A 72089-nucleotide genomic window follows, 5' to 3' on the forward strand; every position below is an offset into this window, starting at 1 on the left:
TTGATTCATTCTAGCTTCCTCTTCTCTTTTCTTTTTTTTTCTCTTGCTCTCTTTTCTTTTTCTAAAAATTACAATATGAAACCCATACATCTAAAAGTATCTTCTGATCATGAGATAAATCTTCTCTTGTGACCATTGTCTCCTATCTAGGTTCTCTCCACTCAACCTAGTCTTGTGGCCACTCTACAGGTTCTCTTCCCAACACTTGTCACAAGAAACACAAACTCTCAATTCACCTTTGCTCAGACCTTTTGCTGAGGTTTGATACCAAAAATGATGTAGAGGTAAAACACCAGCACCAACAAGAGATAGATTATAAAATTCTTCTATTTAATTTATCAAATGAATAGTACATACACTGGCTCTCCTGCAGATTTCTTCTCTCTGTAACTTCTATTCAGAAACTTTGCTCTCAAGCTTGACCTAAACCTAAACCTAAGACTCTACTTATACTTGCTAAGATGGTCTATGAAAAATTCTAGATTATTACAAAATAGAAAATTCTAGAATCCCAAAAAAATTATGTTATCCTAATGACGAAATCAAGATAAATTTCTCAAGTCGACTCATGCATAAAACTTGACCTAAATACTTTATATAAAACTTTGACCTAAATACTTTATGTGAGTCCTCCTGCACCAGGTTTGTGATGGATTACCATTATCTTTAAAGATTTTTGGAGCACACTTATATGAGAATTTTAACAGAGATTATTGGAAGCATCAATTAGATAAGAACTCTAGAATATTACCTAAAAATATTACCAGAAGGTTAAAAGTAAGTTATGATGCTTTAGATGCTCAAGAAAAAGAAGTATTTGGGACGGATCAAGGTGGAATGGTCTATACAGTTGGGAACGGCTTTTCAATAAATGTCTTGTTGAATTGGATGATGATGGTGAGTGCATAAGAATGCATGACCACTTAAGAGATTTGGGAAGAGAAATTGCCAATCAACAGTCACCATACCGACTTTGGTTTCCACAACAAATTATTAAAATTTCTAATCAAGCACAGGTGAGATTACATCTCTTATGCACAATATTTCTACTGCATTTGTTATCTTATTTCAGTAATCATGAGTCATTTTTATCAGACTTTAATTTAATCTTATATATAATTTTGAATGAAGAGTATTCACATTAGAGGAATAGCATCTACAGCTAGATCTACACGTGGATTTGAGGAGTTTCCTCCATGTTCACTGGGTGGGGAGATCGTGGTTGACACAAACGAAGGACCTTATAGCCTCGCAGCATCTTCGCTCGGACTGAAAATTTTTCAGGTTACAGGGAATTATTATTATCAAATAATTGCTGATGTATCAAGAGAGTTGTTGTGGCTTCGGTGCATTGACATTAGGCACAGAGATCTTCACTCATCTATTTCATTACAAAATTTGAGGGTATTAGAGCTTCGTGAGGAAGGACCTGATAGTGAATTAGAAGAGCTATGGGAGACTGACAGTGATGTAAGCGTCTTCCTTTTAAGCTGTTTCAAACTTTTATTTCAATATATTTTTAATTGTATGATTCTGTCCATCTCACTGAGTTTCTTGTGCAGGCTCCAGTGCAGTTAAGAGGACTGATAATTTTTGGGTGTTACAAGTTCAAGAGATTTCCAAAGTCAATAGGTTGTCTCATTCATTTGAAACACCTAGTCATTAATAGTGCCAGGTCCCTGACGGGACTCCCTAAAGAATTTTGCCTTCTACGATGGCTAGAGCATCTCCAAATAATTTCGTGTAAGATATCATTGCTTCCTGCTAGCTTCGGCAATTTGATAAGTCTACGGCATCTAAGTTTAGAGAGATGCCAGGAATTGAGTACATTACCACACTGTTTTAAGGACCTGGCATTCCTGGAACATCTTGATCTAAACCAATGTGATAAACTCAACATAAGATCAGACATGCTGGAAAGCATGAGAAAGCTCCAGTATGTGAACCTTTCTGGGTGCAAGCAATTGGAAATGCTGCCTTTTGACATCACAAATCAGGAGTCCTTGAGAACTCTAGACTTACGTGGCTGTACTAGGTTAAGAGAGATGCCTATGGACATTGGTCTATTAGGCAAGTTGAGAGTAATGGAGATAGGGAGTGAGCGTTTGACAAGCTTGCCTCTCTCTCTGGAAGGCTTGTCGTCTTTGACTGATCTTTGTATTGAGAATTGTCCCAAGCTGAAGAGCTTACCAGACTCAGTGGGTTGTTTTAATCTCTTAGAGAATTTCTATATAATCTTTTCAGGAGTAAAGTCTTTACCAATATCAGTGAGGCAACTGAGTAATCTGCATACAGTGGCTATAGACAACTCCTTAACGAGAGAATTGAATCTCGGGACAGGGTCATCTACTTATTCCATGCGCCAACTAAAGTGTATGTACCTATCATCAATAAAAGTGTCCAAGATTTCTATCTCTCAAGACTGTTGCCCTGGCCTTGAAACTCTTCAAATTGCAAATAATCACAATCTCAGGGAGATTTAAGTTCTACCAACGACACTCAAGGAATTAGATGTAAAAAGATGTAAAATTTGAAGGACAACAGGGGTATTGCTGGTCTGGTAAACATTCAAAAGCTGAAAATAGAAGCGTGTCCCGAAATGGATGTGCTACCCAGTTTTGAACAGTCAGCTTTTCTCCAAGAATTTGTTTTCAGAAAATGCTACGGAGTCGAGAAAATACGAGGTCTGGAATATTGCAGAGCATTAGAAGAATTAAGAGCAGATACCAGGTGGGAAGAACAGGGTATAGAAAGCTTAGAGCCCCTGGAAAAATTGAAGTGCGTAGAACTCAGAGCAAACAGGAGATCCGGTGTTGAGGGTTGCATTCAAAGCATGCAGGTAATATTAGTAGCGACGACGATTTAAATATCATATACTAAGACTTATTTTTAAGCTAAATGTGTTAAATAGTTAAATGTGCTAAATAGTCAAAATTGACTTATTCTTTCAAACTTAATTTTTTAATTTGATGTGTACCGGATTTGCAGAAATGGCCTGTTGAAATATTAGTATGTACGCGGGCAGTTTCTGATGCTGCATCTCTTGTAAATTCTTTCTCTTTTCCGACTCTCTATGCTGTTGACTCATTCACTAACAAAAGCATAAGGTCTCAAGCAAAATTGGTTCCGGAACGACTGCCCAGTGAGGATGCTGTTATTGTATGTTTTGTTATAAATTGTACTGCTCCGAGTATGATAGTAAATATGATATTGCAAATATCTTCCGCGAATAGTAAAATGTTTTCAGCAGAGGTGGAGGAGGGTGGATGGTTCTGGATAGGCCTCTTCACACAGCGCTCAAGGTATCATGCAATTGAGAACTACACTATAAATTCATATTCAGGACAAGGTGAAGTTGAGAAAGGATTGCTTGTGATGGGAAAAGAGCTCAGACTTATGCAGTCATTTCGTGATTTATGGGCACTTATAGCAAATTGATATTGCTATATTGGTATTTAATCAAAACTAAAATAGCTTCATAATACTTTATTTTCAAATATGTATTGTATTTTTATTCTTCTTTTGCACTTCATTTAAACTGTTATATGCCTTCCAATCTCATGTCCATGCCCTTTTGGGTATTATGAATCTCACCACAAAGACTATTGAAGAGCCTTTCTGTCTGTGTTTACTTCGCTTTGGGTTCCTGCTTTGCAATATAATCTCTTTAGATTTTCTGTTTTGAATAATTAAATGGCGAACATTTCACTGCCATTTTTCTTAACCAGAACGATTGAGATTTCTAAACCCTGCTTCAAATTACTTTTCGAAACAGATGCAATTAAGAAAAATTTTATGAATCGATAGGCTTAAATCTTTTAAAGAACTGTTATGGAAACTGCAGACAAGATACTACAATATACTCGGCAATAGCGAAATTTGTATTATATCTTTTCTTCAGATTTAAAAGCTCAATAGGAAATGGAATTTGTTTATGAATTTTGTGATGGGAAGTAATGATTTTAATTCTGGGAATCGTATAAAAGATTGGAACTATAAGTTTCTCTAGTTTGAATTGCAATTTTTTTTTTTTTGATGAATATTCCTTTTCTATTAAAAAATATACTTACAAAACAATTCACTAAAAAGGGGTCAGGGGAATACAAGATCATCCCGCGAGAGAGTTAAAGCAGCCTAAGCCGAAACTATATGCATGGCATCAGTCAAAAAATGTAACTATTCATAAAAATAAAAAAACATATAAGCAACTTCAGGGTGCCAAAGCAGTGGCAGCCAAAGGAGGAGGATCATCTTTGTCATTGAAACCCCAATCATTTCTGGGATTGGGGGGCGGGCTGGGCATAGACCAGCCGTCATCAGGAGCAACAGCAGCTGGAGGATTAGTGGCAGCCTCCGCATCTTTGACCTCAGGCCACGGAGGAGGAATCGCCAGCGCCAGGTGAGGCCATTTGCCAACACTATCTCGACGAGCACCAGGAGGAGGAGACGGGGACCAGCCAGAGCCACCATGGGGTGGGGAGGCAAAGCGGCACCTCCAGCTACCAGTCCCACCACTAGGAGAGCGGTGGCGAGAGGCCTACGAGCATGGAGTGTGCGAGTGGTGGCCTGAGGAGTGGCGCCGCTGCCGGGGGCCACAAGGCATCGAGGTGTCTACTGAGGCATGTGGAGGAACCCGAGCCATAGTGCAAGGGGCATTGCCCTAGTGGTTGAGTAGCTCTTGCAGGTAAGCAACTTCCAGGGCAACTTTGCTAGCTTGCACTTGTATCTGCATAATAACATTGTTACAAATACAAGCTTTAGTGTACATTCCAATGTTAACATCCAAAAATTTGTGTGTGAATAAAACAACATTTCTATCTTTGCACAGAGTAAACAAAATTTCCATCCTGAATGTATGCCAGATCTGGGAGTACTTTCTAGGAATTTTGGGGGAATCACCCAGCAAGATCATGTGCCATGAAAATGGTTCGGGCCTAAAGGGCTTGAAAAAATCATGAATCTAGTGCCAGTAATTCGGCGCACGTTTACAAAACCAAAAAATATGCAGAAAGGACTCAGGCTGACCACAGAAGGGGCATTTGGGATCAGGAACCCCTATGTGCTTGAGCCGTGGCCCCAGGGGAAGACCTTGGAAGGCAAGGCACCAAGCAAAGTGGGTGATCTTGGGCTCAGTAATAGTGCACTAGATGGTATCAAAGTGTTTTCGCCATTGAGAAAGTGAAGATTGCAAATGTCATCTCTTGTTGAGCATGTCAACCATCGAAAGATGGGGCGAAAGCCATCAGTATCCCTTATTGGGCTTGTAGTTGGAAAAAGCTGTGTCAGGATACCACTTCCATTCATGCCACCAAGGATGACCAGACTGAATTCCAACCTTGTGCACCAGATGTACAGGGATGGAGGACAACAATAGTTCAAAAGTCTGCCAATCTGCACAGACAAGTCGATACTGAACTTGCACATCTTCCCAGGTCCTGAAACCCATAGTGACTCTGGAAAAGAGATCTTTGACAGTTCTAATGCCACGTTTGAAAAAACAAAGAGCACTGGCACCTTGGGTCTTAGCAACAGGGTTACCCTGAAAGGAAAATAGAGGAGACCACAAAATATTCTGTTGATTCGAGGATAGAACATTACGAAATTCATCCCCAGCCCAATGAAGCTAGGGCTTGATAGCCTCCCAAGCTTTCCAGATGCTCTTGATAACAAATGGGCCCTGTATGACAACAAGATCATGCATGATGAGAAGGGTTTGAAAACCAATCCCCTTCCACGCAGGTCTGTTGATAGGGAAGCCAGAAGAAATGCAATGGCAAACCAAAATCTTCCAAGCTTCGTCTGCAATAGTAGCCTGAATGATCCACTTGGCACAAAGTGCAAGGCCTTGTTTGTGAGTTGAAAGTAGACCGAGGCCACAAAATTCTTTAGGGTGGCAACAAAATTCCCAAGTGACTCTGCGAAATCCATGATGATCGAAACCAAAAGCCTAGAGGAAATCTCTGAGCAGGTGTTCTAGCTTAAGATAGGAAGCTTTGGAAGGAGCCCAACAGGTGGAATAATAAACATGGGTAGCCACAAGAATCTTGGAACAAATATGGAATTTACCAGCAAGAGAGAGCAGCTTGGTAATCTAGTAATCAAGCTTTTTCGCAATCTTAGCAAGGACAACATTCCAAAGCTCCAGAGGGGAAGCCTGAAAGGAAAAAGGGATGCCAAGAAAATGAAAAACTTCACCGTGAGTGACCCATTTCCACTCAAACTAGCTGAGCCAGTGTGGAGCTAGCGAAAAAGACTGGCAGTAGCAGAGTGTTTTATGCCATTGAATGGTAGAGCCAGAGGCTTGAAAAAATGTCTTCAGACAAGATAGCGCATTGTTGATGCTTTCGTCCTCCTCAAGAAGAGTAAGGAATGAATCATTAGCAAAATGCCCATTGACAAGCTCAGAAGTAGAATCAGGCAAGGTAATGCCATGAACCAATCCTAACGAAATAGAATGAGTAAGGAGGTACCCAAACCCTTTATCCATAAGAACGTAAAGCGCTAGAGCTAAAGGGAAACCTTGCCTGATGGAGCAAAAGAGTCCAAAGGCCTCAGAATACGAATTATTAATGGTAATGCAAGCATTAGCATCACCAAAAAGCATCTCCATGGATTGAATAAAGTTGGGACCAAATCGCAGGGCCTGGAGCATAGGTAGAATGAAGGGCCATTCAGTGCGGTCATATGCTTTGGCAAAATCTATCTCTAGAAAGATAGCTTTCTGTTTTGACTTGTGAGCCCATTCCATCCCTTCCCAGAAAGCAATAATGTTATCAAGAATGTATTTGGACTTGATGAAACTAATTTGCTCAGGCTACATAATTAGAGGTAGCATGTGCCTGATTTTGAGAGAGAGAGCCTTGGCAATTATCTTATAAGCCACATTTAGAAGGGTGATGGGCCTCCAATTGCATATGTCCTCCAGATCACTAGCCTTAGGTATGAATTTAATATTTCCTTTATTAATAAGGGCTCCTAAGCTTTTAGAATGATATGCTTCAAGATAGACTTTGTGCAGATCAGGGCCAATTTGCTCCTAGAGGTGCTTATAAAACTCACAAGGAAATCCATCACACCTAGGGGATTTTTCATCTGCCATAGAAAAGGTTGCCTCTTTAAGATCTTTGAGGGAAAGAAGTTGCTCACAAAAAGCACGCTGCTCCCCCACAAGGTAGTTGGGAGTAACAGAGATGCATTTTTGAAGAGCATCTTCCTGGGCAACCAAATTTCCCTACGAAGCAAAGATGTTATCATAATGATGAATGAATGCTTGCAGGATGTCAAGGAGACTAGACAAAACAATCGTGCCCTGTTTGAGTTTTTGAATCCTAACTTTGGTATGACGAGCTTGGAGAGCATGAAAAAATTCCTTTGATGCTTTGTCTCCAACCTTCAACCAGTGGAGATAAGCCTTGAGTTGAGCTCCACGGGCAGCACAGTTTTTAGCAACTTGCTTGTTATGTCGAATCTTGGCAAGATGAATTTGCATATCTGTATCAAAGGGGTTAAGAGTGAGAGCCTCAAAGCTTTCCTGAGGGCAAGGTTGTTAGCTACATAAGCCCTTTTTCTGAAAATGGCAACTTGATGCCCATAGATGTACAAGAATTGCACAGTTTTGGCAATGGGATCATTCCACCATTGAATCCATCCCCTGTGAGAGTGTGGATGTGGCTCTAAATTCCAAACACATAGGATATTTGAGATGGTGGAAGCATGCATCAGTACAGACATGTTGAGGTTAAACTAAGACTTAGTTACCTTGGGGATAGTTGTTTGCCAAGTAATGCCAAAATAAGCAGGATAGTGGTTAGATAAAGTGACATTTGACATGGGAATGACAAGCAGATCTCGATCCTCAGAAAAGGAGAAAAAATATTGCGCAAAGATCATGGCACGATCAAGACATTTTAATATACAATCTGGGCCAACTCAAAAGTTGGACCAAGTGTGCCAAACCCCACAACTCTGGCGACAGTTAGTGTTGGGATCAAACAGGCCCAATTTATTACGCATGTGGTACCCGGCTGCTCTTTCCCCAGCTATACAACGAAAAGGCATAATGCCTTCTTTGTCAAATGCCACTTCAACCATATTGAAATCCCCACACATGACCCAAGTAGCTGGAGGCAAATTGTCAGCCAGCCAAGCCCACAACTAGGCTCTTTCAACAATGTCATTGGAAGCATAAACATTAATGACTCCAAAAGAGTGATTGTTAATGGAGAGTAAAAGCCAAACAATTCTATCCGTAGGGTCAAAACCGTGTGAAATAATAGCAGAATGAAGGCGAGGTGATAGGAGAGTAACTACACCACCTCGGCTAGTATCATGTTGCAAAGAAAACATAACACCATCTAGCCAAATGACATGGCATGCAGCATCAAGCATGAAACCAGAGATCTTTACTTCTTGCAAACACAAAAAATCCAAATTACCAAGTCTATGATGGGTATCTCGGACATAGTACTTTCTGGTGAGGTCTGTAAGACCTCTAACATTCCATGAAAGGTAATTCATGAGAACTCTTCCATGTCATCCTCATCCTCGAGAGAGGAGTAGCTATTTTGCAAGAAGGTAGGAGCTAGGTGAAAGTCAAATGGAAAATCCTCTGAACTTACAACCTGTTGCTTTATCTCTGGTACCTCTGCATGTCTAGCAGGACTATGAGAATGCCATGTTGCTGGTGGCACAATGGAAGAGACCGCAAATGGAGTGCGAACCCCAACCAAGACAGAAGCCCTGGTGGTGGCCTTGATCCCCTACACATTAGCAGGGTTTGAAACCTGTGAACCCCTCGAAAAAGGACCTACTAAAGCCACCTGCGTCCCCACGCTAGCTGGTGTAGACCTACCTATGGGAATAGGAGGAATAGCGGCAACCACTACGTAAGATTATTTGGGTTGCAAAGGGGTCAAGGCAGCCTTGCCCTTGCATCCAATAGAAACCCAATCTTCCTTTTTCCATTCGGCTTGTTTGGCAAGTGGATCTTTAGGTGCGGTTTTTTCCCTAGGGGCAACTACGGGGAAATCTCGAATCTTGTGTTCCACCAACTGGTACCTATAGCAAGTGTTAGGTAGGTTCACGTAAAGCACCTTTTGAGAGAAGGTCTGCATCCCAATCTGAATTTCCACAAAATCACAAAGATCCTTGGAAAGATCAACTTCGATACAAATGTGACGCTCAAGGTGAGCATTAAAGAATTTCTCAGGCTCCTTGGTGACAACCTTGCCAAGGGTTTGGGAAATGGACTCGATGAAATGCCAACATGGCAAGGGTAAACCTAGGAACTCAACCCACACAAGGACCCTAAGCTTTTTATCATCCGAGACAGTAAAGTCTCAGGACCATTTTTGGAAAACAAGTAGAGAAGAATGGACAGACCAAGGGTCGTTGGTGAAAACTGCCTCTGCTTGTGATGGGTTAGCAAAATGAAATAAAAAGAACCTTTGGTAAGGTTTTGCACGGTATCAAGGCGGATCGCATGAGGGGTCCAACTCTTATTAACCCATTCTCTGAGCATAGCTTTAGGAGGAGTCCGACCCACAAAATAACCTATCAAGGTGTAGTGCTCTAACCAATCACATGCAGCATCAAATTCTTGCAAAGGAAGGATAATATCAAGATTACCTTGTGAAAGACCTTTGGGACAAACTTGAGTAGGCGTTTGTTCGGAGGTGGTGCCATGGCAGTTCGAAGCAGTAGCATGTACACCAGAAACAACTGGATCACTGCTGGTCGGAGCCATGATAAAAAAGCCTAAAGACTCCCACAGTAAATGTGGTTTGACAGGTGTTGCTTGGAGAAGGCAAGTTCAAATGAAGAGACGTATTCAAGAGAACTGAAAAATCGCAAGAGGCAAGAAACCCTAGCTGAATTGCAATTTTGATTCAGTGTATGAGGTAAAATAGGATGTTTAATCGGCAATTCAGTTTTTCACTAGAGATAAAAGTAATTTTTTTTAAAAATATGGTAATTTCTCTGGAAGAGCTATTGTTTGCGAGAACTAAAATTAGGGTCTCTAAAAATAGAAGTTGTAAACTATAATTGTGCATGATATGCACTTATCTTTTTCTATTGGTAGTTGGCTTTCATAGTATTCTTATGAGAATTCAATATGGAAAAATAGAAACTGATGCAATTGTAGATGTCATATTGCACTTCATGATTTCTTAGCATCCTACTACCATTATCTAGCGCATGTGATTTTTACTTGTCTTTGCAAGATTTTAAAACACCAATTATGTCCTGTTACCCAGTCATCAAAATGTTTCAATTTTGATCCTGTTTAATCTTTTGGTCATTTTTGAAATTTGACTCTTTTTAAACTTTAAATTGATCTTTTCATTTGATTTTTTGAAAGATCTTTTTCTTCAATATCTCCAGCCAATTTTCATCTCCATTCAGCACTTCAAATTTTCAAAAATGGAGTTTTGAATCAAGAGTCGTCACAGGTTAATGGAAAGACCCGAACTAATATTTTCAATACAATCTTAACCATGAACCTTCTAAAAAGTGGCTAATATTAGTTTCAAAAATTAACCTTTTAAAAAGATTAATATAAACCTCCAAAATTAACCTCTCAAAAAGATTAAGATGAGCTCACAATCTTAACCATTAACCTGCCCAAAAACAAAAATTAAAATGGTTAAGATGTATTCGAAAAATTAACCTTTTTAGAAGGTTAAGGAATCAACAAACCGTGTGTGATCAAGTTCAAATTTTAATTTCTCAAGCACCTGCACTTTGAGTTTGAACGGAAGGGAAGAATAAAAGAATAAATGTTTTGAAAAGTAACTTCCAAAACCCGTGGTCTTTTCAGTTCCATGCGTAGGGAGTGGAAAATAACGCTAAGCATATGGGGGCTACAGCATACATGAATGGCAATCTTACCATGTTGTTCTCTCCACGAGGGCAATTGATATGATCACGCCAACTTGAGGATACAACAACAGCCAACCACATATGTCATCCGGGGTGAAGATAAATGTCTTCTACTTCTCATTTGACTGTCGTCATCAACATAATAGCTAGAGCCGTGTCCCATTTATTTGATAACTAGACCAGATGCTAATAAAGACACAGTTGGTTGTTTTTCTTTTAGTGCTGCGGCATACACTGTTCTCACACGTGAGTAAGGTAAAGACGGCTTGAGGAAATACATAAACCTGTAGCTTATTAAAAGGGTCCCGCGCCACCTTGGCAAGATTATGGTCACTATAAAGAAGTCATGTGATGTACAAAATGACTTGGTGAGAATATGAAAAGGATGGTAAAGCTTGTGAAATGGTTGACAAATGAAATGCTCATATTTTCCTCCTAGCCTGTAGCTCTGAAAGCTTCACTAGGATTATCTCCAAACATTAAGTCATCTGACTTTTGATTATCATCCTTATTTTCTTTGGCAATCAGAAACCTACATATAGACTGAGACATCATATATATTATTCAGATCCTTTAGTAAATGATAGGCTGGACATGACAACAATTCTTGTGAATGTTTAATATGAAACATGGTCATTTTCAGTCAAATGTAATGTTGTCAGATCTTTTTGATAGAATAGTTGGTTCGTCACTTTGAAGCAAGAAATAAAGAGTACAGTGCGGGGTTGAATATATTTGACGTATTAGAGGAAAAGATTAATAATCAAGCAATGAAGTAAAAGTATCAGAAGCTGGATTATGCTCTTATTTTAAAAAGTACACTTCCAGACATCGGTGATACCATTTTAAGAAGTGTTTGTCTTCAAGATTTTTGGTCATCCCTTGAAAGCGAGGAGAGGACCCCATTAGCTGAAAAGATTTTGAAAAGCGGTTTGGCTCAAGTAGGAGGGCACCCAATTTCAGTACAATGTCCTAATCTAGTATTGGAATGCATGAAAGCCTACCATCCGAATACCAAGGAAGTCATTTCACCAAACAATAAAGTAATTGTCCATCTAGATCCTGTCTCTATTGCTATCGCTTTCCGATTGCCTACTAGGATGCAATATGCTAGCATCAATCTAAGAACTGCCAAGGAGTATTTTATTGCAAATCAAACTCGATGTTTAAATATTGTTGCCAGGTCATGGTTCTTGCAACCAAGAAAAAAGAAATCTCAATTGGCCAAATCCATCCATAGATCATTGTTAAAGAAAGACGTGGCAAATATGGTAACTCTATTAAGCAGGATAGCCGATCTTCAGGATTCACATGAGTTCGAAGGTTGGATGTTCCTGTTTATCAACATGGTCTATGAAGGAAAGCAACACATTGATTGGGGTGAAATTATCAGCGACTCACTGCACAGACAGCTCATGAGTCTTCAAGAAAATGACTACTTCTACATGACTTCATACCTTTTCTATGTTATTGCAAGTACCAAAAGTTGGCCAAGACTTAATCGGCAAGGTATTTATAATGATACGACTCTCATTTACAATCATATTCCTTAGATTCAGTATGACAACAACTTACACCATTTGAGAAGAGTGAATGATGCATTTACAATGCTGACTGTAAGAGAAATTCAAGGGAATATTGGACTTATAATTTCACCAGAAGTAGCGATGAAAATAAAAAAATATGGAAGTGTTTTTATACAGTTCCCGAAGTTCACTTATATCAGGTTAGCTACTTATGATGGGTGTCCACTAATGCTACCTAGATTTGTTGATGATAAATTAGTCTTGGTTGAAATATGTAGGCAAATTAGTCATATCAATAAACTCTACAGGAACAGGAGGATAGATGAAATACCTTTTCCTATCAGCATCAGATATTATAGTTGTGATACCACATCAGATGCCATGAATATAGAAAGATCTATTGCCATAATAAATTTGCATCCTTATACGATGTGTTTCCCTTATGATAGTAAGGGCTATGCAGTGAATGAGTTAAAGTTAAATCCCAATCTTGGTCACTTCCCAGCTCTAGAGGACTTTTGGGAGGATTCTGAAAATGATTTCAAAGTTAGGAAGAGAGATTGGATGCAACTTACAGTAAGCCAGGTAATAGACTTCAAGGTGGATATTGATGTGACAGGTGTAGATGATGATAAAGGTTCCTTAGTTGATCCATTCTACTATGAGAATATTGAATTACTAGATCTCCCTCATATTGATTGGTCAATTCTAGAGTTAAAAATCTTAAAAGAAAGGACTACCTTTGTTCTTAAAAGGACAAGAGACTAGGTCAGTAAAGTCAAAGGAAAAAAAGTAGCTACTGAATTCCAAAGTAGGGAGAGTAGAAGCAATCAAGGAGAATCATCTCAAATGGCATTAAAGGAAACTACTAGTGAGAAAATGCAACAATTCGATGCAAGTGTTCCAGATCAAGATGAGGATCTAAATCATCTAGCTAAGTTTACAATGAAAAAGAGGAGGACAAAGACGAAAAGTAAATCTACTAGATCAAATTAGGAATGAAATGAGCCTAATATGAAGGATCAAGGAACTCCCCAAGCTATTGAACTACACATTCTCGCTACATCCTCTCATGATGTAGCAATCCCTCATTTGAGTCTCTCTCCTCCTGAGATATCATTAATAGAAATCACATAGCTGGATAATCAATTATCTAATTTAGAAGATTTAATGATGATTGCTGAAAATATGATAGGCGATGTGCAAGTTTCAAATACTACGCATTCATGGTTCCAGAACAGTCTTTAGAAGAAGAAGAAAGTTGTTCAAATGATCCTACCTCCATTTGATGTGATCTCTAGTTTCCTTTAGAAGCCTCCTAAGGTGAAAAGGACCAAAGTGATGTCTAGGTTAGTTGTTGATAAAACTTCAGGCAACCTATGCGTAGAAATAGCCAAGCCCATAATTGAAAAGAGTGTTGATGAAGCATATGAATCAGACTTCATTCTAGATAAGGTTGATCTTGGTCCATCTACTGTAGAAAGAGATTTTCAAAATTTTGAAGTGATTGCTACCCATATGTTACAAAGGGTGAAGAAAGAGAAAAGAACCAAGGAGAAACTCAAGGAACAAGTTGAGATGCTGGTATCTTATATCAATTCAATTGATGATTCCTCTAATGCCAAAGTAGTGGTTACTTCACCAGGTTTAGCAGGCCCTGATGGTATTTTAGATCATACTATGTTGAAAGAATAGACAAACACAAGTCACATAGTATGATGATTGAATCTTAGATAAACAAGATGATAGAAGATGCTTCAAAACTCATAATTGGAGTGAAGGAGATATATGGAAAATCCATTGAACGGATATAGGAAATTTTTGAAGAGCTAGAAAATAGCAAGGAACATAAATTCACCTAGCAAAAAGTAGCTGATGAATTAAAAGAAATGGCCAAGTTAGATACAAGCATCCTACTTCTTGAGAAGATTATTGTTGATCCAAGTGAGAACCAAACATGTATCTAGAGAAAAAGTTTTGGTTGGAAAATGATAAACATCAACAAAGGGATCACTGAGTTTGAAAAGCTAATAGCTTCTTGGGAGTAGTTGAAAACAAAAGTTACAGATGAATTCGTCTCTGCAATCATAGGTGGAGCAGCAGTAAGTGACCTTCAACATATTGATTTCCAGTTTCTCCTTGATTCCTTTAGTGTCCAGATTCATTCAAAAATAGAGAACCATGTATCAAATGTTAAAACTATCATGAGGCTTAGCTTGGTTGCAGTCACTCTGGGAGATTGTAACATTTTAGCCTATCGGCAAGAGTCAAAAGAAATTCAGGATAGATACTTCATAGCCAAGCTCAGGATGGAGAATGTATTCATCTCAAATTATGAATCAATGATGATCATCCTCGATGCTCATAGGGCTTTTCAAGATAAGTCAATTGTGTCCAGATAGATAGAGTTAGTAGCTAGAAGATCAGAGATTGAATATGCATACATTCTTAGGAATTCTAGCTAAAAGTTTTCTTTTTGAAAGTTTTCCTTGTATAGGTTAATTTTATTGAGGTTAATTAACCTCCCCAAAATCATGTATTTTGGAGGTGGTTATTAACCACGAAGAGGTAGTTATTAACCTCTATGTCTATATAAGGACTCCTTTTGGCTTTGTAAAGGGACTTTTTTGGTTTTGAAATAAGGGAACACTATGCTAAAATTTTGACTAAGAGATAAATTTTGGAAAGTATGTATAGTTTTTGTCTCTGAAATCGAAAATCCTTATCATGTTCTTGATGCAAGGAAATGAAATGAGATGTGCTTTTGATTTCTTGTTCTAAAATCAAAATTGTTGCAGTCATAGTAGGCATTCTCATGGTATTGTGCGAGTGTTTATGAATTATGAATTTGTATGGTAATACTGGTTATTTTCAAGTGTAGTTCTTGATCACCTTTGTTATCATACTTATTTACCCAAGAAATTTGTGAGGTCGTGTGGTGCATTCATCCTGAACGACTTTCTCTCAATCTTTGAAATTTTTGATTCTTTATTTGAAAACTTTTTAAAAATTATATCATACGAGGGAGCTGCCCCTCTAAGCATAGAGGAAGATTGCATACCAAGGGCCTATACAACTATTGTGAATGGTTTGCCACACATGCTCCGTTGGGCAAATTTTATAGTGACAAATCTGTTTACCAACATGTCCAAATTTCAACTATATCTTACACACAAAAGATAGCTCCTATATGCCAGTACTGAATGAATATTGTAATAGTGTGGAAAGCCTATTTAATTATCACAATTGTATTTTAGTAAACATCCCTACCTTCATAGCAATTTAAATAAAAGAGGGGCTAAAATTTATTCAAACTAGAAGAAATACAGATATCAAACAACCCTATCAATATCTATCAAGTGGTCAAAATTGATGATCTAAACCCAGAGGTAATTGACCCTTAACAACAATATTCTAATTTTGGATGTGGTTAGTAGCCCAATTAGCCAGCCAATCCGCTACATCATTCCACTCCCTCAGGATATGAGTGAAAGTAAAAGAATCCAAAGAGGTGCACAAATCAAAAATCTAATTAATAACCAAAGCTAACTTCAAAAAAAATCCCAAAATATTGCCAAGTCAACATATGTATCACCACCTGTGAAGTAGTCTCACAAAGTATCATGCCGAGACCTTCACGACACTTAACATAGCTTGCTTCAATCATAATTGCAAGAATAAACCAATGCTCTATAGCAAGTTGATACTAGATTGGATGGAAATTATTTCGATGTACACATTTTAAAAAGAGATCAATAATTAAAAATAAAGAAGCTAAACTTGTGTATCATTATTCATCATAAGAAATTACTAATATTTAGAGTCTTCTAACTTCATCAAGATCCTATAATTATGCTAATACAATTGACATTAAACTAGATGTTACTGACAACTAACTACAACTAATTGAGGATGGGTAACTAAGAATTGAGAATAGCTAATGTGAACACATTGCATGCCTAATCCTATTTGATGACTTATTCATTTATGTTGGATTACTAATTCCAACAACCCACAACATCAACATAAAAGAAAAATAATACATTATGTAGAAGCTATTCTTTGAAAATAGTTCATAGAAAAGTAAGACTTCTTCAAGATGCTCCCACTTGTTGGTATAGTCATGTAACTATCATCCAATCTTGAAACACCATTGAACACCATTTGCACATGAAACATCTCATAACCCTCATAAATGTAAGATGGTAAACATCTAGATTTTTAAATCTTCCTTAAACTATTGGACACTAATCCCCACAGGTGTGTCTCATAATCCTAATGAAGTATAGTTTCTCCAATCCATTAGTAGCTTACACTATTGAACATACATCTAGCTTCTACTACATCCTTTCCTATCTTCAAAACATTGATCTTTTTTTTTTTTTTGATGAATAGTCCTTTTCAATTAATAAAATTTACTAAGTTTACAATTCGCAAAAACGGGGCTAGGGGATACAAGATCACTCCACGAATGAGTTCACACGGCCAAAGTTGAAATTAACAACATGGCCTCAGCTAGAAACTTTTCACTATTCATCAAAAATAAACTTTTAACAACCTCAAGCTGCCAAGGCAGTACCAGCAGAGGGAGGATCATCTTTATCAGGAAATCTCCACGCATCAGTGAGATTGTGGGGTGGACTAGGAACAGTCTAGTCATCAGGAGCATCAGCAAGATCTGAGGTAGTCACAGTCTCTGCATCCTTCTTGTCTGGTCGTGGAGGAGAAATTGCCAAGGCCAGCCTAGGAAACTTGCCAGAGTGTGCCCGTCTAGGGGGAGGAGCTGGGACCAGCTAGAAGCCCACCCACGGGGAGGAGCTGGGGACCAGCCAGAACCACCACATGGTGGGGAAGTGGAGCAGCACCTCCAACCACCATGTCCACCACTGGGAGAGTGGTGGCGGGGACCCTGGGAGTGCGGCATGTGTGAATGGTGGCCAGAGGACTGGCATTGGGAATGGCGACCGCGAGACAAAGAGGCATCGACCAAGGCATCCGAAGGCACTCTGGAAATGGTGCATGGAGCATTGCCCCAATGATTTAACAATTCTTGTAAGTGCGCAAATTCCAGGGCAACTTTATTAGCTTGCACCTGTATCTGCATAATGACATTGTTACAAATGCATGCCTTAGTGTACATTGCAATGTTAACATCCAAAAAACTGTGAGTGAATAAAAATTGCATTCCTATCTTTCCATAGAGAAAACAAAATTGCCATCCTGAAGGTATACCAAATCTGGGAGAACTTCTGAGGAATTCTGGGGGAATCACCCAGCAAGAGCATGTGCCATGAAAAAAGTTCAGGCCTGAAAGGCTTGAAAAAATCATGAATCTAGTGCCAATAATTCTAAGCACGCTTGCAAAACCAAAAAATATGCAAAAAGGACTCAGGTTGACCAAAGAAGGGGCATCTGGGATCAAGAACCCCAATGTGCTTGAGATGAGGCCCCAGGGGAAGACCTTGGAAGGCAAGGCACCAAGCAAAGTGGGCAATCTTAGGTTCTGTAATGGTACTCCAAATGGTGTCAAAACATTTTCTCCATTGACAAAGTGAAGATTGAAAATGCCACCGTTGATTAAGAATAATCAATACCCATCCATTATGACATACATCCAATATATACAAGAGAAAAATGGAGAAGGAGAAAACCCCCTAAGAGGAAAAAGTCCCCCCCAAAAAGGAGAAGAAGGAGATGAGGTAGTCCCCCCCCCCTAAAAGTAGTGTGCTAATTAGTGAGAAATGCTCCAATGTAGAAGTTGATCCATGACCTTTGAATGATGTTCCTCCTCTTTGGAAGAAACAATGGCAAGGGTACTTGTGAGATATGCCCCCTATATGGAGAAGAAATCTCTATTATGAACGATGTCTCTAAAACCTATTCAAGTGTCCCTGTGTCGATGCTAATGATGACTTCCTCCAATACTACTAAGGAGAAGTGTAGATCAAACAAGGAATGATGTAGAACCTATTTCAAAGAACCAACAGTCTTCTCAAATGTGAAAGAGACCTCTTGTAGATGATGTAGATAAGAATCCACAATCACGTCAACCTAGAAAGATTGATCATGTAGAGAAGGGACTTGAGGGTCAGAATGGGCCCTCGCAACAATTGTAGAAGAATCCTCAGTAAAGAGAAGTGATAGATCATCATGAAAGTCTTCCATATCAACTGTGTGTGACTTCACGAATAGAGCTAAAATGTCTAAGAAGAAGTCATCACCTGGAAGACCATGTGTAGCCTATAGCGTTGAAGTGCGTGAATCTATCACTACGACAAAAGAAGTATCCACCACAAAAAGAAGATGAATGTCATCAAGAATGTCTCCCACATCTTCAATGTGAGATTCCATGAATAGGCCTGCAAGGGTGGGAAGGAAGTCTTCACATGAATGTAGAGTAGGAAGACATATAGGGTCCTATTGCATTGAATCTGAAGCATCTATGGCTAGAATAGGATCAGTAGGAGCAACAAGAGCTAGAGGTGTGATCTCATCTAAAGTTAAAGAACCCATAGCTAGAGTGACTGGACATAGAATTTCCTCTGGAGATGGAGGATCACAAGGATCTCCATATGCTTCCAAAATAGACATCCAAATATTACAAGGAAAATGTAGCAATCTAAGAGGAGCAAAATATTCCTTACTCATACTTTTATGCATAAATTGATTAAGGTTGATAATATATGTCCAATTAAAATGTGGTGGCATTGAATAGAGATAAGGAAGCAATCTTGCATGTTCTCTTAGATGGTCAATTATCAAAGCACTCCATTTGTGATAGTTCCTTGTTGTCAATTGAGGTCAGACTGACAAATCTGACAAGGCTCCATGAGATCAATCAATGAACCACCAAAGAATCAACGAACACCACCCCCCCCGCCCCCCATTGTATGATTTAGGCACTTGGTAGCCACTTGCCAATTTAGGGCCTATTTTTGAAAGTAATATTTCTATCTATAGAACCTATAATATGATTGTAGATCTGAAAAGTAGACAAAAAATTATGCACTTTCAAAAAAAATAGAACCTAATTTGAAGTCCAAATGAGCCCGTACTAAGCATTTTAAGTAGAAAAAATCAAGATTTGTGAGTTATAGAAAAATTCAAAAATATACATCTCAAACCACCTAAACCAATGTGTAGATCAAAAAATTCTACCCTAAAAAAAAAAAAAATTGCTCGCAAAAAGGAGTCCATATGAGGGAGATATCATTTTTTGAAAATTGTTGCTACTGTTATTTTTTGTGAATCGTCACCACACCTCCAAAAATCAAATGGCTCTAGATTTTTCCTTAGACGTCCAATTTGGATGAAACAAAATTTGATCCTGGGAGTTTTTGGACCTTCTAAATGTGAGGCAAATATCAGATTTGCACCAGCAAGCTTTAATATTCACCTACAAAAAAATCTCTCATATGGCTCGATGGCCAAAAAAATTCTAGAAAATAATGCAGATCAAAACAAAATAGCATAGATGCCAATGACAAAAATGTAGATCTAAAAATTAAACGTATAGATCTGAAATGATCATACCAATGCTACAAATCGTACTTCATGTGCCAGTTCATAAAAAAATTGCCTTATAGTCGACTTTGGCCTAGGGTAGGCAACTTTATAGTCAATCTTCACCAAATCAGCATTCCAAATGAAATGGTCCTCAATCAGATCAAGTTCTAGACACTCCCAATTTTTGTAGTACTCTAGATTTGGGCTGAGGTGCTGAAGCAACAATGGTCTCGAATGGCTATGTGATGAGAAAATCTCCAAGAGCTCTAATAACATGTAAGAATTTGCCTAAGGGCAAAATTCACCTAGGAACTAAGAACTCAAACACAAGCACAACTATAGACCAAAAATGAATATGATCAATTAATAAAATTTTGTCATAATACATTTCTTTCTTTAGTATATGATGTTGTGATGTCCAAACACACTAGGAGTGCCTGTATATAAAGGCCTCTCATGAAGCACCTAGAATGTCTCTAGAAAGAACCAAGAGATAAGATAAGCATCATGACAACTAAGCACACACCTTATCCGACATTCTAGATGAGTGGATAAGAATGAGAAGGTTGTAGACACCATGTGCATAAAAGAGGTGCGAACTCCTGTGTTATCAACATGACAACTCACAAGAGTTCACATACTCTTAGGTAACTAATGAATAAATAATAAAAATATGCATTTACCTAAGTAAACTTAAGTAAGTGTAAATAGTAAATACTTATTTACACCAACAAGGTTTATGATGTGTTAATTGAAAATGTACATACAACCTTGAAGAAAGCACCAATGCAAAGGTTGTCTTTCGAAGCTCAAAGGTTGATTCAACAATATGGAAGTTATTTCATACAATTTTCCAAGTTCACTTACTTGAGAGTAGGCAAATTTGAAGAGGAACCTATAAAACTTCCATGATATGCTTTGGATTGCTTTGTTTTGGCTGAGATTTGTAGGCAATTATTCTCTATCATTAAGGATAACTTACCACAAGAGGATTGAGAGATGCCTTCTCGATTAAATTGGGTTCTCTAGTCTATAATAGTATGATTAATGCTTCTGTTATTTGGAGAAATTTGCTTGGATTTAGTTTTGGTTCTTATCATAGAAAAATAAATTTTGATAGTAAAGGATATGTAGTTCAGATTCTTGGTCTTGTTGGTCACCCATCAGCAACTCCACAGTTAGAAGATCTATGACAAGATTGGAAAGATGAGGAGGAGGTTTTGAGAAGAGACCACTCAAGGTTAACATTATAGAAAATCAATTCCTTGAAGTTGAAGTTCAAATCAGAGGGGGTGATTGAAGATGGCTTAGATATTGTTGAACTAGGTTGGGAAGAATCAAATGAATCAATGTCACTAGTAGTAGATTGGAATCAAGATAAAGAAGAAGATATAAATCTAGGAGCTAGGTTTATATGTACTTACATAGACGATTGGCTAAAGAAAAAAAACAAGAAAGTTTTCAATGAATGCTCTTCAGGGGTGGTTTCTTTTTCTGAACCATCATCATTTGACATCCCACTTTCATCTCATGTTGTAGGTAGTGAGTTGGCTCAAGGTAAATAGAAGAGGGCACCCATCCATATACAAAACATGGCTCCTAGGACCATGTCTCAAGCTAAATCTGAGGTCCTTAAACAATAGAAAGTTAAAAAAGGAAACATGTCAACTCAGGGGAAGGATTCAAATGATGATCTCAATTTTTTATAGAATGGGTCAAAAGGGGTCATAGGATACCCTATGACCCCTTTTGACATATTCTATGATAACATATGTCCCTACCAGACCTAGGAACCCTAAGTATATATTATATATTCTAATTAGTCAAAAGGTTTCATAGGGCCATTAGACCATAATATATTCCCATAGCAACCCTAAGAGTTCATATGTTGTCATGAAATGGGTTGAAAGGGGTCATAGGGTACCCTATGACTGCTTTTGACCCATTCCATGATAAAATATGTCCTTAGGGGAGCTAGGACCAATAAGGACATATTAAATATATATTCTAATTGGTCAAAAGGTGTCATAGGATACCCTATGACCCCTTTCACCCATTTGATGACAACATATGTCCCTAGGGGTCATACGAGCTCTAAGAGTTCACACATTGTCATGGAATGAGTTTAAAGGGTTCGTAGGGTAGTTTATTACCCATTTTGACCCATTCTACAACACCATATATTCTGAGGAGTCATAGGACCCCCAAGAGTTCATATGTTGTCATGAAATGGGTCAAAAAGGGTCATAGGGTATGGGCTATGATCCCCTTATACTCAAGGACATATTATTTCCCCTTAATGTATAATTTTTTTAAAAAATTGCTAAATAATTTATGCACTTAACCCATGCAAGTTTCATAGGATAAAAAATATGGATTTATTTCTACATAATCCAAATAGATGATGTAGAACTAGGAAAAAAAAGGAGGAGAGAGAAGGGGAGGGAGGGGAGAGAGAGAGAGAGAGAGAGAGAGAGAGAGAGAGAGAGAGAGAGAGAGAGTATAGTGTAGAGGCACCTAAATCTCAAGAGAATAAGGAGATTTAGAGTCCTTAAGTTATATGTTGAATTAATGTGTTTCCATTTATTATATATTTGAGACTTTTGAGTCAAGATGTAAAGGCTAGAGAAGCCATTTGTAATAAGTTGTCAAAATTGTAAAAGGAGGTCTTATTATGGTCAATAATGTCAAAATGTTTATTTAATAGGTGAATGGATCTATTGGTATCCATCTAAAGTTATTTGAGTCATAATTTTCGTCAAGGTTGGGTTTATATGAAATTTGTAATGCAAAAGTGAATAAAATGTTATCAAAAATGAAAAAGGATTAAAAGAATGTAATGGGTTGGTTTGAAAGGTGGTTGGAAAATTGTAAGCCATCATAGTCACTATGAAATAATTTTATTGTTCATTGCAAATAGAGATGAATGAATGAGAAGAAGAAGAGATTATTTTGAATCAATTGGTTTCTTGAGAACTTGTCATTTTGATTGGTGTTAAATATTTTTGTGTTGGTTCAAGGTCTTGTATGGCCATTTATAGCCTAGAAAGCATGTATATTATATAGATCTAAATAGTAGGATGAACAATATACTTTCTCTTTCTGGTTCTAAGAAATTTGGTTAAGTATTGAAGAAGTTATGTAATTTTTGGTAAAAGTGGTTATTTATAGATTTGAGGATGCCCAACTACACTAGGATTGAAATATTTGCTATGGACATATTTGGATGAAAAATGAACTAAATTTATATTCATTGGAAAGATATGTTAACTAGATTTAATTTCCAATTTGTTTGAGTTGTTTTCATTCATATTTGTGTAAGTTGTGTGTAGTTTGAGTAAAGAATGGTTTTCAAGGATCTCCATTGAAGTTGCAAACAAGGAATTGTGTTTGTAGGATGATTTATGAATTTTAAGACTTAATGGATTATATATCCAGAAACTAGACTCATATAAGGTTTAGTGAAAATTATTTTGGTGTTATTTGGAATTATATTGAAAATTTTATTGAATTCCCTAGGCAGGGTTACTAGTTTTGCTCCTAACTTATGACAGAAAATATGGGTCTTCGTTTAGAGCACATAATTTGTAATTTTTTTATTGGATTTGTCTTAGATTTGGATATGTTTTAAAAGGGATAATTTCAAACAAATCCTTCAAATGGTTTTGAAAGTAAATTTCAGGATTAAAAATTATGAATAGTTTGTTTAGCTATAGAAGACAGACCATGTGAATGGTGAAGTATTGTAAACTAGTGTTGGATAGAGTTTTGTTTTACCTCATGAGATGTCAAAGAATGAAATTTATTTCATGGATTTTGAAGGGATCAACATTAATCCCACTAGTTGGTTGATTTATAAGATTCTCTAAATCAAAGCTTGAAGATCTTGACTGTGTGGATAGAGCACTAAAGGAGGCAATCCACACTAGGACCTTGAAGATTTAGTTTTGATTTGTTGATGAGTTTTTGGTTGCAGGTGCTCATCCATCTTCCCAAAAAAGGAGGATGTTGTGCTGTTGAGTTGACTGATATGTAAGTTCTATCAAGGTCCATGGGAAGGTCCAATGGATGCCAAGAGACTAAGGAGAGAGGCAAAGAGGAGAACTCCTAGGTCAGGCATAGGGTGTGTTTTTGTGGTGAGTTGAAGCAACATTGTAAAGATGGATCTCTTACTGATAAGGCACCATGGAAGTTTTCGCCATTAATGTTCTACTAATAGGAGTATTTGAGAATGTGGTTTTGAGGGCAGTCCTATGTCCTTAAAGAAAAAGATGGTGGTGATAAAGAGAGGAAGAGGCAAAGGCAAATGATCTAATCCTTTTTTGTGTAGGTTATTGATTTTATGTTTCCAAGGGACTTGGGAACTTTTCAAGGTTGGGAGTATGGTGTAGAGGCACCTAAATCTCAAGAGAATAAGGAGGTTTAGAGTCCTTAAGTTATATGTTGAATTAATGTCTTCCATTTATGATATGTTTGAGTCTTTTGAGTCAAGATGTAAAGGCTAGAGAAGCCATTTGCAATAAACTGTCAAAATTGTAAAAGGAGGTCTTATTATGATCAATAATGTTAAAATGTTTATTTAATAGGTGAATGGATCTATTTTTATCCATCTAAAGTTATTTGAGTCATAATTTTGGTCTAGGTTGGGTTCATAAGAAAGTTTTAATGCAAAAGTGCATAAAGTTCATAAAATGTTGTCAAAAATGCAAAAGGGTTAAAAGAATGTAATGGGTTGGTTTAAAAGGTGGTTGGGAAGTTGTAAACCACCACAAACACTATAAAATAATTGTATTGGTCATCCCAAATAGAGATGAATGAATGAGAAGAAGAAGAGATTATTTTTAATCAATTGGTTTCTTGAGAACTTGTCATTTTGATTCGTGTTAAATATTTTTGTGTTGGTTCTAGGTCTTGTATGGCCATTTATAGCCTGAAATCCATGTATATTCTATACATTTGAATAGTAGGATGAATAATCTTCTTTTTGTTTTTGGTTTGGAGAAATTTGGCTAAGTATTGAAGAAGTTAAGCAATTTTTGGTAAAAGTGGTTATTTATAGATTTGAGGATTCCCAACTATAGTTGGATTAAAATATTTAGTACAAACAAATTTGGATGAAACAAGAACTCTATTTATATTCATTGGAAATATATGTGAACTAGCTTCAATTTGATACCAACTCTGATGTAGAGCATCCTATAAATCAACCAAATAGTGGGATACAATCCGATCCCTTCAAAATCCATTAAATAAATTTCATTCTTAGACATCTCATGAGGCAAAAAAAACTCTTTCCAACACTAGTTTACAATACTTCACCATTCACAAGGTCTAACTTCTATAGCCAAATAAACTACTCATAACTTTTAATCCTAAAATTTTCTTTCAAAAAATTCTGGAGTATTTGTTCAAAATTATACCTTTTAAAACATATCCAAATCTAAGACAAACCCAGTAAACAAGTTACAAATTATGTGCTTTGAACTAGGACCCATATTTTTTGTCATAAATCAGAAGCAAAACTAGTAACCATGCCTAGGGCATCCAATAAATTTCTCAAGATAATTCCAAATAACACCAAGCCAATTTTCACTAAACCTTATATGAGTCCAATTTTTTAATATATAATCAATTAATTCTTAAAATTCATAAATTATCCTACAATCACAATTCCTAGTTTGCAACTTCAATGAAGATCCTTAAAAATCAGCCTTTCCTCAATTACACATAACTTACACAAATATAAATGAAAACAACTCAAACCAATTGGAAATTAAAGCTAGTTTACATATATTTCCAATGAATATAAATAGAGTTCTTGTGTCATCAAAATGTGTTTGTACCAAATATTTCAATCCGATTGTAGTTGGGCATCTTCAACTCTATAAATAACAAATTTTACCAAAAATTGTGTAATTTCTTCAATACTTAACCAAATTTCTCAAAACCAAAAAGATAAAGAAGATTATTCATCCTCCTATTCAAATGTATAGAATATACATGTATTCTAGGCTATAAATGGCCATACAAGACCTGGAACCAACACAAAAATATTTAAGACCAATCAAAATGACAAGTTCTCAAGAAACCAATTGATTCAAAATAATCTTTTCTTCTTCTCATTCATTCATCACTATTTGGAATGAACAATAAAATTATTTTATAGTGGTTGTGGTGGTTTACAACTTCCCAACCACCTTTCAAACCAACCCATTACATTCTTTTAATCCTTTTTTTCATTTTTGACAACATTTTATGAACTTTATGCACTTTTGCATTAGAACTTTCATATAAACCCAACCTTGACGAAAATTATGACTCTAATAACTTTAGATGGATACCAATAGATCTATTCACCTATTAAATAAAAATTTTGACATTATTGATCATAATAAGACCTCCTTTTACAATTTTGACAACTTATTACAAATGGCTTCTCTAGCCTTTACATCTTGACTCAAAAGACTCACATATATAATAAATGGACCACATCAATTCAACATATAACTTAAGGACTCTAAACCTCCTTATTCTCTTGAGATTTAGGTGCCTCTTCACTAGAGAGAGAGAGAGAGAGAGAGAGAGAGAGAGAGAGAGAGAGAGAGAGAGAGAGAGAGAGATTCATGCATCTAGACAAACATATATACATGTATTTTTAAAAAGATATGTATATGGAACTATAGACATGCATATTTATAAAAATATACATACTGTGTATACCTAAATCTATATGTATTATCAATATATGATAAACTTAGAAGAATGTGTTTCTATGTCTTGATATCCAAAATTTGAGGCCAAATCTAGAAGCTTCAAAATTTAAAATGTTGAAATAAATATTTAGGTGCCAACTCACATGAACAATTAAACTAAGGGTAATTGATAGACCAGAGTTAGCATGATCATAACTAGTAGAGTCCACAATTATAACCTATATGTAAGATGACCATCTGTAGTCAACATGAATTGATCCATATAGGGTTTATGCTAGTTGTTTCCCAAATGCTCCCACACTAATTCTTGTAGGGCTTGCTATAGAATTCCCATTTAGGGTTTGAATTTTACCTAAGGGTAGATGTTTTTAATGTTCATGATACATGTTGACTTTTCCCAATCTTGGAAGCTTCCTTCTAAATTGCTTAATTTTTCTTTTAAAATAAGAATTTTCAATTAATGGACATACAAGATTTGGAGAATCAACTTTAAGCATATATCATTGTAAAAACTTTTAAAATTCTAATCTTTTTATTTAATCAATTGTATAATTAGTTTAATTATGTATATTTTAATCATATTATAGAATTTCCATATATAATTAACCATACAAATTGGAGCATTTAAATTTAAGTTTATAAATATATATATAAATGGTAAATATAAATCTATATATAATACATGTAGAAAATATATAATCCTAACTTTAATCATTAAAGTTTTGGCTATCAATATACATTTTTTTTATATAATATACAACAATATAATTTTTATTGTACCAAATGCACACATTCATAAACAGTTAGTATCATTTATATACATATGACTGTATAATGACTATCCATAATTAATAGGATATATGCACACCATTGTAAAAATTACTACATAATTTAAATCTTCTTAGCCTTACTTTTTTTTTCCCACTCTTTTCTTATTACACAATAAATGTTTCTTTTTTTCTTTGTCAAAAAGTATGCATCATCTTAATTCTTTTTTTATGACATACTAGCTATCCTATTTGATATAATTCTTGAGCTATATTATCCCCTTTAAGAATGAAATCCATTCTTATTATATAATCTTTAGCTAAATTAAGGCATACCTCAAATAAAGAAACAAGTCTCCTAGTAAACACAACTCTAGCCTAATAGTTATTTGTTAACTAAGATTCCTCTATATCAACCATTTTGTAATTATAATTGTTCTTTTCTTAATCAATGATTACACATGCTTAATGATTGATATTCCCTGAAATTTTGATCAAAAATCTAAACTTGTAACTATTGTAATTTCATTTTCACAATACCTTTTGATCTAATTATTTTTAGAGGTGATAGGGGAATTTTTTAACTTTCATTTAGAATTGGTATGAAGGTTTAATCAATCATTTTGTATTATTCATATTGACTATCCTAAAATTTACTGTAGGTGACAGTTTAAGAGGGGTTTGAGAGTCATTTTATGAATCTGGCCCATTTTACTTTATGTGATTATTGGGGATTTTGGAATGGGTCAGGAATATTGTAAAATATTTTTTTTAATCATTCATGTGTAGGGAAGAACCTGGAGTTGAGTTTTTGATGCCCAAGGGTATGGGGTTGAGTGAGAAAGAGTGCATAAAAAGGGGTATGTGACTGCTCCAAAGGTGGATTTAGTGTTTCCTCCAAACAAGAGTTTCATTTTATGTTGGAAGTCATCTAATATAACCAAATTGAAGGTGTTTGAACCATTTTGGGGTTCTAGAAACATTGTGAATTAAGATTTCTAGAAAGCCCTAGGGTAAAGGGGCTAGAAAGGAGGGTTTTGTAAAAACCATTGTAAAGTTGATCATGAGACCAAAAAAATAGAAGAATACTTGAATTTGAGTAATTTATTAAGACTATTTTTGGTCATGGGAGTTCCAAGAGTCAAGGGATTGTGAGTTACTTTGTAAATGGCCTCAAACTAAGCCTAGTTGGTAGACTAAAATAGCCAATTTTAAGTGATATTTTACAAAAAAAATTGTAGTTGGTTTTGGAGTATATTTTAGAGTTAGAAAAAGGGTATTTTAATCACCCAATAGTTTAGGAAGTTCTGTGGGAAAGTTTGGAGAAAACAACAAATTAGTGAATGGCAAGGGCTAGTTGGAACAAGCCTAGAAGAGGCAAAATTGAGGAAGTGTAAGAGATGAGTTGCTGAGAGTGTGAAAGGAGTTGGAACATGTTATATGGGATCTATTGAGATGATCCAAGGTGTTGGGTTCATGGTATGAAGCCAAGGATGAGTTTTGGTATGTTGGAGGCACTAGGGTACACTAGGTGCATGGTGAACAACGTGAGTGTTTAGAAGACAAACTGAAGATTTGGGTTATAACCTCTTAGACATGGCTGTAGGAAGATGTTACCAAGTCAGAGACATCCTCTTGAACCCTAGTAGAGTCTAATTCCTTGGGTAGATTCCAAGAATACAAGAGAATCCCAGAGTTGAGTTGTGGTTCCTAGGGAAATATAGGAAGGCTCTACATCAAACACACACACTTGTTGTATAGTCATGAATATTGTGATCATTCATGAACTTGAAAAACTAACACTATGTTAGAAATAGTGTTGTGAAAAAGGACTACAAAATAGAGGGAAACAACCATCAAATATGCATGACTTAAATAGCTACATTAAATAGCCCTTTACCTCATAAATCACTTCAGCTTGATCATTATGTTGTATAGAAAACCTCATCATATGTCACTTGAACAAACATATCATGTACAACATGAGGGAAAAATCCAAAAAATTAAATCTTCAAATGTTACAAACCTATCATTAGATCAAAACCTATTTTCCTTCTTACTTTTTGATGATTGTAATCCGCTACAATTCTAGGCATAAGATGATTAACACACAATGGTACTTGAACAAAAAGAACTAATAAATAATAAGGATATGAATTGATAATACTGTTTTGCAGATGATTTTGGCATCTCACCCTTTACCACCTGTGCTTCAACTTTATTAGCCCTCTTCTTTGGTGACCTACAAATGAAGAATTAGCACAGTAAAAAATTAAGATAAGATTAATACACTAAAATTAGAGAATGAAAAAATTTGAATTTGGCTTGTGATTAAGAATTATCCATTTGTACAAATCCTTGCTTTCTAAGTTGTATGATAACTCTTTCTTGATGAGTATTGAAAACTTCTCCCATTGTATCCTTGCTTTCGCTAGTTTGAAGTTTTTGGTTACATGCACACAATCACGACTTTACATCACAAAGCATTCACATTCTAAAAATTTTCATGTTCTTTCATTAAATTTTGATCTAAACAACAAATTCTAAACTTTCACTTATTCAAATGACTAATCTAAAAATGGGTCCTATTAAAGAATCTAATATAAATTAAAATAATGTATCTAGATTCTAAACAAATCAAAACATAAAATCTATGATTTAAACTAAATCTCATCACTTACACATAATAACAATATGGTCCACCTTAGTCATGTGGACAGTCTTAGGGAAGAGGTTGCAACATTGTGTTTGGATCTAACTGATCACTCTTTCTCCCTCTCCCTCTCTCCCTATTCAATATAATGAGCCAATTGGATCTGCTTGACATTTTAATGTCTCAAGTATTGCTTTTTGGTCTGACTCGTGAACTTTCAAAAGAATCTTATTATGTGTTTTTCCACCATATTTTATCAAGTGGACATTTGATGTGACAACAAGGTTTGAATAATAAAGAATCTTCCTCTCTATTTGCCAATCCTCTATGTTAGGGTTCTTCATAGAATATCGTCTAAGCCATGTGCCGATTACAACCACCACACCAACATGGTGCTCTAAACCTTCACCATCTATAACCGAGTGATCCAATTTTTGTTTGGCTTGGACACAGTGACACAAATAATAACTTGTCCCTTCTTCATTGTCTTCAAGTGCAATAACAACAAAAATATGTCCTGCAGTGACAAATGTACAAAATGTGGTCATTAATTTAGAAAATACTTAGGTAAAAGTTATAAAGTTACATATTGAAATTACAAAGATATATATATATATATATATATATATATATATATATATATATATATATATATATATATATATATATATATATATATATATATATATATATATATATTACTAGGTTACACTGGATCTGACAAGTGGTCAAAGTCAATAAACAAATCCATCTCTACCATTTCTAGTGCTTATGGGGGATGATAGGTGTCAATTGAGTCCAAAACTCGTATATCCCATTTGTCCACCCATTCAATTGACTCACAATCATCCCAATTTTCCTTTGCACATGATGGACAATAGCATGTCATTTTTCATGTGTGGATACTCCATGAACCTGCATCAGAGCTTCTAAAAGAGTGTAACTCACTAGATCCTATTAGTGTGCAACAATCTTGATATGGTGCAATGTTGGTATTATCTATCAACCAAAAAAAATCTTCAAACTATAGACTCACCTTCCTTACCTAGACCCATTGTAGCATTACACCATTGGACAATGGATTTTGCATCTATCAATATTGCTCCATCTTTGTAATTTAGTTCTTAACGAGCTAGGGCTCTTTTTATGCATGCGTCTGCACCATCATGCTCTCCCTTTCCATGACTAGCGTTTGTGAAATTCCACATATATTGAATTCTACACAACCTATGCATCCTGCTCAGCCAATAGAACATCTGTACATTCTTGAATTGAGATGTGCAATTGTCTAACCAAATAATGTGTTGACGATATGTTATGCCCTTGTTAGCCAAATCTCCATAAAATAGTTGAAAACAACCATGTACAAAATTTTTAGAATGTGATCGATCATCGCTGATGTAAAAATGGTACTCCCTCAAAATCTTCCTATCATCCTCTGTACTTGTAGGTGAATGCATGAATGTTATGTGAACAAATATGAAAACCTATTGAGAAGTATAATACTTTGCTTGCACCTCATTTTGTGGTTGTAGTTTGTAGTTCTCTACGAAATCTAAAATTGAAACAATGGTATCCAGTGGACATGTATCCTTGTGCAATTTGAATTGAAAATCCAGCAATCGATCTCTATGGGTATGCCTTGCATAATCGTAAATAATCTTCATGAACTCATACATTGTAATCTTTTCAATGACTAAATCACATCTTTTACCATGTTTCCCATCTTTTAGAGCATGTCACTATTTTAAATTTTCTATAATCTACTATTTCATTTCCAATTGCATGTGTACTATCCATATGTTGACAAGTTGATAAAAGTTGCGAAGAACCACAAAATAAGCACATACCATCCAAGGATGATGTCTTGTAAAATTGTTGGCCGCCCCTATTTCACATAAAATGTTGGATATGAATTTACTTGAAAATTTTGGTGGCTCATTCATGTCACAATCCTACAAAACAAACTAAGAATGCAAAAATACATCTATATGCCTAAAAACATCAAAATGGTTAGAAAATTCAATATGTATCTTACAACAGCAAATTGTGCACGTGTTATTTATCTTCACATAAAATTTGACTTATTCAAATTTGAGGATACATACTAATAAATTTTGCAAAAAATTGTGTTTGAGTTGAGTCCAAAAAATGTTTCACATGTGGGTCACAATTTTGGCTACCAATCCTCCTTCTTACAACATCTCTTTGATTAGGGGAAACACGTGTTATTTTTTCAAAAGTCTTCAATCAATGATTTCAAAGCTTCACTAATTTCTTTATCCTTTCATGGTAGTCGATCACTAAATGTCCACAACTCATTTTCTGTTGGATCTTCCAATCTCTTATGCCTTAGCATGGCTCTCCTTAGAGTACCTCTACCAATTTTTAATGTTTTTCTTGTCTTTCTCATGAGTTGAGATTTCTTCATTTGGCTACTTACTATTGTCGATGTAAGTACTCATCTTGTGATATTACTATCTTTGGTGCATGATTTAGAACCCAATTTGTCATAAGCACTTATTAGATTTTTTTAAAAAAAATTTTCATTTGAATCGTTCATCACTCTTAGCCCAAGAATCTTTGGCCTAAATTTAAAATTCTTCATCTTTTCAACAAATAATTGGCATTGACCTATAATATTTAATTCTTCAAAAAATAATCTCCACATACGATTAACTTTTCTTTGACAAGTACGCTTGCTAATCTTGTTAGGCATTGATTTCAAAATGTTAGTATCAATATCAATAAAATATTTTGGTCTTCTAAAATGAATTCTAGAAGGTGTTATAATCTCTTCAATTCCCTCGACATTTTGAACATCAACATAAGGTTGAGTGTATTGCATACCTTGAACCGAAGATGATGTGCCTTAGCAATAAGATGCAAAAGATGGAATATCACCTACTTAATGTGTTGATGTTGTGCCTTCAACATGACATGATGGAGTGTGTATATTGTCAGATCTACAAATCAATGTCTCTTCCACATGAGAGGATGATATGACTTCAACATTGGAAGATGGTGTAGCAGACGATATGAATCCAACATTGGAAGATGGTGTAGCTTCACAATTCAATTATCTTCTTGAGTGTAACAATCTCATTCGTTCTCTTTGTCTTTTCAATTCTTCCTCTTTGTTTCTTTGTACTGGTGGTTCTTGATCCTCTTCGAAAGTCAATTCTTCATTATTTATTTGCAATTTTCTTTGTTCATGTAGTAATTTCATTTTATCTCTTTTAATTGCCAAATCTCTCTCCCTATCTTCATTTGTTAGAGTTTTTAGTTTATTCCTTGGCATGATGATGATTTCTACATGTCAAATTATTTGAACATTTGAATTATTTAAAATGTGTAAATTACAAATTATTTAAATACATATAAAAACTATAATTATTTGAATGAATACACAATATATATCAGACAACTTGTCAAATTTCTAACCATTTTAAATTAACATTTCATTCAAACATACAATTTTCAATGAATTCACTATATATCAAACAACATGTCAAATTATAATCAAATTTGTATCTATATATCAACAAACAATAATTAAAATAGATTGCACTAACCTTTTCTATACAAGTAATATTCAAAAAGTCTTCAAATTGCATATCCAACGATTGAATTTTGTGTTTGCTAGCTTAAAAAAGTGTTGAAATAGTGTTTGCTATGTTGAAACCCGTGATTTCTGTCGATATAATAGAGTGCACAATAGACCAAAAGCAGAGAATGGATGAAATGGGCTGCAAAGTTTCTTTTTGACCATTTTTAGGTGATTTCACATAGTGTGTGAGTACACACTATAAAGCACCTCCCTACTCTCTCTCTCTCTCACTCTCTCTCTCCCCTCTCCCATCCCCTACTCTCTCTATCTCCCTACTCTCTCTCCCATCCCCTACACTCTCTCTCTCCCCTCTCCCATCCCCTACTCTCTCTCTCTCTCTCTCTCTCTCTCTCTCTCTCTCTCTCGCTCGCTCGCTCGCTTGCTCTCCCTCTCCAACTACCTACTCTCTCTCCCTCTCTCACCCTCTCTCCTCTCCCATCCCCTACTCTTTAGATCTCTCACACACACTCCCATCCTCCCTCTCCCAATTCCTACTTTCTCTGTCTCCCCCATCACCCTACTCTCTTCCATCCCCTACTCTCTCTCACACTCTCACATTTGCTACTCTCTCTCTCTCTCCCCCCTCTCTCATCCCCTAAACTCTCTCTTTTATAGATACACACTTCCATCCCTCCTCTCTCTCTCCTCTCCCATCCCCTACACTCTAGATCTCTCACACACTCCCATCCCCCCTCTCTCTCCCCCTCTCGCACTCCCTCTCCCACCACCTACTATCTCTCTTTCCCTCTCTACTCTCTCTCTCTCTTCCATCCTGTACTCTTACTCTCTCTCTCTCCAATCCCCAACTCTCTCTCAAACTCTCTCCCATCCCCTACTCTCTCTCACACTCTCTCCCATCCTTTCACTCTATCTCTCTCATCCCATACTCTCTCTCTTTGCCACCTCCTACTCTCTCTCACACTCTTTCCCATCCTTTCACTCAGTCTCTCCCATCTCGTACTCTCTCTGCCACCCCCTAGTCTCTCTCACACTCTCACGCTCTCTCCCATCCCCTACTCTCTCTTTCATAGACACAAACACACACACACACACACAATCCCATCCCCCCTCTCTCTTCTCTCCCATCCCCTACTCTCACTCTCTCCCTCCCATCTTGTTCTCTCTCTCTGCCACCTCCTACTCTCTCTCACACTCTCTCCCATCCCCTACTCTCTCTTACACACACTCCCATCCACCTCTCTCTCCCTCTCCCACTCCCTCTCCCACCACCTAATCTCTCTCTCTCTCTCTCTCTCTCTCTCAAGCTACTCTCTCTCTCCCCTCTCCCATCCCCTCAACTCTCTCTTTTATAGATACACACTCCCATCCCCCTCTCTCTCTCCCCTCTCCCATCCCTTACTCTCTAGATCTCTCACATGCACTCCCATCCCTCTCTCTCCTCCTCTCCCACTCCCTCTCCCACTGCCTACTATCTCTCTCTCTCAAGTTCTCTCTCTCCCTCTCTACTCTCTCTCTCTCTTTCCCATCCTCTACTCTTACTGTCTCTCTCTCTCCCATTCCTAACTCTCTTTCACACTCTCTCCCATCCCCTACTCTCTCTCACACTCTCTCCCATCCTTTCACTCTGTCTCTCCCATCCCATACTCTCTCTCTCTACCACCCCCTACTCTCTCTCTCACTCTCTTCCATCCTTTCACTCTATTTCTCCCACTCTATACTCTCTCTCTGCCACCCCCTACTCTCTCTCACTCTCTCCCATTCCATACTCTCTCTACCACCCCATATCTCTCACTCTCACAGTCTCTCTCATCCCCTACTCTCTCTCTTTCACAAACACACACACACACACACTCCCATCCCCCACTCTCTAGATCTATCACACACACTCTCATTGCCCCTCTCTCTATCTCCCTCTCCCTAATCTCTCTCACACTCTCTACCATCCACTATGCTCTCTCACACTCTCTCCTATCCTTTACTCTCACTCTCTCCCTCTCCCACTTCCTACTCTCTATCCTCCATCCCCTACTCTCTCTCTATCTCCCCTTTCCCATCACCTACTCTCTCTCTCTCATAGACACATACACTCTTATCCCCCCACTCTCTTCTCTCCCATCCCCTACTCTCTAGATCTGTCACACACACTCCCATCCCCCCATCTCTCTCCCTCTCCCTCTCCCACTCCCTCTCCTACTACCTACTCTCTCTCTCTCTCTCTCTACTTTCTCTCTATCCCCCATCCCTTACTCTCACTCTCTCTCTCTCCACCATCCCCTACTCTCTCTCACACTCTCCCATCCCTTGATCTCACTCTCTCCCATCCTGTATGAGCTCTCTCCACCACCACCTACTCTCTCTCACACTCTCACACTCTCTCCCATCCCCTACTTTGTCTCTCTTACACACATTCCCATTCCCCCTCTCTCTCTCCCTCTCCCACTGCCTACTCTCTCTCCTATCCCCTACTCTTTCTCTTCCCTCTCTTGTCCCCTACTCTCTCTCTTTCACAGACACACACACTCCCATCCCCCCTCTCTCTCTCCTCTCCCATCCCCTACTCTCTAGATTTGTCACACACACTCCCATCCCCCCTTCTCTCTCTCCAACTCCCTCTTGCACTGCCTACTATCTCTCTCTCTCAAGTACTCTCTCTCCCTCTCTATTTTCTCTCTCCCATCCGCTACTCTCTCTCACGCTCTCTCCCATCCCCTACTCTCTCTCTCACCCCCATCCTATACGAGCTCTGTCTGCCACCCCCTACTTTCTCTCAAACTTTCACACTCTCTCCCATCCCCTACTCTATCTCTCTTATACACATTCCCATTCTCTCTCTCTCTCTCTCTCTCTCTCTCTCTCTCTCTCTCGCACTCCCTCTCCCACTACCTACTCTCTCCCATCCCCTACTCTATCTCTCTTACACACTTCCATTCCCCCCCTTTCTCTCCCTCCCACTCCCTCTCCCATTGCCTACACACACACACATACACACACACACACACTCTCTCTCTCTCTCTCTCTCCCCCCCATCCTCTACTCTCACTCTCTCTCTACCACATGTACTCTCTCTCACACTCTCTCTCATCCCCTACTTTCTCTCTTACACACATCCCATCCCCCATCTCTCCCTCTCCCACTCCCTCTACCATTGCCTACTCTATTTCTCTCCCATCCCCTACTCTCTCTCTCTCTCTCTATCTCTCTCTCCCATCTCTCATTCCCTACCCTCTCTCTTTCACACACACACCCATCCCCCCTCTCTCCTCTCCCATCCCTTACTTTGTCTCTCACTTGCTCTCCCTCTTCCACTCCCTCTCCACCGCCTACTCTCTCTCTCTCTCTCTCACTCTCACTCTCACTCTCACTCTCACTCTCTCCCTCTCTACTCTCTCTCTGCTACCCCCTACTTTCTCTCCTTCTGTCTTACACAAATTTCCATCCCCCCCTCTTTCCCCCTCTCCCACTCTCTCTCCCATCACCTACTCTCTCTCTCCTATCCTCTACTCTATCTCGAGCTACTCTATCTCCCCCTCTCCCATTCGCTACTCTCTCTCTTTCACACACATGCACTCCCATCCTCCTCTCTCTTGCTCTCCCTCTCCCACTCCCTCTCCCACTTCCTACTCTCTCTCTCCCAACTTGTACTCTCTCTCACACTTCCTCTCTCTCCCATCCCCTACTTTCAATCTCTCTCCCCCATCCTATACTCTCTCTTTGCCACCCCTACTATCTCCTACACTTCCTCTCTCTCCCATCTTGTACTCTCTCTACCACCCCTACTCTCTCACACTTTCTCTCTCTCCCATCCCATACTCTCTCTGCCATCCCTACTCTTTCTCACTCCCTCTCTACCATCTCGTACTCTCTCTGCCATCTATATTCTTTCTCACTCCCTCTCTCCCATCTCTTACTCTCTCCCCTCTCCCATCCCCTACTCTCTCTCTCTCTCTCTCTCTCTCTCTCTCACACACACACACACACACACACACACACACACACACACACACACACAGCCATTCCCCCACCCCCTAGCTCTCTCTTGCTCTTGCATTGCAATTTAGGCCTCAATAGTGCGTGCACCCTATAGCGCACACATGCTACTAAGAATTGAAATGGTTCTAATAGTGTGAGTGCATTATAGCATGTGCATGCTATAGGGTGCATGCGCTATTGAAAGCTTTGCATTAAAACCAAGCCTAAGGCTTGGTTTTTCCTTGGAGATCCAACCCAAAGGTTTGGAGTTTATAAATAGGTCTGAGATGTGTTTTCCAACAAACATACAAAAATTAATTGATTTTTCTTGTATGCTCCCCTTCAAGATTCCTCATGGTTGGGTATCAATAAGATCACGTCACATGGCATTATAGGTCTCTTTGTTAGCTATCTAACCATATAATTTATTTTTAATTTGAACTATTTCAAGCCTTTCATCTATAATTTCTTTTGAATGTATGTTCATTTTTTGTCAAAAACCACCATGTACTATTTGGGCTATAGATTTTAGCTCGTTCATCGAATTTTGTAACAACTTAGTTTTTTAGAAGCTAGACTCCATTCTACCACAGCTTGGTGCACTTACCCTATAACTAAGTTAATTTTTTTACAATATGATTAATACCAATTTAATTGAGTGGATTTAATTATTGATTCTATTTTTCCAAATATTTTAAGAAATTACAAAATCAACAAGTATATCTCATTGATTATATCATAATTAGTAATGATAGGTTATTAAGATTTAGGTAGCTAATTGTCATCCTTTTATTTTATGGGAGATCATATCTTCTTATAAAGATGGGATTTTGATCATATATAGTCTTTAATTGTGGTGTTTGATAATGACAAGTTGGGTATTGTGACCAATTCAGATTTTATATATAGTTATCCAAAGTTTAATAACTTATAACCATATATGGATTTTCTTAAAAAATTATTCTCTTTTAATTCAATAATTATATCCTAATTTTATGTTGTTCATGGTGCAACCTGTAGAATATTTACTATCATTCTTTAGTATAAAAGTAAATTCTCTAACCAACGAAGTGCAGAGTGCACTTGACACAGTGGCTAGTGTTGAATCTAATTTAAAAATGATCCTTCTAGATGAGGGTACAATTCATAATTCTGTACTACAATCCAAAGGTTTGAAGAAACTAGAATAGAATAAATAGAAAAATTAGTGCAGTGATGATAAAGTAATGGCAACGGCATCTTTAGTTGTAACAATTACATTTGCAGTTGTGTTACAGGTTTCAAGAGGAACTAATAAAGATACATTTTCTACCAACATGACATTAAGTAACCTTTTCCAAGTATTTTTATTTTCATATTCTCAAGCCTTCTTTGCCTCTATTACAGTGGTGATGAAATGAATATTTAGGGAAGGTTACAGGAAAATCTTACCATAGATCCCTTCCTTGTTTAAAAATCTTACCAATCTGTGTTTTTCGAAAGGGTGTAGTTTTAGCATTCAATAAATTAATGCGGTTTTCTCCTATTCTCTCGGGCATGATAGAAATCTCTGGCAGAAGACATTCCCTCTTTTTTTTACTTGTGGTCATTCCCATGAAAGATCAATTAGGGTTTTTGAGTTCTTTTTTTTCCCTAGATATTTGGGTTTCCATTTTAGGTTTTTGAGGTTGAATAATAGAGCTTCAAAGTGAAGCTATGTGATTAAATTTACTTGGAAATCCAAAATAAAAGAAATAAGCTCAGTACTATTTCTGACTTGATACATAGCATCGTAGAGAGCATCATTAAAGCTTAACACATGCAATAGGCTTGGCCTCTCCATATTGTTTGTAAGAGAAAATATATAAATGTCCAACTACTGCTCTACACACAGTATGAATTTATGAACAAAAGAAGCCTCTTCTACACTTCTTATAATTCTTGACTTAGCATCAAGGAAAACTAACACTCCCTCAACGACAACAAAATTAAAGATAATTAAGTTATATCACACATTAGCTGATTGCTAATTTCACACAAAGACAACTTATGCAAATCCTATCTCATGTACTATTGGAAGATAAAATTTGAAACCCTAGGAACACGAGAAAAGAAATGCTAATGATTTCTTAGGACACAAATAGGAAAAATGAAAAAATTGGAATTTAAAACTGAGAATGTCGATATTTTTTTATATCACTTCATACTGATAATATACAAATATACCATCGTTCCTGATGGAAATTGTAATTAATCTAAGTTTTCATTGAAATAATCTAATAATCACAAGGTTGAACAATGGAATCCATCATTTTACATATTAAACAAAATCCATTATTGGCTACTGGAGAAGTATAAAATAATTTGTGTCTCATGTAAGATGATTAACCAAATGGAAAAGAATTGGAGAGGGGAATAGATAAATGTCAACACAAAAAGGATGTTTTTTAAAATGCATCTTTCCATCATAGAATCCATATAAATAGGCAAAGAAAAGAAGATAAGAAGCTGGGGGCTGGAACCATTGTCGGTATTGTTCTAAATTTTTTAGCATTTCTGTTACTTCTCTTTCTCATTCTCAATATGTGCAAGACGAAGAGAAGATGTAAGAGAACTAGAATTGTTGATGTAAAAATTGTTAATAAGCCTCCTAAAATGTAGCTAGACAAGGCCCATGATGCAGCTGAGTATTTATCATTGTCCAGTTCCAAAGAGTATTCTATTATTAAAAAAGAACCTGATAAGAACAATAAGAGTTTCATTTTTCACAAGGCAGTCTAAGGACTTGATCTTTTGAGAGCATCTGAAGAAGTTCTATGAAAGGGGAGTGTAAGAACTATATAAAAGGCTATTCTAGAGTTTGGAATAGTTGTTGCAGTTGAAGGATGTTGTCATTGGGCAGAAATAATTTGTTTAGAAGATTTAGTGGTTGGAAAAATGAATCAAATCATCAAAATCTTGTTCCTCTCAGAGGTTATTATTTCTCAAAGACAAATAAGCTTGTTGTGTATGATTATATCCTAATGGGTATACTTTCTAGTGTAGGAGCACATCAGCTACAGGAAGTTTGAAACATACAAGAAGATGAGCCAAACTGTTATTCATTATGTGATATGATTACTTAATTAATATGTAAGTCTATTGAAATCTAAAACTTATAATTTTTCAAGCTGTGTCAAATGTAAAATGGAATCTAGTTTTATCAAACTGAAGGGAGTATGAAGAGTTATATGTAACTATCCAAAATGCAATTCTAAAAAGGGCTATTGTGGTTTGAACAAAGATAGAGTTTAGAGGGAAGGAGAAAACTATAAAAGTTATAAAGACCTTGTGGCCGTCGATTGTAAAAGGGAATCTAGTTTTATCAAAGTGAAGGGAGTATGAAGAGTTATATGTAACTATCCAAAATAAAATTCTAAAAAGGGCTAGAGCAGTTTGAACAAAGATAGAGTTTAGAGGGAAGGAGAAAACTATAAAAGTTAGAAAGACCTTCTGGCCATCAATTGTAAAAGAGAATCTAGTTTTATCAAATTGTAAAAAAGAATCTAGTTTTATCAAACTGAAGGGAGTATGAAGAATCATATATAACTATCCAAAATGCAATTCTAAAAAGAGCTAGAGTGGTTTTAACAAAGATAGAGTTTAGAAGGAATGAGAAAACTATAAAAGTTATAAAGACCTTCTGACCATCGATAGCCAAAAAGATAAGAGGTTTTGACAAAAGAATAATTTATAAAGTTTTAGTTTCTTTATTGTGGTCAGTTCTATGATACTCTGATTTTGGTTGATTCTCCAAATTAATTTTCTGTTTGTTTGCAATCAAATTTCAATTTGGACAGGTTGAGAAAATTGATTAAGTCTAAGTTTTATATCATCATTTCTTTTCTCGGATTTCATAAATCTTATGAAATTTTATCGGTTATGCATTTCAAAGTTTTAAGTTGGGTCAAAAGAATATGAATGGATCCAAATCTGATCAACTCAAATTATGCTTATTCTGTATAAAACCAATTATGGTTTACAACTCCTTAGTGCATATTTTGTTCTTCAAAATCTAAACTTTAAAGGACATTTAATAGCTTCAAGGAATCGGTGATTATTTCTTATTGAATGCAGATTTTTGCTTGGCCATATCTTAATAAACTCTTGCGTTTAGTGACATTAGTTTGTGCAGATTTGGAGCAGCAAATTCATATTTTACAAATCAGATTGGTGACCGATTCTAATAGGAATAAAAATTTTGATTTAAGAGTTTAATTTGAGAATAAGTTAATGGGTTTGTTTTAAGAGCATGGAAATTGAGTTTCATTAAATATTTTCATATTAAAAGGTGGGATGAAAACGGTTTGGATTAGAATCTAAAGTGTATCTTTTGAAGGCTCTATATTTAAAATGAGATGAAGTGTTTATATTGTTCAGTAATAGATGACATTCTAGTTTTTAATGGAAATGGACTTTGTCTATAGAAAGGTTATCCAGATAACAGATATGAGTGGAAGAATAAGTTGAATGTGCCTCTAAATCTCAAAATGATGTTGCAATATAAATATTTGGAAAAGAAGTTTGTTATACAATTTTGTTTGTGATGCTTTGAGCCCTTTTTTGAAGCCTCTTGAGTTGATTTATTCCGTCGGAAGGGTTCTAGATGAGAGCTTTCTACATCAGTTTCCACTCTTCTACATGGTAACAAAGAAGCAGGTAAAACACCACTTGACTGGGATACAAGATCTTGCATTGCCCTTGTTGTAGACAAAGGCATTTAATATCTACATGGCAATGGAAGCCAAATATCTCACATAAACATCAAGTCTTTAAATAGTCTTCTTACCAAAAACTATAATGCTCGTGTTTTAGATTTCAGACTTGCTTAGTTAGTGAGTGCAACTACATCTGCCAGCCATAATGTGGGATTTAGAGCTCCATGAATTAAGCTCAGATAATTTCACAGAAGGCTGATGTTTATAGTTTTGGTGTCTTACTTTTGGAGCTTCTAATATGTAGAGCACCTCCTCATGGATATGTCAATGATGATGGTGCTAATCTTCCTCAATGGGTACATCAATTGTTCATGAGGAGTGGACTACATAAGTGTCTGACATAGAGCTTGTGAGAAACCATAACTTTGGGGAGACACATGGGTTAAGTTGTTATAGGTGGCAATGGATTGTGTTGTACAATATCCAGATCAAAGACTTGCCATGATAAAAGTGGTAAAACGGTTTCAAGAAGTGAGGAAAAGTCTTGGAGATGTGGATGCGGATGAGCACATATCCAAGCCTGCATTTGAATTAAAGAGATGGGGGCAATCCCGGTATTTGACTAAAAATTGTAATGGAAAAATGCTGAGAAAAATTATGCATCTTTCATTGCATTAAGTTCTAGGATGTTGTAGAGCTGCTTATTTTATTTCATTATTAAGGTTTTATCGACCAGTTACCAAAAGATTATTTGAGTTTCCTACTAGATATAGTTCATTCCTTCATTTCTAATTTTTAGATAAAAGAAGTATATTGGAATTCTTGGGACCTTTATTGGCATTGTCCTAAAGAAGTGATCTATCTGTGATCTTACCAGCAGGTGCTTACAATCAAGCATATTTTGTGATTTCTATGATGATGAATTCAGAGAATAATTGAATAAAGATTTATGGTGTTTCTCCTTAGGATGTCCTTACATAATTAATGTAGGGAAATACTTAGAGAATTAGGGTTTGAAGCTATATTTTCTGATGTTCATCTGCTATGAAGATGGATATTCCTTGTGCAATTGTTTATTGTTCTGAGCTAGTTTTTCTTTACAAAAAAAATATAGGAAAAAATAAAAACTTTAGAATATATTAGAGAGCCTTACAGTGTAGTAGATCTCCAACCTTTTGTCGTAATGGAGTTTAAGATTTCTCAGGAAACACATGAAACATATAATGCATGTTCATCTCTCATCACTACTATCAGGATCTTTGTCTGAGTTGTTCATGAGCTATTTCGCCTGATTAACGTCAACTATTTAAGAGTTAAATCCCCTTAGGTTTTAAATTGAGATGGTCTATGAGGGCTTTTGCGATCTCAATATAAACCATTCCCTTGACACTTAAAAAGTGTTAAATTTATTTTTGGGAATGCCCAGTTTGATTCTGTAGGCTCAAAACTTGGGAAAATGGAGGAACCAGATTTTAAAAGACCCTAGTTCTAGCCCACAAATGGAAAGGTTTTAGGAAGGAACAAATTTGATGGCTCCCGTGGTGCTTGGATTTGAACATATTGATCCATCTTTTATCTATTTTGTACCTATTTGTACCTATGTCGCAAAAAGAGGGGTAAAAATTTATTAAGACAGAAAAGAATACAACAAGGAGAGCTCAACAAGGAGCTCGATCCTAAGCAACAAGATCATCAAATTCTTGCACCATCTCAAAGGACAGTTGCCCCCTATCCCTAATATTCCAACCCGGATCATGACTAGAAGCCCATTTGGCTAAACAATCAGCAGGTCTATTCCATTTTCGCGGAATATACTTGAACCTAATGAACTGAAAAGAGGAAGAGAAGAAAAGAATCTGCTTAACAACAGTGGCCAGCTGCCAACTAACATCCTCAAGCTCTTGCGAAGAAAGCATGTCCTATTTGTACCTATGTCAGTAAAATATGCTTTTTAATTTGTTGTTGAAGATATATTATTAAGAATATAATATAAAAATTGTGAAGAAAGCATGTCCTATTTGTACCTATGTCAGTAAAATATGCTTTTTAATTTGTTGTTGAAGATATATTATTAAGAATATAATATAAAAATTATTTGAAGATGTATTGGATAAGTATATTAATATAATTATTTAATTTTCAAAATATATATCTAAATAATTTTTTATCAATATAACTATTTTAATTTAATTATATTAAAAATTATTTGATTTTATAATCAAATATAATTATATAGGTGTTGTATTTAAAATGTTATGATTATTGTTAATATTTATGTAGTTATTTTGTTTTTAAAATTCAATTTAGTTGTTGTGTTACATTTTAATACAAAAAAATTAAGAATTATATATTAAATTAAAATTATTTCAAATAAGCTAATAAAATTTCTATAACACTATTCTTATTCTTTAAAATTTAAAATAAATTAAATTTTAGTACTTGAATAATTAATAGATTAGAAAAATATGTTTTATATAAATATATAGTTTGAATAGATATACAACAATAGATTAGTTTAGAAAATTAAAAATTATATAATTGTATTTTTAAATTTGTAAAATTAAGAAAATGTATTATTGATAAAAAAAAATATGATTAAAATGAAACTAATAAATTAAGAAAGTAAACATTTTCTAATTTCTTATAAATGAATTGAAGTCAATAAAATGTAAATAAAATAGATTTTAAAAGACAATTTACAAATTAAGATTGATATATTGTATATTGATAATTAATTCAATTCTCAAATGACAATGTAATTGCAATCCTCAAATGACAATGTAATTGCTTGAAAATTAAACTCCCACTTGATTTCTTCACTTACAAAGTACCAATTATGATTTGTTTGATAAGTGTTAGAATTATTCTAATGATGAAGAATCTTTCTTTATGATCTTGAACAAAACGTACTAAATATTTTTTTATTATCTTCAATATAAATTACTTATGAAGTGAACAATTTTATGAATTTAAAATTTTTAGAATGCCAAAGTTCTTACAAATATATTTTTCTTTATTTGCTTTTGTCTAAAATACTCTTTTTTGCATCATACCTATTTTGAAATCTCCCTCTCAAAACTTGTATCACTTTCTTATAAATTTACTTCATGCACATTATTTCTTTGTGATTTCACTCATTGTCACCCAAAATTGAGCCACTTTCTAAGAAATGTCACATAAAAAAAATTAAGAGTTTATGGATTTGCATTTTGTACTAATATTCATTTTAATTGTATGTTATAAATCTAATTGAAGGTGCTAATTCACATTTTGATGAAAGTAACAATCATACATTTTCATGTAAATTGGTTTGTAATCATATTGGAAGATGATAATATGTATCTATGTTACTTATGTGAGTTAGTAAGGAACCTTAGTAAAGTTTCTAAAATATATGATAAAAATAATAATATGATTGCAATATTAATATGTAAGTTATTTTGAAACTTAAGTTTCTAAAATAAATAATTAGAATATTGTAATCAATAAGTATATTTATAGTATTTTTAAAATTTAAAATAATAAGAATAATTTTATGATATTTTTGTTAACTTATTTGAAATCTTTTTAATATAATATATGTTGATAAGTGGAGATATTTTCTACAAGTCAAATTGTGATATTACTACCACAATTTAACTATATAGTATTTGAGTCAAACTCATTGACTCATGTTTCCTGAATACTGATTCACATCAATCCATCTCTCATGAGAATAAATGAAACACTTAGCACTCATTGGATCTAGGTGTTGCTCAATTTTTTGTTATATTAATACTAAAACACAATTGCTAATTTGAACTCTAAAATGATTAAATAAATAATAATAATAAAAGAATCTATATTACTAAACTATTGTTTATTTAAAAATATTTCTTTATATTAATAAAAAATATTTAATAATTCTTACGATAATTTATATATTATATAGTAATATAATATATTAACTAAAACTCTTCACTATTTTTTCATAGATTCTGACTCAGGGCAACACAACAAATACTTAATATAATTTGATTTTGTATCACACAAGTACAAAAGACTAGCATCAAATGACTAGATGGACATGGGAGCATAGAGAAGATGGCCTTCAACTTGCCTTCACATTGACTCAACAATGTACATGCCCTTATTTGAGTGACTAATTATTAGTGATCAATTATTTTAGTCATTTATTTGATTATTGATTTAGTCATTTATACTTATAAATTAGAAACTATTATTAAAATTTGATCACTTTTAGTCACATGACTAAATTTTTTAGTATTGTGTCTAAAGTTTTTAGTCACATGGTCATTTATTTGACCAAATTCTACTAGTGATATATGAAGAATTATTTTTAAAATGCAATGATAATCTTTTAAATTGATTCCTTGGGAAAATAATACAATATTATAAGCCCTTACAAGTAGGGACATTATAGTAGAGCTAATTTTCCTAATTAAAACTATTAGCTTCTTTTGAAAGTATACTTATATGTACTAACTTGTATTTCTTGGTACAAGTATATGAATGTGTACTAATGATTTTTTGGTTGACATGTCTTCATTTGTCTACATCGTGTATGCTTTGTGTCTTCATGCATCAATGTGTTTTCTTCATGTCTTCAAGAACTTATATAATTATGTTGTGAAAACTTCATGTTTTTCATACATTAATATATAAATTCCATCCATAGTTGATGTATCCTATTCTATACCTTGTAGGTGACTTTAGTGTAAATGATCATTGGTTGAGGACAAGCAATTTGAGGAAGAGTGGATTGTCATGTCTCCTAATCATGTTAGTATGGATAAATAGATAAGTGAGATAAATAGTTATTAATGAATGGATTATATAAATTGTATATATATTTAATCATTATATGAGTAAACAACAAATTATATTATAAGTTCATTGTGAATTAATAACAAAGATATAATGATTATTAAAGTAAATAATAATATTTTAGTAGCACTATAATATGTTACTTAGATAAATATAATAATATTTAAATAAATATTGATAATTATATTATCAATGTATGATAATAATAAAATATAAATATAAATTTTCTAATAAAATATGAATATAAATATTATATATGATCATATATGTAATATGAAATATAATATAAAAATAAATAGAAATATTATTAAATATATATAAATAAGAAATATATAAATATAATTAAATATAATTTGGATAGACACAACATTCCTTATTTCAAAATATATAAAGAAGTAGTGAATCTCACAAAAAGGAAGGAAAGAATAGAGAAGAAGGAATTGAAATATATAAAAAGGATGGTCTAATAAAGATTTAGTAGGAAGAAATTTAAAGTAAAATATAAAGGAATCATATGCAATTAGTAGAAATATGGATTATAAACTAATGTCATGATTGGGGAAATTACATTAGGGTTTGTAATCTTCTACTTCCATACTAAGTGTGATGGTAAGGAATATTCAGCCATGCTAGACAAGAGCTATAGAGGTCTTCCATGTATTTCTTTGCATTTATAATGAAACTCTAAGTACAAAGAGAAATCAACATATTATAGTTACATTTTATAAGCATTAGAAATGATAACTTTGCGAATTTACACCACTCAATTTTAGTTTTCATGTCACATTGTTACCTTTAGGCAAGATTTGATATGCACAAATTTTAGAGAATTCAAAAAAGTCTACTAATACCATATGATTTTATTGTAGCTTCCATCTTCACTCCTATTATTTATTCATAAAAATAAAATAAAAATTATGGGTTTCAGCTTGGTCATATTTTGTGATTAAAATTTTAAATTTCTTGGTTTTTAGCTTTAGCTCAAGTTTAGTTTTGACATACATTTTGGCAAAATTTGATATCCATGCATGACGGAGAATTCAAAAATCTACTAATATCATATGGTTTCATTGTAGCTTCCATCTACACTCCTATTATTTTTTCATAAAAGAATATTATGTGTTTCAACTTAAATTCTTCATAAAAAAATACTATGGGTTCAATTTAGTTATTTCTTGTGATTAAAATTTAAAATTTCTTAGTTTTTAGCTTTAGCTCAATTGGAACTTGTCATAGAATTCAAATTGTAAATTATTTTGTGTGCATTATTTTTGTTTTGAAATGGAGTTAAAGCATTTAGCCTATTTCTCAGTTAATTTCTAGATCATCATTGCACAATTTTTTTTCTCTTTTATAAATTAGTGTTTAGGGGCCCAGTACAAATTGTGAAAGTGTGTAAACTATTTTTCTACAATGGCTTAAAGAAATGATATTCCTTTTTCTCTTAGATTCTAAAGAGATAAAATTTCTTTTTTTCTAAATACTTTTTCCTACACACTCCTATGCAGAAATAATATGAAATGGTTTAAGATTGTGATTGTCATGGTAGTCATAAGATAATTCCAATTACTTAAACATGGTCTTGCAAGAACGAGCATGTTGGAAATTGTGAATGTAGTATTATGATTTGCATGGATATTTCAATTGAACACGGCATTCTTTGGGCTCATTTATCACAAGTATATGAACTTCATTATTAGAATAGCACAAATAGTTCATGGAGGATTGTGGATTATTTTTAGGTTTTCTCTTTTTGTTTATACTAACCAAAATTTATTAATATTTAGAAATGTTTTATAATGTTTGTCAAAAATTGAATGTTAGCATTATGTCAAAATTGACTAAAAGAGGGGTAAGAATTTATTAAGAAAAAAAGAGAAACAAAAAGAAGATGTGAACAAGGAGCTCTATAACAACAAGGTCATCTAACTCACGAGACAGATCCAAGCGTAGCTGCCCCCTATCCATAATATTCGAATCCTGAACATGATCAGAAGTCCATTTGGCCAAACAATCAGCAGGTCCGTTCCATTCTTGAGGAATGTAATTAAAACTAACAAAGTCTAGAGAAGTACAAAAGAGAAGAGTTTGATTAAAAACTGAAGTCAATTGCCAACTAACATCCTCTAGTAACTGCAAAGTAAGAAAATTCACCACCACTTGAGAATGAGATTCACAAATAAGCTTCTGCCATCTCCTCAAACAACATTGCTCCAGTAGATATGAAATGGCCAGAGCTTCCGTATGCCAACCCTTTGGATAGATGAAGCAACCAAGACTCTCAAATCCCACATCCCAGACATACAAAGAATACACACAGACAGCAACAAACAAAAGGCACACGACACAATGTCTGAATTAAGCTCAATGCGCACATGGATCAGGGAGTACGCATGAGCGCAGCAAGCACACACACAGCGTGGCACTGCTTATTGCAACAGTACAGAGAATAGAAGAGATCGACACACGGGGAGAGCGGATCAGCATATTTTATACGAAGGCGCTCCTTGTTACAACATAGAGATGAGAGCAAGGCTGTTCGCGGTCTTCGATCCGCAGTGCGGAGATTTGATTGGGCTTTTGGAGACGCATTTCGGGAATGAGAGTGACGGCGCCCTCAAAACCCAAACCCCTGAGCACATCAGAAATGACGAGGCGCATGGAGGAGGAGCGATGGAGGGAGGCACGGTGGTGGAAATGGGCTCTATCCAGTGTATGGTGGGCATATCCTCGTATTGGTAGCGGAGCTTCTGCGGATCGAAGGCGTCGCCAGCCCGGACCTCCACGAGGCGCGCGCGTTCGTCGTAGAAGTAAAACTTGGTGTCGAGGAGGTCCGGATGGTCGTAGTCCTTCCGCCCGGGCAGCGTCTTCCAGATGGTCCATATCCGGTCCACGTTGGCGTGGTGGGCATAGAAGATGGGATCTCGAGCAGCGGAGTAAAAATGTCCCGAGCAGGGGTCCTGTGGCCGCGAGCCTTCTTTATGCTGGGTGCAGCCAGTCCAAAGATGAACCGTGTTATGCGGCTCATATTCCAGCGTCCCTGCGCCGCACGTGCACGACGGGCTGTTCTCTCGGATTGGCTCTCCGTGGAATGCCCGAGTGCTTTTGGAATGCACGATTTGCTTGTGCATGATCCTGTAGTTGTTGCTAACCAGGTCCAGTTGATCGGATCGCTCATCCGGGTGACCAAAGCCCAAGTCCACGAGCCTGTTTGAGATACCGCGGCTTCTCTTGTTGTCGAACAGGGCTAGTGTCTGGTCCGTATATATGAGCGGCATGCTCATGCCCCCCTCGTAATCCCAGTTCCAGAAGGGTAGTGCGAAGTCCTCGCCCAAAAGCGTAGCCAAAATGCGCTCGTGGAAGTAGAGGAACCAGCGGTGCCACGGGAGGAACAACCAGTTGCCCTGGACTTTGAAGAGCTTCTCCGTCTCTCCCATGTAGTAAGCTCCGTTGCAGTAGGCGAAGTGGACGTTGGCTTGCTGCATGAAATTCCTCGGATCCTCAGGCGGAAGATTCTTCATCAGCTGGACTGCCTTGGCATATTTCGCCACGTACTTATCGTCAGCGTTCTGCGCCGCCCTCCGCGTCCGCATTGGAAGGTTGCTGGGAAACTCGAATCTCTTTGGCTCTTCGCCCTTGTAAGGAGGGTAGCAATCCAAACATTTTGCGTAGGGAGGCACGTCGACGGGCTTTTGGCATCTCTTCAAATCTGGATAAATGGGAGCCATCTGATCGTAATAACAATAAGCTTGTACTGGCTTTATAATGATGCGTTTCCAGCTACAACTCGCACCCTTCCTTCTCTCTCTATATATATACACCCTTCACCTTGCTAATCTTCAACAATTATCATGATGACGGCTTAATTGACCAGTCATTCTTATGCGATGCTTCCTTCTTACGTACCAATCTCAAGTAATTTGAACGTGCACTTTCCCATTTCCCGCTGCTTTAACAAGGATACTTAATCCACCGTGCTCTACCATATTTATCAAGTGACCTTATGATTAACATGGTAACCCGTGCTTATGATTAACATGGTAACCTGTGCTTGAACGTGTTTTTTAATTCCTTATTAACGAGGAAACTTGTGCCCGTACAGATTCGATTTCACACGCACTCTCAAGACTTCGAGCTGTTTCAGACTCCACTTCTGATTCACACACAATCCCAAGACGTTAAGCACTTTCGGACTCGACTTCTCTGCATGGCGATGCCTTGGAGAATGTAATCAGTCATTAGTTTCCTCAATAATAATGATTAATACTGCACGTTCAAGGACAACTTTCGACTTTCCTGGTTAAGGGTGCGGCCCTTTCAATACGCCCGTTGCTATACAGCCACGAAAATGCACTTCCTTTACATTGCTTTTCAAACTTTTAAAAAAAAATTCGAAGTCCTCTCCTTCGGCAATGTCTATACAGCCACGAAAATGCACTTCCTTGCACTTCCTTACGAAGGAGAGGACTTAGAATTTTTTTTTAAAAGTTCGGAAAAGCAATGTAAAGGAAGTGCATTTTCGTGGCTGTATAGCCACGGGCCTCTCCTTCGTAAGGAAGTGCATTTTCGTGGCTGTATAGACGTTGCCTTTCAATACGTCCACTATATTCCCTTCTCGATGGAGTGGGAAAAGGAATCTGCACATTCCAGAATCCAAAAGGAAGCTTCACATAAGAAAGACTGGTCTACTACGCCCCACCTCCTCATCATAGTTCACAATAACTGTCGAATCTATCTTTCTTTAAATATTGCAAAATCTAACACAGTGTAGTGTAGATCTCTTGGTTTTGACGAGTCTCGTATTTTGAAATACACAATATCTCCTGATGGCATCTTTAAATTTTAACATCTTCTAAAGAAATCGCTTGGAAGTCTAGGAAGAATTGGTCAATATAATGATTAAATAATAATGAGAACAATGTATTCATCAATTTTTAGGAAGAAATGGTCAATTTAATAATAAAATAATAGGAACAACGTGTTCATCAATTGTCGTTGTTAAAGTTTTAGGACTTGCGTAATATACCATTATTTTATAATAGAATTCAGTCTTTTTATGAGATAGAGAGATGTGAAACAAAGATAGAGGGAAATAGTAATAATAGTCTGATGAAATTTATTTGCTTTTAAAAATATCACTAGTTGTATTTTAGAAAGTACCCTATTGACATTTTGGTATTTCGTATAAATTGTGAGCATCACCTAGATTCAACGAGTGTTAAGTGTTCCATTTATTCTCATAAAAAATGGATTCATGTTGAATCACTACTCAGGAAATATGGGTGAATGAGTTTGACTTAGAAATTACACAATTAAATCTTGATAGCAATATCACAATTTGACTTGCTGTGAAAATTACCTCCTAATTATCATCTCGTATAAATATCAGTGTGTAAGCTAGCCTACACGAAATAAATAATTAACAGAAATCAATCCATAGGTAGACCCCAAGAAAAATAGTAATGTAACTTATTAATTACACCACTTGTGTGGCCATTGTGGATGTTGTAGGAAGAATTGAGTATTGTGGCAAAATAATGAGAGGAATGGGTTATTCAATCTATCATTCAAATTTGAGGAGGAATTGTACAATATAATAAAATAGATTATTTTTTCATAAAGATAGAAATTGAAAATGTATTCAGTACTAAAAAAAAATTAAAGACTTGTGGTAATATAATTTTTTTTTTCTATTTGAAAATTATATAGAATGTGCATTATGAGATCTAGTATAAATGTTTTAACACCTCATATAAAAGGAATTGCTAGAGTTTTTACTACAAGAAATAAACAATAAAGAAATATGAATAGCTAGACCAAAATAGTAGTAATATAATATAAAAATATAGACTATTAGTTCGACCAAATGAATGGTCATTGTTGAAATTATAGGTAGAATTAAATAATATAGAAAAATAATAGTAAGAATGTGTTCATTAATGCTCATTGCAAATATTTTGCGAGGAATCAGATAACCTAGCGATATGATATAATATATTTCCATTATTTTTCATACAAAGATAGAGAAATTAGAAAAGTAAGAAATGAAAACACAATGACATATTAGAAACAATATAATGATAGGTTATTTTTAATACCAACATTTAATGGAAGACTTGAATCTTAGATTCAAGAATGGAAGTTTTAGGCATTTCCTTAATATTGAGTGTGGAGTGAGTCGTAGTTTCTCAGTTTTGATTAATTGAAATAGTTAAGCATCATTGATTGACACAAAAGGATATAAATAAAAATGTTTGTAGTAGCATTCCACAATATTCCACTCAAGTTAATCTTAGGCTTTAGGTTAGAATGTATATATTTAAGCTTTGTCCTCTATTCATAACCAAACATTTTGGATACATGGGGAACAATAGACAAGACTCTTATGAAAAGTTGGAGATAACACATGTCGCAATCTTTTTTTTTCATTAGGTGTCTAGCTATTAAACTCCTTAATCCCACATGTCTAGGATCCCCTATTCTACTTGTTTCCACTACTATTTTGATAAATTTGATCCAAATGTATTACACTTCTTGCCCTATTCTAGGTGGTTTATCTTTCCTTAGTCCCCATTTTCTATAACATTTATAGTGATCTGTGTTATTCTATGAAAAATTAAAAGATACTCATGGAATCTTGTAAATATCACAATTTGACAAAAACTAATCCCATTTCTCCAAACTAATTTTCTTTTCTAGTCTACATCTTTCGTTATTAGACATTCAATCTATGCTATTTTTGGAACAATAGGTGAGGTTCTTATGGTGGTTGTAAACCCAAAAATTGGAATCACCAACACATGGAGTGTGAACTTTTTCGACAATAATCTTTTACTCAATATTTATTCATCCATCTCATTCATAAGCATACACTAAAAACCAAATTGGAAATAAAGAAGACGTTAAAGACTAGAGAAACTTAATACACAAGAAATATACAAAGCTTCAAGTGACCTATTTTTTATAATTTCATATATCCTTCCAAATCATTGTATTTTTCTACAAAGTTATGGTATGGAAAATATATATATTAAAAAATGCTACACATAGCTTACAAAGGTTTAGGTTTACAACTCAATCCAGTGCTCAACAAAATAGGGTACAATATTAATAAAAAAATTCAATGTTAACCTTGTATGGGAGTACTATAGATTGGTGAATGTGGATAGAAACTGTACAATGAACTTGATGTCAAGCTCTTGATATTGAGGTTAAGACTAAAAGAAATTTAGTGCTCATAATGCAAGATCATTTAAGTATAAATGACATTAATCATACCAAATTTTTGGATCTTAAGTTGATAATTAGAACATACAATTGTTGGCAACATAAAAACTTATTTTGGAAGCATTAAATGAGAAGGGGATAACCAAGGATAATAATATCTAGGACTCTATAATATCTCCAAGGATTCTTGTATTTATATTAACTTTCAATAAAATGAAAGAAAGAAATCTAATAACACACAGACATATATAGTACATTGAATTTGAGCTTACCATCTTAAACGTACCTAGAATGAGGATTTGGTAAAAATACCTAGATTCAAGCCTATGAGAATGGATAAGTTTTAGGGGTTAAAATAACAAATCTCTTGTTTCTATGATGCCATACAAATTCATCCAAATCTAAAGAGTGCACTTATTAAAATTTATAATTTGTTGTATATATATTAGAAGTAATCTTGAAATATTAATAGCAAGGACTTCTCTTATAGGTAAAATAGAAAAGACAAGTTGTATGGTCAAGAGAAAGATGCACATGGTCTAATTTTTTGAGGAGTAAGGAAAAATAAATTGTGAAATAATGCTATTCAACCAAAGATATATGGTCTAGTATATTGTAGGGCATATACAATAAATGACTAAGGAATAATTTTAATAATTCAAGGAGCTTCTTCAATCGAATGAAAAATTAAGTAAAAAACAACTCTCTCTCTCTCTCTCTCTCTCTCTCTCTCTCTCTCTCTCTCTCTCTCTCTCTCTCTCTCTCTCTCTCTCTCGCTCTCTCTCTCTCTCTCTCTCTCTCTCTCTACATAAATTCCCCTAACCAACCCAATTCAAGTCTATAACAAAATTTATAGTGGGTATTTTATGGGAAATTTTTTTGATCATACCATGCATATGAAAGTCTACGCAATCCTATTTGAACACAAGTTTTTTGTGTTTTTGAAGGTGCCTAACAAAACTTTGCACCCTACTTAGATGGAACTCATATCTTTTTTGCAAATTTCCCCCATTATCACTCACATATTCCCTTATCACTAATATTTCTCTGTTCATGTCCCCTGACAAAACAAGTTCAATTTTATGACTAATTATACTTGATGGTTTCTTGGGAAGAGATTTTGAGTCTTTCCCTTTAAATGGTCACACCATCATATGTGAGTGCTAGTTTTTAGTGGTTTTGAATGGACCTACCAAAACATTATATCCTTGCTTATAAATAACTCATGTATTTCTTGTTAGCCCAAATTGATATTGTACGTGATGATGCTATGAATGTATGTAGAAGAATCACATCAGTTGTTATATTTTCATTGATGTCAAAGTCTTAGTTGGCTAGATATTATGCTAACTCAAGAAAGTGTCGTATCATTAGATTGATGAAGGGGATTTGAAGAAGGTATTATGAAGACATAGTTGATATAAAAAGTATTTAATGGGTACTTGAATGAGCTAGAAAGTGACTATATAATATTTGTTTTCTTATTTTGCAATCATATGTTAAAGGTTGAAAGATTAACAGAGACATAAGGTTAATGAAGGGAGACTATATTCAACGAGTGACTAAAATATTACCCAAGTGATTTCTAAGAAGGAAGAATAATGCAAAGTTTCCTAAGAAATCTAGTATTAATTGAGTTATATTTTTCTTGAGTAAATATAATGTTTATTGAGTGATAGATGAAAAAGTTTGGCAAATTGGAATCTAAAGATGAATTTTGATTAGATTATAGAAAGGTCAAGAAGGTCCAATGTGAGAGTCAAAGTTTGTTGCAAGATCTATGCCTAAGAAAAATCATGAAGGATCTGATGAAGGAAATTGAAGAAGGATAAGGATCAACACAAAAATCTATGTATAGTTATATTTTATATGTGTCTAAATTCATTGTATGAAGGAATATAGTTGTAAACCTAAGATCAATGATTCTAATTAAGTGACAAAAGTTTGAAGAATCTAGAAGTATTTACAAATAAATTTAAGAAGGAAAACAAGATAGTTCTATGTTATTGGTTCAAAGTTACTGCTAAATGATATTTTTGTTGATTGTATTGTCAACAGGATATCAAAATGTGAATTCAAAAGAAGATTAAAATAATATTGTTGAGCCAAGAGAACCGAGTAGTGAAAGGAGAAGAAGAAGTTGTTAAGCATCGAAGTCCAAGTATAGAGTGATTAAATAGAGTGAAAAATCAAGAATAGGGATCTAAACAAGAATAGGTAGTTGTTATTCTTAATAGATCACTTTATATTGTTTACAGTTTAAGCATTGTACCAAAAAATCTTGAAAGGAATGAGTGGACCTGAGAATTCTATGAAATCCTATATGGTAACATCGATTAGTGGTGTTTGTAAGTCTTTTAAATTAGGCCACTCATTATGCTCATAGAAAGGGAATGGCAATGTCTAGATGATATTTTGGTAACATTCTCTACCGAGGTCACTTTAAGTGTATGTAATCTATGACAAGGTTATCTCCTAATAGAGATCATTTTAGAAGAGTGATATTTTTGGGTTACCAGTCCCAAGTTATTTCTCCCTTAGAAGGGTTTCCATGTTAAATATTCGTGTCAAAATTTTATAAATGTTATTTGTGTTGCATGTTTTTTTACATGTTTTAACAATTTACTACAACTTAGTAATAACTAAGATATAACTAGGTAATCATGGGAAATTTACACTCGATAATGAAATGAACAATATGATATAAGGTTGGATTAAAGTGTTGAAAATTTTGTTTAAATACTGTAGCAAGGGAATGAATGTATAAGGATATTGTTTTTGAAGGTTTTTGATGTTTTGAAGGCATTGAAAAGTTTGAAGGGACTATGAGATAATTAGACATAGTTGAGAGCTGAGTTCTTGGAGAAAGAAGTTTAAAGGGACTTAAGCTAAAGATGAAGATGTATAAGAGAGAGCCACCAAAGTTGAATAAGGATAACTTTTCCTTATGGAAAGATCGAATGAAGTTGCATCTTTTAGGTATTGGAGATAATACCACATATTGATTGGATAATTAATATGTCATGCCTACTAGGCCTATTATAGTGGAGGAAATGAATGAGAAAAGGAAGAGGACTCATAACAATATGATTGATATTGCATCTTCTCTAACTAATATTGAATTTGAAGATATCAAGAATTATGCTAATGTTAAGAAAACATTGGATAAACTAAAGCTAGTACATGGAGTAGATGACAATATAAGAAGTGTCAAATCTGAAAGTCTTAGAGGTAAATATGATGGCATGAGAATAAAAGAAGATGAGAATTTTGCACAATATGTGAACCAAATTAGAGATGTTGTGAATGAAATCAAAGTTGCTAGTGGAGTCATTCAGGATTCTAAAATTGTAAGTCAAGTCTTTAAAACTTTTTTTTCTATTTAGACTATCAAAGTTTAAATATGTTATTCAATAAGTAAGAGCTATGCTGGAAATGATCTAACACTTAATGGTCTATTTGGTTGGTTAAATTTATTTTAGTTAATAAATTATAATAGCAATATAGTTACAATGGGGATTCTTTTTAGTCTTCACTAATTATTAGTAATTCAAAGAAAGAAAAGAAAATCAAAGAAGAAAGTGAGTCTTAAACTGAAGATGGTCTTGATGAGATTGAAGTGTTTCTTGCAAGAAGGTTATCAAGAGGTAAAGGTGAATACAAAGGTAAATTGCCCTTGATTTATTTCAAATATAATGAGGTTAGTCACTTTTTTGCTAAATATTCTAACCAAAGTAAGTCTGATAGAAATGAAAAGAAAGATTGCAAGTACATGAAGAACAAAGATTACAAAGAAAGAGATAGGGAGTCATGTTGTATTTCTAAAGAAGAGCATATCAAGATAGGTTCTAATGATGACAAGGGAGTAGTTGAGATGGTCAATGCTACAATCAAAGAAGATCCAAATTATGAGGTATGAGAATGAAGTGATTCTTATTTTGCATGTTACTAAAAATGATTTATAGATTATTGATAGTGATTGTTCATATCATATGATTGGTGATCTATATAAGTTTGACAAATTTGAAGAAATTGATGATGGTGGAACTATTCATTTTGGTATGATGCTCCATGCTCGATAAAGGTAAAGGATCCAAAATGTTGAATGATAAGATTAGATTTGATAATGATTATTGGGTTCAATGACTTAAATATTATTTTTTGAGTGTTGGTCAATTGAATAACTAATGTCATAAGCATGAAGGATAAGATCTTTGATGAAGAAGGTAATTTGATTGGAACCAGAATGCAAACAAAAGGTATCTTATTCTACCTTGATCATTCAATTCAGATTGTTGGAAACTACAATTGGAACGAATGTTATGTTGTCATTGACATCAAATCTTATTGGTAAGACAATTTTATCTTAATAGAGTGTCATATCAAGATGATTGATGAAGACGATTTGAGAAGGAAATAACAAAAGGACCTAGAAGAAATGTTGAGTTATGAGAAACTGCAATGGGCATTTGATTAGTTAGACTTTGAAAAGATAAAGTGTTTTTTTTAATAATAATAAATGTAAAGATGATAGTTGTACTGAAGCCTAGAACAAGTAATCAAAGAATGAACAAATGGATAGGCTTGACCGAGAAAAAGAGTAGAAGATTAAGGACCTTGAAGTTTATGCAAAGTGATGCTAGAGTTGAAAGAGCACTAGTATAACCCAAGTGAAATATATTGTTCACTAAGCATTAGTATTGATTGGGTATAAGTAAATATGCTGAATATAATAGTTAGCAGTGACCAAGTAATCTAGTGATGATTGAATGTTAGAAAATAGTGTTGGCCAAGGAACAAAATTTGATAGATTATGAGGAAATCATGATTTCTAGTTGACACATTTAATTTATTGGAATATGAAAAGAATTTTGAAGATAAGGATGGATGATCTAGAGCATTTAATTCAAGGGGAATCATGTTTGAGAGTTTCTATGCAAGAAGTTAAGGATAATTTTTTTGAAGTTTTTAGAAGGGAAAAGAGGAGATGAAATGATGGAAGGATTTGATGAATCCAACAAAACCCTAAGTTCTATGGTGATGTTTAAGATTAGAATTACCTATTTAGTGAGGTATAAGGGTTAAACCTAGAGAGGTTAGTAGAATTGGTGAAAATCTTAACAAGGTTGGAGTAGTTTTTAATTTTGTTGATTGGCAAACTTGAACAAAAGAAAAAATAGTGAAGTTTTCTGAAGAAGTGTGCTTTATTGAAGGGATGCCAAGAGAATCATAGATGAAGATTTTTATTGAGGCCACCCAATGAATCAACCATTGGACCAAATTGTGATATGTATTTGCAAAGTGAGTTGTATTTGTTAGATCAACCTACTGTTACTTTCTATCTATTGTATCAATTTTGAAATTCTTTCATCAAGGTTGACCTAACATTCATATGTAAATCCTTTAATCAAGGTGAAATTCTAATGGCATGTTCTTAAGGCCTCTCTTAATAGGGTGATTAAATCCTTTAACAAGGTCACATTTAACAATATGTTTTGTAACCTTTAACAAGGTTGGCTCCTAATAGAGATCATATTAGAAGAGTGAAAAATTGGTGACATGTTACTTGTGGTTTTTCCCAAATTGGGTTTCCACCTAAATCCAAGTATCATACTTGTGTGGATGTCATTTGAGATGTTTTACTATTAATGTTTTACATTTTGCAAATTTAAGTTACTAATTATCTACTATAGAGACCAAGCTATTGAATGTTTTGATTTGAAGTATTTGAAGTGTTTAAAAGTTCAATAAGTATAGCGTATGTATAGGATCATGGTGGGCCAAACTATGGCCTTTAGTGGAAATCAAAATTAGGACACAAATGTTAGTCAACCTGATGTAAAATCTTGAACTAGTTATGAACCTGATATCAAGAAATTGTAACTATAGTAAATTGAATGTAGTTTCTAAATAACTATCATTTTTCTTATAAAATAATAATTTAGCTAGTAAAAATTTGGAATTTAAAAGAAAAAGGACAAAATATTTCAATAAAAAATAAGAAGTGGGTTTATGTCTGACCACCTTAATCACAATCAAATATTTTTTTTTAATAGATTCTAGATATAAGAAGTAGACTCATACCTAGGTGTGATGCATATTTTTGTGTAATTTTATTCCAAGGAAATAATTAATTCCGAATTTTCTACTACAACATTTTTTGGAATAAAAAGACTCATGCCTCTAACCACCTTAACTCATTCAAAACTTTAAAAAATTAATTAATTTTTTTGTTTTCCTCATAGCAGGAAATCCATACAAGGTGACACATCTTTCTTATTTTGAGAAAATTTTATCATTTTAAAGTTATAACTTTTTTAAATTACTATGTAAATCAACACTTTATAAGTAACTCCATTAGAAAATAAGTAATAATTACCTATAGAAATCATAATTTGACCCCAAATATATTGATTGGAAAAGTGGTAATTCTCTTAAGAAACCATTTTCATTTCATCAAATCTAGATGAAAAGTTTTTTTCCTTTCATATCACCAATTTTTGGCCCATCAAGATCCTGCACATACCCTACATCTAGACATGGGGATAACTGATTCATATTGATCTCAAATTGGTTTTGAAAAGTGAGTATCAACACACTTAAGTCATTTACTTAGTTCATGTTGAATAAGTAGTACATGCCGAGCACAACATGTATATTATGCAACATCCAGAGTCCATAGTGAGTGTTGAGCCACTAATGTACCGAGTCACTCAAGTGCTGAGTAGATAGTTTATGTTGGGTTACATAGGAGTTGAGTAAAAATGCATGCCAAGTGATATAGATTCTGAGTCATAGTAGAAAAATTAGTATATGTCGAGCATCAGGACTTTAGATGCAGAGTAACACAATTTTGACATATTTGTTTGTAGTGGCACAAAAAACTATGTAAACCATTTTTGAGCCAACATAAAGATGAATTAAAATATTTTGGAGATAAGGACGAATCTTAAATTGGATTCCCAATGCAATTACATGCAGCCAATTAGAAAAAGGGAAGTATTAAGTGGCAAAATGGATGAATCATAGCCGTTGATTCATACCTAACCCTAAGTCACCAAAGTATTCTTAAGGAGGGAAAACCTTCATCTCTCAAGATTGTGTAAGGTGTATGAAGGAGAGTATAAAGAAGTGTTCATGCACAAATGGAGCATTCATGGTGGCTAAGGAGTTATGAAGTGAGATTGCATTACAGATTTAGTTAGACTAGAATAGAGGAAGAGAAGAACATACAACAAATAGACATCTAATCAAGAAGGATCGAGAATACATCAGTTTAGAGGTGATATGTCATCAGGAAAGGAACTACCAATCATAGGATCAATGTAGAGACATTCTAATAAGTGATTTCGGTCATAATCTCTTAACAAAGGTCCTAATAGGCTGTATTGAAATCCTCTAACAAGGTGCTTACTTAATTGTGAGTTGAATTCCTTTAACAAGGCACACTTCTAACAATGTGTTGAAATCCTTTAATAGGGTGAGACCTAATAGTCTTTTTAAGTCTTTAATAGGTCAAACCTTTCACAAGGTAGATCATGTCTCATGTTCAAAACATTGTAACCTTCATTGGGTACATTTTATTACTGTAGTAATGAAGATTTGTGGGTGTCATTCCCACCCCATTTTTACCTTCTCATTGGAGGGTTTCTAGGTAATCATATTTGGTGTCATATATGTGTGATTCTTACTTGTTTACATATACTAGATGTACATGCTTTACATGATATTTCAATTTACTCATTGAATGTGTGAGATGGATGTGTGGTGAAAGTTTTTATGCATATAAGTGTAAAATACTAATTCGCAAACACCCCCCCCACCCCCCCGCGCTCTGAAGTTTACCTTTCCTATTGTAATTCCAACAATTTGTATCAGAGCCTTTTTATCTAAAATAGAAGCTTTGCAACTTTGAGGAAAGATCTGGAAATGAAAGTCTACTAGTTGGCAAAGATTATTGAGAATCAAGAGATTGAAATACATCTCATTCTACATCAACTTAATCAAGCAAGAGAAGACCTAAAGAAATATTTGAAGAGAAGGAAGGAAATTGCTATTGAGAAAAATGACACACAATATAGAGAGATGGACACAACTATGCTATTTATAGATGGAGACTCAAATGAATTTGATGCAATAGTTATGGATCTAATGGAAAAGAATAGAGCCCAAGCTGAGGAAATAAGAAATATAAAGTTAGAGAAAGAATCACAAGCCATATTGCTATGTGAGGTGATTGAATAGAAGAAGAAAGCCATGGAAGACAAAGTCATGATTGAATATGACAAAAGAATTTAGGCCAATAGACTGGAAGAGAAATCAATGGAACTAACCAAGATTTCCAACATGCAATTGGATACTCTAAGTCAAATGATGAATGCCAACTATGAATTGAATTTCAAGGACATTGAGATAACAACATTGAAATTACAGAATGAGCAATTGCAAAATGACCTAAAGAGGGAAAAGGAATTTGTTGAAAGTTTCAACAAACCAAATGAAGCCATCAAATACTTTGAGAAAATGATGAGATCCCTTACATGCAATAATGGTACATCTAGACTAGGATACATAAGCACTGAAGAAGGAGAGTCATCCAAAAATGGTGAAGAAAGGAACGACAAAGATAAGAAATCTAAACCTACTTGTCATAATTGTGGTAAGAAAGGACATACCACTAATGTGTGTAGAAGCGAGACTGTGAATTAGGATGTCAAGCATAAGAGTATGGTTCGCTATCATAAGTGCAACAAACAAGGTCATTAGGCACATGAATGTAGAACCAAGACCATTAACACACAAAGATTTAAAGGATATTACTACAACTATCGAAAGTATGGACATAGAGCTTTTGAGTGTAGAACCAAATCCATGTGGTCATCAAATAAGCAAACAAAGGTAAGGAACAATGGAAACTCTTATAATTGGGATTATAATACAAGATATAACTATCATTATTATCAAGAATATGGACATATTCCTGAGAATTATATTAGGACAGACTTCAGAGGTAACTATAAGAGGTGGTTGAGTCAAACCACATATTTTAGCTATTTGAAGACTGGAAACAAGAGCCGTTATTTTCCAACAAGGACAAAGGCACCACATTGTGAGTTTGATAAAGGAAAAGGCAAGGTAGATGTTGAAAATGTTAGAAATGAAATGGACAAGACATAGAAGAAAAAGGATGGTTGCAATACATCAAATGGAGAAGGGATCACTTCACTTAATGGTTTAGGTGATCACACCTCATCAAACTAAGAAACCAAGAGGTATGTGGGACGAATATTTGAAAGCTATATCATCCATAAGTTGAAAAGGATTTAGTACTAGAAATATTACATTAGCATGAACAAAGATGCAAGATGTTATTATAAATTCAAGATTAATCTTTAAGTTTTTCATGTTACTGTCGAGCATGAAATGTTTCCTATGTGTGCCGAGTAAAACACAAGAGAATGTTGAGCTAACAGACTGGCTAGATGATGCCAAGCTTGTAATGGATGTTGAGTGAGCCTAAAATTGGTTGATTCTGAGCTTATAGTTGTGTAAGCACTCAACATTAATTGTAGAGTTCCAAAAGGTATTTTATCAATGTTTGACTCATTTTTCATCATTTCAAAATCAAGAAAGAGCAACAAGAGTAGAAGGTGATTTGGAAATCCATTCAAAATGATTACAAAAGGTTTAATAAATGATTCATCAATAGATCATTAGATCTTACAAGGTATTTATCAAGAGCTAAGCTATGTAGTTTATGTTTTTTTAACCCCTAGCTTTGCACTATGAAATCTAGTTCAAAGAATGTAGAGGATAAGGAGGTTTCAAATGTTCAACTGGTTAGTAATTAAGCCAAGTAACCTATATTCAAGTCCATACCAGACATTGCTTACAAGCAAGACCCCTCCAATGCATTATCCATGATACCACCACATGTTTTAATGGTGCAAGGTGTTAGAAAATGTTATAACTGCAAAATAGGAAGTATTCAAGAGATGGAGATCATGGAAGCATACAATAAACTCTTGAGAATGGTGTCCTGAAGGAAGAATTCACAATCATAGAGAAGAAAGGGTTAACACAAGCCCTAGGTTTTGCAAATGTGTTCAAGACTGAATGGATTAGGATAGTGCTTAACAAGATTCATGATAGTTCATTATGGCTGGATAACGGACCTATCAAAATTACTAAGAAAATAATCCATAGGGTTACTAGATATCCAACCCTAGATCACCCTAAGACATTGAGAAGTGACTTAAAAGAGGTAATTGAGAGTAACATTGGAGCCATGTGGAACAAGAGAGGCATGACAATTGACACAATTACTGATCCCTTGATAGAGTATGCAGTAAGAGTTATCTTACATGACATTTACCAATCTTGCTGATTGCATAGTGTGTCCTATATAGTAGTAGATGTGGGACACAAAATTGTCAAGAAATATCACACACATGATCTTGCAAAATTGCAACTACAACAATTGGTTGAGAATCTTGGAGCAATAAGAAAGACTAAGAGTGCACAATGTAAATTTGTCTCTATTATGATATGCATATTCTTTTATGTTAAAAACATTTTCCCCACATTTGGCATAGTTGCATGGCAAACCAATAGATCAGTAGTAGTACAGATTGGTGAGTATATTGAACAATTGAGAGAAAATTTTAAATTTGTGATGACAAGCTATTTTGGGGACTTTAAATAGTCAATGAAGAAGAGATTAAAAATACTAGTATCTCTAGTAGAAAAACATTATGATGATGTCTATTTTCTAGTAGATGTTGACTATACTTTTGTACAAGCTGCTACACCAAGGGTGAGATGGTTAAGACCCTTAGGATATGAAATAAATGTAGATGAAGCCTCTACAACTATTACAAATTTACTTCCAAAAGAGGTAGATAAAAATGCAAAGGCATTTGAAAATTATGAGATGGCCAAGTCCAAAATATCAATGGAATTGAAAACTACTTTTGTTATTAAGAAGAAAGATAAATTGGTGAAGAAGTTAAAAGAAAATTTTGGAGAGGGTGACAAGTAGGAAGAAGAAAAAAAACAAGAGAATGAAGAGGAAGAAGAAACCCAAACACAAGCACCTCTTGCACTAACTCAGGGTATGGGAGAAGACTAGCAGGAAAATGAGACTAAAGTTGTTGAGGGTGCCAAAGGAGATGAAGCTAAGGAAGCACCTACTCCTATAGAACAAAAGAAGATAGAGGCTAAGGCCCAACTAATGACAAAAGCCGAGAAGGTAGCCAAGTCGAGTCAGCCCAAGCCTATTGCACCTATTAGAAGGGCTAATACACATGCAATAGAAGATAAAATCAATAGAGAAAGGAGGTCAAGTGCAAAAAAGACCTAGGAGGAAATCTATGGCATAAGTTGAATCAGATGAGGAGAAAAAAGGATTAGATGACAACAACCAATTCAAATTGGTGAGTCACAATCCTCTATTAGATCTAGAAAATCTATGTGAAAATGTTAAAAATAGTGCAAACTTATTAGGATTCTCTCATATAGACTTTGATAATCTTGGTAAAGTGGAAAAGAATCAAGTGGAGGAGGCTATATATGCCATGATGGAAAAATTCAAGACTACCCCACTAGAGATTACCGACTCAATTTCCAAAAGCTTAAATGATAGATTTGAGTAGAAATGATACTATTGTCTAAACTTGGAGAGATAGATTAGAGAGACATCACTTACACAAGTGATGCTCGAACTAAGTAAGGGATAGATTTCTAAGGTTATGAATAAATATGCAATTAGGTTTTTACCTAAATATTCAATTAGATTTGTACCTAAATATAGAGCCTTCTACATTTTACAAAATAATATTGAGGATGTAGTCAAGAAGACCACTCAGATGCGAAAACTTACATATGGATTAACTATAGTGAAGAAAGGAGAAGAGGAACCTATAGAGGTGAAGAATAATGAAGAAGATGATAATAATGATGACACTATTGAGGGAAGGACTAAAATGCATATAGATGACAAGGCAATAGTAGAGGTAGAGTAGCATGAAGAATAGAATGTGTAAGACACACAATTGCCTAATGTTAACCCTCCACCTATACCAAGTGGAAATACTGAAACAATCATAGTTAGGGATGCTTCTAATGTCATAGCTCAGAACATCAATCCCCTTATAGAGGAAGATCTCAAGAAGATACTTGATCAATCCACACTATAGAAAAAACTTTGTCATAATCCTGTATTGGTGAGTGTGGATGAATTGCAAAAATTAGTTACTAAAACAACAAGGGAGGAGGTGAATACACAAGAACCACCTACCATCATAGCTCAAGTCACTCATGTACAACCTTTGGTCAAAATACCAGAAGCCATATCTAAAAAGGTTCATACAATTGAAAAAGACATAGTGGAAGCACAAAGCACTACAAAAACACTAAGTGAAATAGGATAGATAATCTTATCTACACCTATAACACAAGTACAAGGTGCATCACAAGGCATTGTGGAACACAAGGGCAAGGCTGTAGAGATAGAGCTAACACCTAGAATGAAGGAGCAAGAAGCTATACAAGTTTTGGTAACTTACTAGCATCTGGTACTCCTTCTACTCAAACTCTTTAGAAGCGGAGCACAGATGCAACACCATTGCGGATCTTAGTGTTGAGCTTGAGTTCATAAAAGGAAAAAGAAGTCATAGAATATGGAGATGTGAGCCTTGATGAAGAAATCATTTTGCCAAAATATGATTATGCTACAATGATTGATAGAATAGGTAGGCATACTTTAGGAAGCCCTAGCAACGAAGAAGCTTTAGGAAATTCATACAAGGGAGCATAGGTAGAAGCAAGAATTAAAGGATCTCAAAGACATCTTTTTAGATGCATTCAGTTTGCCAACTCTAGATGAGACCAAGTCACTGATTGAACAACTAAAGAACATAGTGGAAAAGGTTAGTGATGCTGATCTAGACACAAATGCAAAATTTTAGAATGATCAGAAAAGAAATTTTAGAGCAAAGTAAATGAAAAGATATCAGGTGACATAGCACTAACACAACTTGCATTGGCAACTAAGGTTGAGGATATGAAGAAGATACTTGAGAAAATTTTCTCATTTTACACTAAACTATGTAATCCAACACTCTTCACACAAGAGACTAGAAGTCACATTTTGATATTGGAAAATCAGATTGGTACATCAAGTGCAAAACTGCCAATGACACTAGCTCAAAGTGAAAAGAACTTCAGAACTTTGTTACAAACATAGAGTCAGTTAGTTGCATTGTCAACAAATGAGGCTAATATAAGGGCCAAACTGATTAGCACCCAAACCACTCTAACCCCTCATATGGAAATTTTGCATAAGGAATTAGACTATGTTGAAATCCCAATGAAGAATGAAGAAAATATTTATACATGAGATGGTCTAGTCCACCTTGCTGTCAAGCTAGCTATCCAAATAAAGTCTTTGGATGTAGCATGTGAAAATTGGGATGTAGCTCTCAAGATAATCCTAGGTGACCATAAATCCTTTTTGGACAAGCACATTATAAGTGTATCTAGCCCATTGACATAAGTGTCAAAAAGGGGGAGAGTAAAAGAAAAGAAGTGAGAGTGAGATAAAAGGGGAGAGTAAGAATGGGGGAGATATAAATTTTGGAGAAATAAAGATAAAAGAAATAAGAGGGAGAGTAAGAAAAATGATAGAAACAAAAGACAAAGGACAAATTAAGCTAAGGGGGAGCAAGCACAAAACAACATGAAGTGAAAGAGTAGTAGTTGAGACACATTTACTCAACAGGAGTACATAATTTTGGATACAAAATAGACCTATCAACTCAAGGGGAGTTATCATATTTTGAGGTATCTAAGTTACAAAATTTTGAAATTTTGAATTTTTTTATATAAATCAAGTTAGAGATATGTTATGGTTGTAATATTAAGGATATGATTGCATACTCAAGTGTTTTTGACACTCATGTCAAAGGGGAAGATTGTTGATCTTAGATTGGTTTTGACAAGTGAGTGTCAACACACTTAAGTCATTTACTTATTTGATGCCAAACAAGTAGTACATGCTAAGCACAACATGTATATTATAGAACGTGCCAAGTCCATGGTGAGTGTTGAGCCACTCATGTGCCGAGTGACTCAAGTGTCAAGTAGATAGTGTATGCCGAGTGACATAGGAGCCAAGTAAACAATACATGCCAAGTGATATAGATGTTGAGTCATAGAAAAAAATTAGTATATGCCAAGCATCAGAGACTTCAAATGCTGAGTGACACAATTTTGACATTTTTTTTTGTAATGGCACAAAAAAACTATGTAAACCATTTTTAAGATGACTTAAAGATGAATTATGATATTTTGGAGATAAGGATGGATTCTCAATGCGATTACATTCATCCAATTAGAAAAAGGGAAGGATTAAGTAGCAAAATGGATGAATCATAGCCGTTGATTCATACCTAACCCTAAGTCACCAAAGTCTTCTTAAGGAGGATAAACCCTAATCTCTCAAGAGTGTGTAAGCTGTATGAAGGAGAGTATAGAGAAGTTTTCATGCACAAATAGAGCATTCATGGTGGCTAATGAGTTATAAAGTGAGATTGCATTGTAGATTTAGTTAGACCAGAATAGAGGAAGAGAAGAACATATAGCAAAGAGACATATGATTAAGAAGGATCCATAACACATTTGTTTAGAGGTGATTTGTCATCAGGCAAGGAAGTGTCAACCACAAGATCAATGTTGAGACATTCTAAGAGGCAATTTTTAGTCAAAATCTCTTAACAAAGTAGTCCTAATAGGCTATATTGAAATCCTCTAACAAGGTGCTTACTTAGTTGTGAGTTGAAGTTCTTTAACAAGGCACACTTCTAATAGAGAGTTGAAATCCTTTAATAGGGTGAGACCTAATAGTCTTTCTAAGCCTTTCATAAGGTAGATCATGTCTCATGGTCAAAACATTGTAACCTTCATTGGATATACTTTATTACTGTAGTAGTGAAGATTTATGGGTGTCATCCCTACCATAATTTTACCTTCTCATTGGAGGGTTTCTAGGTAATCATATCTAGTGTCATATGTGTGTGAATGTTTACTTGTTTACATGTTCTAGATGTACATGTTTTACATGATATTTTAGTTTACTCATTGAATGTGTGAGATGGATGTGTGGTGAAAGTTTTTATGGTCCTAAATTTAAACTACTAATTCACCCCCACCCTCTCAGAAGTTTACCTTTCCTTTTGTAATTCCAACAATTCACCCCTCCCCCCCAGTTATTCTAAATCATTCTAACAATTGGTATCAGAGGTCTTCATGCTTATTAAGAAATTTTTTGTAGAACTTGAAGCTAAGGATCAAGATGTAAAAACAACAGTTTCTAACATTGAACACGGAGAAATTCTTTGCATGGCAGAGTTCAATGAAGTTGCATCTCAAGGGAATTGGAGAAGGAGAAATACACTATGTGGAGAATTCATATGTGGAAATATCAAATCCCTTAACAACACATCAATGAAAAGAGAAGCAAGAACACAATCAAGCAATGTTGGAGATTGCATTAGTGCTAAGCTATGACAAGTTTGATGACACAATGGAACGCACTACTACTAAGAAAATGTGGGATATAATGAAAACCATCCATGGAGGAGACACAAATATTTTGAGAGAAAAATTAGAAAGATTGAGAGGTAAGATTGATGAAATGAAAATGGTAGAAGGAGAAGACATTGTACAATATTGTGGAAGAATCAAAGAGGTGGTCAACTCTATAAGAATATCAAATGGAAAGATTGCTAATGAGACTCTTATAAAAAATGTATTGAGAACTCTACTTCTTATCTATGCTATTAGGGTTTGTAAAATATAATAAATGAGATTTACCCCTGGTAATAACCTAACTTTGGAAGGTGTAGTTGATGGTCTTACTACTTTTGAATTGTCATACTTTTATAGTTTCACTCCTACCACTATTAAATTTTCTTTCAAGTATCAAATGCTTCTTAGTAAGAAAGGAAAAGGAAAATGTGTGAATAGTGATAGTGATTTCTTTGATGATGATCTTGATTAGATTGAACCATTTATGGAAATAAGAATTCCAACAGGCAAAGGAAAATACATAGGTAAACTTCCTATAATATATTTTTTGTGTAAAAATGTTGGTCATATCATTGTGAGATGTCTTGACAAAGAAGACAAGGATGATAGCAAGGAAAACAAGTACAAAGGTAGAATAGATGACAAATATTAAAAAAGAAATAAGGACTAAAAAGATAAAGGTAAGAAATCTTGTTATGTTGCTGATGAAGAAACTGATAATGAGTTTGATAACAATGATAAACAAGTTGTCTATGTTACTATGAAAGAAGATTTTGATGAAGATGATAAAACTGCATTAATTTCATATGGGAGTAAAGGTGATAGATGGATAATTGATAGTGGCTTCTTGCATAAAATGACTGGTGATAAAATCAAGTTCAAAACCATGGAATAATATAAAGGTAATTGTGTTAAGTTTGGTCATGATACACCATGTCTTGTGAAGGTAAAGGATCAATACAATTGATTGATAAGATCAAGTGTGGCAATGTTTATTGGACTAAATGACTTAAATATAACTTATTGACTATTTTTTCATTGAACAAGTCATGATACAAAGTTGAATTTCATCACAAGAAGCTCAAGATATTTGATACTATTGGTGAGCTAATTTGGAGTGGTGATTAGACAAGAGGTAACTTGTTCTATCTAGATTTATCTGATGAGACATGTTTTTTTGCACAAAATAAAAATATATGGTAATCACATAAGAGGTTGTTGTTAGAAATAGATAATACTGAGAGGGTGTGGGGCTGGGGGGGTGGGGGGGAGGGATGGTAGAAATATATGGTAACTATTATTCTAGAAACTTTTACCCACAACCAAATATTTTTAATTACTTTATAATGTACATAAGAAAGTAAACCAACAATATTGAACAAAAAATATAGCTATACACATAGAAAACTCATAACACCATTATTTGTTAATTAGGAAAACCATGGCCAATGGAAAACCTTAGAGGGGATGATATCTACAAGATTATTCACTAAACAAAAGGATCATGTTAAGGGTATTGATCCTATTGGGAGTCTATGAAGTACATATAATGTCTCAAGTCCTTTTTAGAGAACTAGGACTTTTTAGATGCCTTAAATATGTTAGGAGTTAGTGGAAAAAATACAATATATGCAAGAAGAGCCTACTATCCTAACTCACAATTATGCAATAAAGTTCTTCACAACAATAGATATACATACAATAATTTCTCACTACTGTAATTCACACTTTCTCTGATCATGCATCGAATATCACATCACATAAGGCTCATATGTCTCTCAAGCTATCCATACAATAGTTCGCATGTCATATCTCATAACATCCACTAATATTCTTTGCGCAAGATAAGATCTTTACTTATACTTCACAAATTAGTAATTCTCTACTCAGTCGGCCTTCATGTCTTCACATTCTTGATATAGTATAAAATAAATTATGGATTAGTATCCAAAAATTTGGCTCATCATGAATTAGTAATTATTTTTTTATCAAAATAATTCCTTAATTTGTACAACACAATTCTCTGCTATTCTCTATTTTGCTCTTTTAAATACTCATATTGGTATTTGAACTATAACTTGTGTTGTATTGTCCATACATATTTGTGTATTGGCATACATCATCATGAAATTGTCATAAATATATCCTCAACTATGCATAAGATAATTTGAAGTGTGTCATTCGT

General features: G+C 34.9%; 1 protein-coding gene and 2 pseudogenes across 1 annotated transcript; 2 read left to right on the forward strand and 1 right to left on the reverse strand.

Annotated features, from left to right (window-relative positions):
- The window catches only part of LOC149546268 (TMV resistance protein N-like), a 6277-nt pseudogene extending 2839 nt beyond the window's left edge, over positions 1–3438 (forward strand).
- A 14773-nt stretch (positions 3439–18211) lies between these two features.
- Positions 18212–42888, forward strand: LOC149546269 (putative inactive receptor kinase At1g48480; annotated as a pseudogene).
- A 6711-nt stretch (positions 42889–49599) lies between these two features.
- On the reverse strand, positions 49600–50817 carry LOC149546270 ((+)-larreatricin hydroxylase, chloroplastic-like). The gene has a single exon (XM_089793913.1). It carries the CDS (start codon positions 50815–50817, stop codon positions 49600–49602), a length of 1218 nt encoding a protein of 405 aa, XP_089650039.1.
- Positions 50818–72089: the final 21272 nt, after the last annotated feature.

This window comes from Cupressus sempervirens, chromosome 7 (assembly GCF_028749045.1).
Source record: "Cupressus sempervirens isolate cs-2001-9-10 chromosome 7, ASM2874904v1, whole genome shotgun sequence".
In the NCBI taxonomy this organism is placed as follows: Eukaryota; Viridiplantae; Streptophyta; class Pinopsida; order Cupressales; family Cupressaceae; genus Cupressus; species Cupressus sempervirens.

Bases quoted from the DNA above. Each gene is read 5' to 3' on its own strand.
- LOC149546270 (XM_089793913.1), bottom strand. From the start codon at position 50,817: ATGGCTCCCATTTATCCAGATTTGAAGAGATGCCAAAAGCCCGTCGAC.